The sequence below is a fragment of the Aspergillus puulaauensis genome, chromosome 3 (genome assembly GCF_016861865.1).
Source record: "Aspergillus puulaauensis MK2 DNA, chromosome 3, nearly complete sequence".
Taxonomy (NCBI): Eukaryota; Fungi; Ascomycota; class Eurotiomycetes; order Eurotiales; family Aspergillaceae; genus Aspergillus; species Aspergillus puulaauensis.
In genome coordinates, this window is record NC_054859.1 from 2,329,074 (window position 1) to 2,389,824 (window position 60,751).

The 60,751-nt window shown below is 50.6% G+C and overlaps 17 protein-coding genes across 17 annotated transcripts; 11 read left to right on the forward strand and 6 right to left on the reverse strand.

The window, feature by feature from the left end:
• Positions 1-1,843: 1,843 nt before the first annotated feature.
• On the forward strand, positions 1,844-4,686 carry APUU_30931S (Aim21 family protein; the record flags this gene model as incomplete). The annotated part of the gene is made up of 2 exons (XM_041702079.1): positions 1,844-2,786; positions 2,846-4,686. The coding sequence occupies 2 exons, from the start codon at positions 1,844-1,846 to the stop codon at positions 4,684-4,686; spliced, it is 2,784 nt and encodes a 927-aa protein (XP_041554900.1).
• Positions 4,687-5,565: 879 nt separating this feature from the next.
• On the reverse strand, positions 5,566-6,621 carry SUA7 (transcription factor SUA7; the record flags this gene model as incomplete). The annotated part of the gene is made up of 1 exon (XM_041702080.1): positions 5,566-6,621. The coding sequence occupies one exon, from the start codon at positions 6,619-6,621 to the stop codon at positions 5,566-5,568; it is 1,056 nt and encodes a 351-aa protein (XP_041554901.1).
• A 917-nt stretch (positions 6,622-7,538) lies between these two features.
• On the forward strand, positions 7,539-8,146 carry APUU_30933S (ATP synthase subunit H; the record flags this gene model as incomplete). The annotated part of the gene is made up of 3 exons (XM_041702081.1): positions 7,539-7,628; positions 7,697-7,778; positions 7,884-8,146. The coding sequence occupies 3 exons, from the start codon at positions 7,539-7,541 to the stop codon at positions 8,144-8,146; spliced, it is 435 nt and encodes a 144-aa protein (XP_041554902.1).
• Positions 8,147-10,760: 2,614 nt separating this feature from the next.
• APUU_30934S (DUF1765 domain-containing protein) lies at positions 10,761-14,237 on the forward strand (the record flags this gene model as incomplete). The annotated part of the gene is made up of 3 exons (XM_041702082.1): positions 10,761-11,623; positions 11,687-13,258; positions 13,322-14,237. 3 exons carry the CDS (start codon positions 10,761-10,763, stop codon positions 14,235-14,237), a joined length of 3,351 nt encoding a protein of 1,116 aa, XP_041554903.1.
• A 1,358-nt stretch (positions 14,238-15,595) lies between these two features.
• On the reverse strand, positions 15,596-18,292 carry APUU_30935A (M28 family metallopeptidase; the record flags this gene model as incomplete). The annotated part of the gene is made up of 2 exons (XM_041702083.1): positions 15,596-15,781; positions 15,836-18,292. 2 exons carry the CDS (start codon positions 18,290-18,292, stop codon positions 15,596-15,598), a joined length of 2,643 nt encoding a protein of 880 aa, XP_041554904.1.
• Positions 18,293-21,647: 3,355 nt separating this feature from the next.
• On the forward strand, positions 21,648-23,146 carry erg13 (hydroxymethylglutaryl-CoA synthase; the record flags this gene model as incomplete). The annotated part of the gene is made up of 3 exons (XM_041702084.1): positions 21,648-21,704; positions 21,766-21,868; positions 21,927-23,146. 3 exons carry the CDS (start codon positions 21,648-21,650, stop codon positions 23,144-23,146), a joined length of 1,380 nt encoding a protein of 459 aa, XP_041554905.1.
• Positions 23,147-24,745: 1,599 nt separating this feature from the next.
• On the forward strand, positions 24,746-26,716 carry APUU_30937S (uncharacterized protein; the record flags this gene model as incomplete). The annotated part of the gene is made up of 1 exon (XM_041702086.1): positions 24,746-26,716. One exon carries the CDS (start codon positions 24,746-24,748, stop codon positions 26,714-26,716), a length of 1,971 nt encoding a protein of 656 aa, XP_041554906.1.
• A 532-nt stretch (positions 26,717-27,248) lies between these two features.
• Positions 27,249-29,086, forward strand: APUU_30938S (FAD binding domain protein; the record flags this gene model as incomplete). Its single annotated transcript, XM_041702087.1, has 2 exons — positions 27,249-28,392; positions 28,440-29,086. 2 exons carry the CDS (start codon positions 27,249-27,251, stop codon positions 29,084-29,086), a joined length of 1,791 nt encoding a protein of 596 aa, XP_041554907.1.
• A 2,568-nt stretch (positions 29,087-31,654) lies between these two features.
• pmcB (putative calcium-translocating P-type ATPase(PMCA-type)) lies at positions 31,655-35,502 on the forward strand (the record flags this gene model as incomplete). The annotated part of the gene is made up of 4 exons (XM_041702088.1): positions 31,655-32,581; positions 32,639-33,069; positions 33,132-33,274; positions 33,335-35,502. The coding sequence occupies 4 exons, from the start codon at positions 31,655-31,657 to the stop codon at positions 35,500-35,502; spliced, it is 3,669 nt and encodes a 1,222-aa protein (XP_041554908.1).
• A 734-nt stretch (positions 35,503-36,236) lies between these two features.
• Positions 36,237-36,942, forward strand: APUU_30940S (actin-related protein 2/3 complex subunit 5 family protein; the record flags this gene model as incomplete). The annotated part of the gene is made up of 2 exons (XM_041702089.1): positions 36,237-36,595; positions 36,720-36,942. 2 exons carry the CDS (start codon positions 36,237-36,239, stop codon positions 36,940-36,942), a joined length of 582 nt encoding a protein of 193 aa, XP_041554909.1.
• A 106-nt stretch (positions 36,943-37,048) lies between these two features.
• APUU_30941A (uncharacterized protein) lies at positions 37,049-38,212 on the reverse strand (the record flags this gene model as incomplete). Its single annotated transcript, XM_041702090.1, has 2 exons — positions 37,049-37,933; positions 37,994-38,212. The coding sequence occupies 2 exons, from the start codon at positions 38,210-38,212 to the stop codon at positions 37,049-37,051; spliced, it is 1,104 nt and encodes a 367-aa protein (XP_041554910.1).
• A 294-nt stretch (positions 38,213-38,506) lies between these two features.
• Positions 38,507-40,490, forward strand: APUU_30942S (putative dynactin Arp1 p62 subunit RO2; the record flags this gene model as incomplete). Its single annotated transcript, XM_041702091.1, has 2 exons — positions 38,507-38,847; positions 38,894-40,490. 2 exons carry the CDS (start codon positions 38,507-38,509, stop codon positions 40,488-40,490), a joined length of 1,938 nt encoding a protein of 645 aa, XP_041554911.1.
• A 475-nt stretch (positions 40,491-40,965) lies between these two features.
• On the reverse strand, positions 40,966-42,236 carry RPS7 (40S ribosomal eS7 domain-containing protein; the record flags this gene model as incomplete). The annotated part of the gene is made up of 3 exons (XM_041702092.1): positions 40,966-41,335; positions 41,474-41,556; positions 41,811-42,236. 3 exons carry the CDS (start codon positions 42,234-42,236, stop codon positions 40,966-40,968), a joined length of 879 nt encoding a protein of 292 aa, XP_041554912.1.
• Positions 42,237-42,435: 199 nt separating this feature from the next.
• VPS21 (Rab family GTPase) lies at positions 42,436-43,417 on the reverse strand (the record flags this gene model as incomplete). Its single annotated transcript, XM_041702093.1, has 3 exons — positions 42,436-43,067; positions 43,155-43,218; positions 43,334-43,417. 3 exons carry the CDS (start codon positions 43,415-43,417, stop codon positions 42,436-42,438), a joined length of 780 nt encoding a protein of 259 aa, XP_041554913.1.
• Positions 43,418-44,515: 1,098 nt separating this feature from the next.
• On the forward strand, positions 44,516-44,959 carry APUU_30945S (uncharacterized protein; the record flags this gene model as incomplete). Its single annotated transcript, XM_041702094.1, has 1 exon — positions 44,516-44,959. The coding sequence occupies one exon, from the start codon at positions 44,516-44,518 to the stop codon at positions 44,957-44,959; it is 444 nt and encodes a 147-aa protein (XP_041554914.1).
• A 9,408-nt stretch (positions 44,960-54,367) lies between these two features.
• APUU_30946A (putative acetate kinase) lies at positions 54,368-56,204 on the reverse strand (the record flags this gene model as incomplete). The annotated part of the gene is made up of 6 exons (XM_041702095.1): positions 54,368-54,415; positions 54,473-54,853; positions 54,958-55,030; positions 55,175-55,237; positions 55,441-55,755; positions 55,825-56,204. The coding sequence occupies 6 exons, from the start codon at positions 56,202-56,204 to the stop codon at positions 54,368-54,370; spliced, it is 1,260 nt and encodes a 419-aa protein (XP_041554915.1).
• A 455-nt stretch (positions 56,205-56,659) lies between these two features.
• On the forward strand, positions 56,660-59,414 carry APUU_30947S (putative phosphoketolase; the record flags this gene model as incomplete). Its single annotated transcript, XM_041702097.1, has 7 exons — positions 56,660-56,915; positions 56,976-57,210; positions 57,265-57,417; positions 57,472-57,781; positions 57,831-58,448; positions 58,502-59,327; positions 59,377-59,414. 7 exons carry the CDS (start codon positions 56,660-56,662, stop codon positions 59,412-59,414), a joined length of 2,436 nt encoding a protein of 811 aa, XP_041554916.1.
• Positions 59,415-60,751: the final 1,337 nt, after the last annotated feature.

A 60,751-nucleotide genomic window follows, 5' to 3' on the forward strand; every position in this document is an offset into this window, starting at 1 on the left:
TGAATACTTTTCAATTAACATGGCTTGATTGACCAATCAGCCAACTTTTTGGAGGCGTGCTTGTGTGAGAACTGAGAAACATCCTATGCCTGTTCATTAGTTATGAGACTACCTGACTTTGATATTGATTGTTGCTTTACAGATAGTTGAAGTTGTGGCTCAAGCTATCCAACCCTTCAGCACTCACCGCTGATCGTCCGAGAGGGGATAGTTGCAGCCAGTCAGATACGCTTTGATATAATCCACAACCCGCCAGTGGCTCGAGTCCTTGGCGTCTTGACTCCGATCCAAGCCTATAGATCAGACCATGTGCACATGGGCTGCAATGCGAATACACAATCACAAATAAAAAGGAGATGGGATGGATATTCCATGTTGCTCAAAACTCGATATGTGTACAGCCGGGCCGGATTTAGTAGCTAACCAGCCCCGCTTGGCTAGCGGTGGGATGAACGAACTCGAACTTGGAAAATTAACGCGGAACTCATCATGAACGAGCAGGGGGGCTCAGAGAGAGGTAAGCTAGGAGATAAGTTAGGTGGATTTGGCTGGCTCGATGATGAGTGATATGAATGCTGTCCTGATAAAGAGTCTGAGCTGACTATCTCCGCACATATACCTAGGTAGACTGAATGGAGTCGAGACATGTAGATGCATGCCGGTCAAGAAAATGCCTCACAGCTCAATCTTGAAAAGGCCGCAAAAAACAAAAAACAAAAATTGGCCTCCTCTCTTACTCAGGTAAAAGACCAGAGCAATTCCACTCTCGGGTAAACAACCCGAGCATCTAAAAAGATGGAAGCCACTCGTATTTATACCATCAGTTGTACTTACTTGGAATTGTGTCCGTGTTTCCGTTTGAAGCCTTGATAGAGAGGTTTATTGGGGTATACTTTGTAGAAGAGCCACTTTGAAAACTTAAAAAAAACCAGCGGTTTTTTGCGGAACCATTGTAATTGCGACGGACGACCCTCGTTGGTTCACAGCCCCCGTACAGTCACCATACGGTTTCTAGACCGTGGAGGAGGCCCTGGAATGGCGTCAGAGCACGTCACGAGACGGCGCAGTGGGTCGTGGCAGGAAGAAAGCGGTAAGGCGGCGCTTTATGGCCACTGGTTATCTTACACGCGGTAATTGTCGGTTTTGCAGGCCTGGAGAAACAGCCATTCGAAGAAGTCATACATCATCTGCTCCTCCTGCTGCTCTGGCTTCTTTTTGTGGCTTTCAGTTGTCTCAATTCATAGCCCCCCATATACGCTTCCCACTGACAATACTCTATTTCGCCAATTCGCTAAACACTCCTGCTGAGATCTCCGTCGCTCTATCAATCGCCCTTTGCCCTTTCGATCTTCCTTTGCTATACCGACTAATTCTCCGGTCTGTTATCATTGCCGCATCAGTGAGTACATGTCTCCCCCATACCCCCTTCCCATGAGCCCAGAGACAAATCCAGTTCATGGAAGAACGTTGCCGCCGTTTTCAGCTGCTGAGCGGTGAGCTTGGGAGGACTGTTGGCTTCCTTTATCTTATCATGGTCTCGGCGTCGACAATCTGCCCTGTTTGCAAATGGCCCTACAACGTCTCTCCGACCCCGGTTTCTCTAGGGAATCCGGAGCCAGAACCGATATCTGAGTTGATCAGACTCGAGAACTTGTGAACTCATAGGTGCAATTTATCGTGTGAAGCTGTTAGAGAGCATTAATTCCCATACCTCAGCCTACGCCTATCATTTCACAGCCACCAGGCTTTTACAACTCTTTGGATGTTCTCGATTGCTAACCAGAAATAAAGTACAGTACATTCTACTTCATCTTGATCAACCTCACACATATACCAGTTCAATATGGCACAACCGAATCCGGGTCCGGGTCCCGCCGTGCCCCCTCGTCCGTCAAGATCGCCTCTCGAGAAAGCCCCAACCCCAGACTTGCCGAAGATCCCTCCTCGTCCAAACCGTCGCATTGACCGTTCCGCGTCTCCCATGAGCTCCAACTACGCCCCCTCCCCGTTGAACGAGCCTCCTAATGGTTCGACCCTGTCTCGGACTGTGTCCAGCGACCTGCCCCCTCGGCCTCCCAGTGTGACAATACCATCGCTTGGTGAAGAAGGCATTGAATACGCGGATTTGGACGCCATTAATGCCGCCGACAGCCAACACACAACTCCTGCGGAGACGCGGAACGTGGCCAGCGACCTTAAGCTTCATGCGCCCCGGCCTTCACACCCCACTTCCAGCGCCAAGGCCCAGGTGCAGGCCGTGACTCGCACAGATTCCGGCCAGGCTGCAGCTGCAGGTTTGGGCACGATAGGATCCCCTGCGCAAGATGAACAGCCAGAACGGGTGGCTCGCCCCATCTCATCTGCCCGGGTTTCGCGGCCAGGCTCAACAGCATCTTTTGACCGCCCGCAGTCAAGTCACGATGATGAGCATGGCATTCCAGAAATTGGCCAGAGAGTGCCAATGTTAGCTAATGCAGGAGATGTACAAGCTCCTTCTCCCAGTCCTTATTTGGAGCAGCCGAACCAGCGATTTGGACGCGGGCATAACCGAACTCGTAGTGGCAGGGAAGCTTCTCTGCCACCTGGTAGCTATGGCCTTCATGGCCATGGTGCGCCCGCCAACGACAAGTTCGAGAAAGCTTGGTATGAGAAACATCCAGACGAATATGTGAAAGACGAACAACAAGGGCAGTATGGATCTAGTACTCCACGACCCGATTGGGCCCTGAGTAGTGATGATCTAAACAAAATCGTTCGGGGCTCTGCCGTCACTGGCTCAGGTCTAGGTAAGTTGTTATGATCACTAGGTATATTAAAAGGTATCATGCTCATAATGATTTCCAAGGAACCTCCCCAGCCGTAACCGGGACACCAGAAGAAGAGATTGGCTACATTGCTGCCGATGAGTATAGTCATCGTCTTGCATCTCCACCTCCAGAATCGAAAACCGACACCCGTCCCGTTGTTGAGTCCCCACTCCGCACGACAAGCATCCCAGCCACAGACGCACAAGGACAAGAAAAGAAGAAGCCTCCTGTTATTCACGTCGATGAGCCCTATCACCATCTCCATCATCCTGATGGTTTCGCTCAAACTCCGGGACCGGATGAAGTAGCGCACAAGGGTATAGGGGATGACGATGAAGAAGAACCGATATTGGCTGCCGATGAAGTGCGTCCTGAATCCGCCTATCAGCACGCTGCTGTATCTCCGACGTTCCAAGATTACGAGGACCGAAGCCGAACTCCTAGCGTCAACGAAAGCCGGTCGAATAGTAGAGCTACAAGTCATCGTGGCAGCATCCCCGCCCTGGCGAGATACAACTCCCGGGACGAAGAGATAGTAAATACGCCTCTCGAAGACGTTGAAGAGTACGAGCCGTTGTTCCCCGAGGACGGATCGAAAGAGAGCAAACCACTTGCCGCGGCGGAGGTCATGAAGAAGCGCCCAGACACTCTTAAACACCGGTTCCCTAGCGAGGACATTTGGGAAGACTCACCCAACAGTCACCAGCTTCATGCCACTGTGTCCACCCCAGATATTCCTAAGCAGGACCGCTTTGAGACACCTGAGCAAGAGGAAGCCCGCAAAGCCCGAGAGCCCGGCATTGATAGCCACCAGGTTGCGAAGCGAATACTAGATTCAGGGGAGCAAGAAGCTCCCACCCGTCCCGGACTCGCGAAACAGAGGTTTCCTAGTCGAGATATTTGGGAAGACGCCCCGGAAAGCCAGACGCTAGTTACAACGATAGAGCCCTCAGAAGAAAAACAGCTCACAAGTCCAGAGGTGCCCACGAAACCAATCCTTCCCCGCCGACCTGAGAAGCGATCACCTCCCCAGGTGGACGCGTCTACAAAGCCGACTTCGCCGGTTGAGAAGCGACAGCCGCCCGTTATTCCGGATAGACCAAAGCCTCAGATCCCCACACGACCAGGAAACCGCGTCGCCCGGGCGGAGGGTGAAGAAGCACAGGCCCCGTCAACCAAACCCAAGCCAGCTGTTCCAGCTCGCCCAACTGGGGGTAAAATCGCTTCTATCAAGGCTGGCTTCCTCTCTGACTTGAACTCGCGCCTGCAGCTTGGTCCGACTGTGCCCCCAAAGCCTCAAGAAAAGAAGGAAGCCCCTGTAGAAAAGGGCCCGCTAAGCGACGCTCGAAAGGGCCGTGCTCGTGGTCCGGCTCGGAGAAAGCCTGCTGTTGAGAAGCCCGCTGCCGGACTACCTACAATCCCCGAGATCAAGATAACCGAAACATGGAATGTTTGGCAGGTTCGCGAGGACGGAAGCCTAATTGTCGGTGATGGGAATAAGGATGAGCAGCCTAGCACCACCGCATCAGCACCAGAGCGATCAGATTCGGACGATACCATGACACCACCTTTAGCTCGGAATATGTCCAGTGAATCAGCAGATTCCCAAATACAACCCAAGGAAGAAGAAGTGCTCGAGTCACCGAGTCCCCAGACAATCATCGAGACCTCGAAGACGGAAGATGTGAAAGAGGAGCCGCCCGTCGGTGCGTCCGAGGCCGAGTCATCGGAAGAACAGACCGAGCAATTGGACGAGCAGGTCGACGTTTCGTCTGCTGTTGCCGGCAACGCCGACAGTATTGACGCTGCAGCCGAGTCCCTGGCTGCCTCGGCTGACGGCAAACGACTATCTGACGGCGATGAATCTCTTGCACGTTAACTCGATGTCCTCCCAATGATCTATCTGTCTCTTGTTTCATGCCCATTGTACGCTTCTTCTCTTTCTAGCCCAATTGGGATGCAGTGTTGTGCAGTGTTGTTTGCATGTCTCAGACATAGAGCACTCTAGCTAAATAACAAGTCAACCTAATATCGTGCTGCCAATCACTACTTCAGTTTAATTAATACCCCTGTATGATGCATCATGTCCTTAGATATTCGACCTATGGCGAGAGTCAACCATGTATCCGAACTTAACTTTGTATTTACAGCACAATCGCCAGGAAGAATATGGGACCTTAGCATACCATTTTAAGTGGGTTTCTGAGGATGATGTGTTTTCTCGTTCTTTTTATTTTTCTCTGTGCTCTAGTTAACTATTCCTTTCATGCTTGGAAACTACGTGCTGGTATATTTATTTTAAACCTGCCCTTAGTTTTACTGTCCAAAGAGGATGAGCCTAGAGTTTATAATATTTGATTTCCATTGGTAAAGAATACGGGCAAAATAGCAATTCAATAGATACCATTTCAATTAGGTACGAGTTCTTTTCATCTCAATTTAGTCTCGTTGAAATGCTTTGCGAGCATACTAACGCTGAATTAAGTTTGATGAAATTAGAATAAGAACGGAACAGCGGGGAAATGAATCCAGGGCCTCTAAAATCCATGATTTTTGCCTTCTTTTTTTTTTCCTTTTTCTTTTTTCCTTGGTTTGTTTGGGTATCTTGGAGGAATGGCCTATAGTATGATCTCCACGTTCTAACTACGCAAATCAAAAACATAATAAATCGGCAAAACCGTTGGGAGCGAGCCACAAGGATGATATCAAGCGTTCAAGTAAAAAAAAGAAAAGAAAAGAAAAGTTGAACGTATGCAGATTAGCTCTGGGGTAGGTTTTTCAGTGCACCCTTCCCATCTTTGATCCATTCTTTATCAACCAAGCTCTCACGCTCAGCGTAGAGTTGTTTGTAGGCGCCGCGTATTGTACCATCGCTGACGTGCGCTACCTGGGAAATCTCTTTCGCGGACTTGGGGTAGCCCATTAAGTATGAGGCCATGTAGATACAAGCCGCAACGATGGAAAGTGGCGAACGTCCAGCGAGATTGCCCTCGGTAGTTACGCGATCAGACAGAGACGATGATACGCTCGTGACTTGGAAAGGAAGATCGAGAAGATTGCAGAAACGATTGCAAAGGTCGCTGGGCTTCGTGGAGGTCGTTGCCGTGTAGGTGTCGTTGGGATCAGGAACGCCTCCATTCGAGACGACCGCATTATTTCGTTCAAGGTTCTGGGCGGTAAAGAACTTCTCTAGAGCCTTGTAAATGCGCCCAATTTCCTTTCTTGTTACCTTGGTAACAGCGAAAATCTCAGTGAAAGTGCGAGGAACTTTGCACTGGCGGCAGGCAATGAAAATACATCCGGCGATGATCACATCTTGAGACTTGCCCTTGAACGCTTTTGCGTCGTCAACGATTTTAAAAAGATACTTGGCTGTGTCCGCCACGTTCTTCTGAATTCCGAAACCATCACATAGAGCACCGATTTCCTTGTACGCCGCAAGAAGGGCCTTGTTTGCCTTCTCGCTAGACTGCTTATTTTGCGCGCGGTACAAATCGCGGACACGACCAGAGCCACCGCTAGCAATTTGAGTCTCCAGCTGATCACCATTCAAGAGCGGGTTTGTAGCATCACCAACACGCGAGGGGTCATCGTTATTCTGGTCATCGTTCGAGAAGGTACGCCATTCAGAGTGCATGTCGATCTCTCGATCCGACAGCACCAGCCCACAGGAACCACAGACAGTTTCATGAGAGCCGGGGAATTCCAAGTTTGGCGGCACTTCCTTACATTCTGGGCAAATGACGTGTGCCGAAAGATTCTTCCTCCACGGAGCGTTGGGATCTTGCAGGGCTGCAGGAGATATGGCGGCCATCTTCGGTGATTTGGTCGTCTTGGCTTGTTCACGTAGCTGCTTCGGTGGTTTTGATGATTTCAAACGCTTAACTGCGAGCTTATTTTTTCGGGTACAGAAACGAATGAACAGCGGCGAATACAGATTGGCGGCTGTAGTTCGTCAACGGAGAATCGAGGATCTCGTTCTCAGTAGGAAATGAAAGAGTGGAACACGAGCAGCGGCGCAAATATCGAGGACTTGTCTTTCAAGTCACGTCTCTGCGTCACTGCCTTTCATGATCATGTTAGCCACAAAGCCCCAAGTGTTATGAAGACGATGAATCTGGTGGAAGGTGATGGAACAAAGCCCGATAGTATGGATTTCATCATCAAGCAAAGACTACGACTTAGGACCATCTTGCCACCTAAATAGTACTCTTCTATCTCTTTGGAGCTGAGGCCTCAAAGAGACGGAACAAAGGGCAGGATGTCAGGTTCTTCAAGTGACGCTTTACCTTTCCGGAATGGACACTGATTCACAGAACCAGCGGAAAGCACCTTCGCAGCACCAACACACAAAAGGAGATCTCTTGGGACAGCTCCAAAGAACCTTTGAAGCCTTGAAACCGGACTTCTCCGACCGCGATAAACCAGTCAAGGTCTCCGTGAAAGAGCGATATCTCACGGAAAAGGGTCACAGAATCTGACAAGCCGCTACGAACGAGTCCGTACGGGAACGCGGGCAGCGAAACAGTGTCGACTGTCGAGTTTCAAGACGATCAGGCTGTGTGAAACAGCGAGGACGGTGTTTCGAGGGGTTGGCGAGGAGAGGAGGTGGAGGGGATGTGAAGTTGGGCTGGAAAAGTCTCTCGAGGTGAAGAGCCGCAGGCCGTGCTGAGTCACCCGCCAAGCCGAAGTCTCCCGAACAAACGTCCAACCTCGACTTCGGCTTCACGGATGAAAGCACTCGTGTCTTCGCAGATTCTATCCTCGAGTCCTCTCATCTCCAATATCTCCACGATGATGTCTCAGTCTCTCAGGGCTTCGGTAAGTCTTTTCTGATCTTCTTCTCACCGGTTAGCCCACTCGATTCCTGATGCTGACCCCTTTCGCAGCGCTCCCTCTTCTCCCGCGTCTCTCGGCAACAGGCCCCCTCTGTCGCCCGCCGCACCTTCCTGACCTCCGCTGTCCGTCGGGGTATGTAATCTGAGTCTCTGCTTTTTCCAATTCCCCGACTGCGATATATCTATTTATTGCAGATTCGGGACTCCCGGCGAGACGACAAACTCTAACATCCTACAGCCGACCCTGTCCAGGAACTCTACCTCCGTGAGCTCCGTGCCTACAAGCCTGCGCCCGTCAAGCCCGGTGATGCTGAGGCCCACACTCAAAAGTTCAGCGTTCCTGCTGCCCCCAAGTCCCCCGAAGAAGCCAGCCTCGCCAATGAATTGAACTCCTACGAGACCCAGGAAGTTGAGGTTGAGGGCCAGGCCGCTACCGGCGAGGCCGCTCCTGTTGAGGAGAGCTGGTTTGAGGAGGAAGAGGAGGCTCCCGCCGCTCACTAAGTTTCTTTATATTGTTAGACAGCAAGGCCCCAAGACTTGGGACTTACAGAGACCGGGTCGGGACTGCAACTTTTTCTTCTGTTGAGTTCTGAAGGAACTGTAAATTAAAGCTACTTGGAGCACATGGAATTTTCCTTGAGTCATCATATACATTGTCCTGGAAGCCAAAGTAGAAAATAATCCCGTTTTCGGTGTAGGGCCACGAGTGGAGAGTGTGGAATTGACAGTGACAGACTTGATTGAGAATATCATTCAAACATCCGGCATAACAGCGCGGGAAAAGTGCTCGCTCTTTTTGAGCTTGGCATTAGGAGGTCAGTAAGCAGATTGAATCAAGCAATGATGACTTGTTGTGCGACAGATTGTGGTCATTATGCCGCCTATAGTTAGTGAATTAGGATCCGTAACGCCAGAGTCCGAAAGAAAATCCGTTGTCCTGCAAAATAAACATATTGCTAATTCGTTTCTTCTCTCATAGAGATTGGTACTACTACCAGATAGGACGCAGAGGATTCTATCATATCAAAAGCGGACCCAAGTGAGAGATACGACCGTCCCAGGAGCTAGACCGCCAGGCATATTATTCTAAATTCGTCCCTTCAGTCGCGTGAATACGTAAGTAGGTTGGAGTCTTCCGCACTCCTGCACGATGATGCATGTGTAGTCGATACTGCGTTGGGGCTGGGTCTAACAACCACTGAAGTGCTACATCGCAGAACTAAGAAATTGGGCGGACTAGCTTATACTGAGGCGTACCAGCAAGCTGAGATAAGACAAGGTTCCTGAAGTCTGCAAAGTAGCACTGGGCTTAAGATCCCAAATAGTAGAAACTCCTCGCTTGTCAAGAAGCGTCGGAAGTTCGTGAGAAGGGGCGGCTGCCGATGGAATGTTGCGGGTCGCCTGGTACACAGCAGAAGATATGCTGTCATGCATCCGGGAACTTGTACAACATTCTCGGGAAAGGGCTCGTACCGAAGCGTAATCGTTTTGAAGGGATTTTTTTTTTGAATAGTTTGGTGACAAGACGTGTGATGGGTCAAATATGGCGCGAGCCGAATTTCTTAGATGGGAGAAATGGAGCGGAAGAGAAAGGATATCAACAGCAATGTGGATATCTTCGATTGAGCATCATATGCAGTGTCTATCTCTAATGGAGTCGGAATGATAGACAATATTAATACTTCCCCAATATGGAGAGGCCAGCTCTCAAGAGCACCAGGTAGCATGGAAGGTTCAGCGCAAACGGTCTGGCGGAGGGGAGGTTGGCTGTCGGGAACGGGGAATGTACGGTACGTGGACATCTGCAGCGCAAGTAGTAGTTACATCCACCCTGCAAGAAACACTGCACAGTGCACTCTTATTATCGTCCTTGCAGCTAACCTACTTATGCTTTGATATTCGAATTTGACATCATCCCCTCGAGTCCTAGCTGTTGCTCAGCAGCTCGAGCGTTGAAACTCCCGACGCCGGAAGTTAAGTATCGTATAATACAATACATTACCATATCAAATAGTGCTACTAAGTTAGTAGTAGTAAAGCAGTAATAGTGAGCTTACTAGGAGCCACAGAAGCTAGTAAGGTAATCCCAATAATGCGATACTAATAAGATGAATGAAAGCGGCACTATTATACTCGAAAAAAAATGGTGAGAAATGGAAGAGAAACACCATGAGTCCGGTACAATAGCGTTTGTTTAGCTTCACGGGGTGGCGGTGACCCTTCACAGCCTTGTCTGATTTAGATCCTCCCAGATCTGACAATAAACACTCGGATTTGGCCGGCCAACTTAGAGTTCTACCGTCTATTAATATTCCCAGCTCCTCAAAAAGTTTTCTTTATTTGACTTCCACTTCCAACCTTGTCTCCGAGTCAGCAACCGGAGGAGGATAAGCAATGACTGGCTGCGTATGGTATGTAAGGTTTTGATAATACCGCCCAGGGGAACATCTCCGGCTCTCCTGTTCCCTTCGCTTTGTGCCTCTCTCTCTCTCCTGCCCTCTTCTTTCTCCGGCGACTTCATTCCATTCGTTTAACACCTTTCATGGAAAGGGGGAGGGGTACGAAAGAAGGAAACGAAGAATCCTTCGTCCAATCTCAACCCCCTGCTGCCAATTATTTCATCGATCGTTCCTCCGCTGTCGATCAACCGCACGCCTCCTCCCTTCGCTCCAGCATTAGTCCAGCTAACCCTCTCCGTCCCTAGCCTGCGACAAGCCTGCGATTTTTGAAAGCTCCCTGTTTCACTACCCCAGGAATCAAGCAGTTCCAGCCCCTCGTTATCGAGTACCGTGCCCCCTCTGTTCGACCGCATCGCCTTTCGGTTCTGCCTGCGCCTACGCCCTGTGCTTGCACTGCCATCCCTCTCCAGTGACCACCTTCCCGAGCCTTTCCTCGAACCTTCAATTCTGTTGTCGTCTAGCGGTTCAATGGTTTTCGAAGGAGCCCGTATTCTCATGCAATAACGTCACTTTCTGTCGATTGTTTTTACATGGAGGAGCTGGTCTTGTCAAAATCAACAACAGCTACTGCCCACCCCCAGTTGGGGGGGTGAGCTACACTTGTCTAGCAGCGCTTGCGACGGAACTCCAACAGACAGCACTGGCTGTACCCGGTCATGTCTCCTCCTGCTCCCGAGGTCACGACAACTCAGCAGGATGACCAAGAAAGTTGGTTATCCCGTGCCGCGAGCTACAACAATCTCCCCGACCTATCCACATCCGAGCCGGGCTCTCCGGGACTTCGAAGGACTTTCTCAGACTTGACGTTCCAGAAACAGTCCGACGCCCCGTCGAAAGAAGATGTGGCAGCTGGGAAAGATATCTTAAGGCGGACTTCCCTCCGTCGCTCCAAGGACAAGTCGACAGTTGCAGTATCCCGTTTCACTGTCTCGACTGAGAACTTGGCCGATACTCCCCCTTCAGAGCCTCCAAAACCTCCACCAAAAGTTCCGCAAACCAGGGCCCCATCACCTGTTGCTCGACCCTCCAAAGCTCGTTCAATGTCAGGGAGGCTTGTTAGTTTTGCGCGAAAGCCATGGATGTCAAACTCCCCAAACCGATCAAGCTCCCCTCCGTCGAAAACCTCTCGCCTCCGGACCCTCCAGGGAGAAGACTCGTCGTCGCAAGCCCCATCTTCTCGAAGCTCTGGGAGCCTAGATCTGGCGAGAGGTCCTGACCCCGCTGCGCCGAGCCGCAAGCGAACAATACTAAGCAAACGACCTCGCCGTCCGATGGTCGCTGTTGTAACCCAGAGTCGGGCCGACAGCCCGAGCACCCAAAGCAGTCCATCACCGAGATCCCTACTCCCTAAGGGGTCCCTGGAGAGGCTCACGTCATCTTTTAATGTATCAACTCCAGTGCTTCCACCGACGTCGAAGACGAGTGGCCCTTCCGGCAATAGTTCCGGAGGCCAGGATCCTCCTAAGAAGAAGGACGAACTTTGGAACGCTTTTCGGGGTCTTGAAGCCGACTTTCAAAAGTATGTAATCCTTTTAAGGTGACGTGAGATTCCGCTGTGCGAATACTAAATTTTTACCTCCAGATTTCAAACCAAATCCAGTGCGCTTAAAGCGAATGTTATTCGCTCTTCACTCGTACCGTTTCTCAACCGACCCCATCCCATAAAAAACATCAAAAGTTTGAGACCCGAAGACCTAGACCGACGGGTAAACATACTCAATAAGTGGTGGACCGGGTTACTAGACATGCTAAACGGCAAACATAACCAATCCATTTCAGGTACAGATAGACCAGTGTACCTGGAAGCAGTGGTCGGCATAATGTCTCGTCCTGAGTGGAGAATACCATTCCCAATGCCAATTCCTGATCCTCAGCTACCTAAGCCACTCCAGCACACGGCAACATCTATTTCAGAGACCTCTGAAGCATCTTCAGGATCAGACTTTCTTGTAGAGTCTATCCATCATAACATAAGGAACATATTCACGCAAAACCTAATGTCTCAAATGGCTTTCGTGGTTGAAAGAATGTCTATGAGGCACGCCCCTGCCAGTTTGGTGACATTCTGTGGTAAAGCTTGTGCTTATGCATTCTTTTTCTGTCCTGGTGTGGCAGATGTTCTCGTCAGGCTTTGGAATATACCGCCTAGCGTTTTCCGGCGAGTATACGCTGAGTCTCACGTTGACACGACCAGTGGGCTTCGTGCAATGGCCCAGGAGCTTGCTCTGAGCGTTCCTCCAGCTTTACGGCCTTTGTCGTTCCATGCGCATACGGCTTTAATGCGATATCTTCGCCAGAAGCCCGATGTTCCGTTGAATGTAACACAAATTCAGTGGCAAAGTCCCTGGGTGTCTCGATGGTGCGGCAGAGACACTGATCTCTTTTACGTCTTTGTCAAGTACATCCATTTGTTGTACGCGGACGCCATACCATCATACCTTGAGAAGAGTGGGCGCGTCCTATCCCCGGGTTTGCTTCCGGTCCATGCCCAAATTCTTGTTGTTCTTGAGGATACTCTATACAAGCAATCCCAAAACCCAGCACAAGAGAGTTCTCATAATACTGCAGCAATCACTTTCGACGATTTCATTGAAGGCGCTGATGGATCGGCTTCAGCGCTTCCGCTAGGAGCAGCTAACAGCCATCGCTCTATGGCGGAGAACCGCTTGATCATACTTCTCCGAGACTACCTGTCCGAGTCCTCGCTTGAGCCCAACCACGCACGATTATTCTATGCGGAGTCATTCTGCCTAATTTTGAAAACAACTGCGCAGCGGACCTCCTTGTTTGATCATAATGCGTGCTTTCTTCTATGCGATTTTGTCGAGGAAGTCATACCTATAATTGCACGATACTCGAAAATGATAGAGATGGACTTGTTCGACTGGAAATTTTGGCTTGAAGCTTGTCGCCAGATGATGCAAAGCCACAACTCACTCACTGAAGTTCGAGTCTTCTCATTTTTGTTTGGCATTTGGGGTACATGGACCGGCTCCGAAGAAAGGAAAGCAGACCTTTGCCTTGGGTTTCTGCTCGATGAGCCACTATTTTATCATTATTTTAGTCACTGGAGCCCCATGGTCCGCGCCTATTTCCACCGTCTTCTGTGTTGGCGGTTGGGCAGGTTTAATGGTGACCCAACACCGCTTGACTCGTAAGTGAACCAATGAACTGCTGAGCATAGTGTTGCTGGGCGTACTAATCATAATCATGGCAGTATTATATATGAAACTCTATCGAATCGGTTACAGCGCCTGTGGCGGTTTTATCTAACCACTCAATCCAACGCAGAAAGTGGACTTGCAGCGCCATTGTCCTCTGCACCCTGTACGCCAGCACCAGGGCGCCGAATAATCATTATTCGATGTGATAACCCGATGTCCCCTTCGAATCTTTTTATGTCCTTTGATCGTGTACTCCCCCCATCGGTGCCTAACCAAACCTCGAACACCAATTCCTCAAACGTAGATACTGTTTCCGAAGCCGATAATCCCCCGAAGAAACGATGGAATATCCTCAAGGCTGTGTTTGGCTCCTCCCGATCGAATGAAGAGGTCTCCTCAGCCACCAGCTCTGATGATTCGGATACAACGGTTTCGGACTCACCTACGGCTGGAGAGAAAAGCTCGGATGTCAACTCCTGTGGGGAGCAGTGTCGACCAAAGACCCCGCATCAACCGTATACCTTCAAATTCTCATTGGAGTGGATGGATCGGCCACAGTGGCCGAGCAAAAATAAGCGGTTATACATCCCCTCTCTCCCTGTGGCGTCGCAGCTGCATTTACAGCTCCGAAGGTCAATGCTCAAAGCAGATGATGGTGATACAACCTCGGACGATACCACTGACTCTGAAATCGAAGGGGATGACGTGAAGCGAGATATCCTTGGTACGGGCACCAATGGCACGGCTCATACCGACGGAGGGATCAAAACTTCCTCAAAGAAGAACGACAAAACTGTTCCAGCGGATGATAAGCTTGCGTCTAGCAAGTATGCTGGTCGCGCTCTTGCGGAATGGGCACAAATTGTGTCAGAGTGTGATAGCTTCTTTTCCCGAAGGCGCGACGAGGGCGTGCCCTGTGATCGCATGGTGGAAACCCCAACGCTGGGCGTTGAGGGTTTCCGGAAGTAACCAACTGGGCAATGTCCTCGAGAGTGTTACTGGCATTCTGTTCGACCATTTCATCTATTTGCGTACAAGTCACCGACTGAAGAGGCCTACATCCTCTATCAAACACTGGCCGACTGGCCACTACCTCCCCCTGCATCTTACGTAATTTCTTTTCCCTGTCTCTTCCTGTCTTCTAGTACTTGGCATCTCAAAGGGTAATACTGGGAAACATCAAACCATCATACATCATGGACTGGGCGGCACAATGCATTACACGGATTCGTTAATCAACTTCTTTATCTTCCTCAGTCTCCCTGTATATATACCCCTGATACATACCATTCTGCATCATAATGTCCCCGGCGCACAACGTGGATAAAGGTTTATTCCATGCCTTTTATTTCATTTTATTGCATTTTTTTCTTTTTGCGTTCTATCTTTTTTGTCAAAATTGTCCGTTTTTCAGCATCGGCTTAACGCGGGAGGTCGCCAACTTTTGGGTGTCACATCATATCTACGGTTGTGTTTTTTTGTCCCTTCTCTCTTCTTTTAACAACCAAGTGGTGTGGGGATGCTGCTCGATAGCTACACTCGGTGTAGGATATGGAAATAGTAATGGAAAAAGGTCTAGATCCGGACCACTTTTTCTCTTCGAGGTTAACATGCCCTTATTGCTTTGTAGCACGTACTCCTAAGTAGACAACAACCTAGTACTATGTTATGCATGGTATTAGGTCAAAGTCTCACGGATGGACTGCGGTCGAATTTGGATCAATTCTCGGCTACCTGGAAGTAAGTAGCAGAATAAAGCTCGATACTTGAAGGTCAACGAGCAAATAATAAAACCAAGTATCCATTTAATAACACTGAAGTTTTGAAAAGTTGTACACTAAACCAATGAAGAGCTAGAAGCGAACTAAGCACACCGTAGACAGAGGGTAGGACGATCCAAAAAAAAAAAAAAAAAAAAAAAAATGAGGCGTGATGAAATGCGATATGCAATATGTGACGGAAATGCAAGAGGCATCTCTTTCATAGGTTACAGGAGAGCTATATAGGTACAAGAGATACGTAAAAGTGGAAGTCAAGCGCATTTACTTTTGAGTTAGAAGTGTTCGAGAAAAGATCGGATTCGTCTCATACAAATCGGGGTGCAAACAGTGATGAGGAACTAGATTGTTGGTGATGATGTGAGATATACATACAGAGTAGGATGAATACGGTGATATATACGGTAGACAAGAGGCCACGGAGGTAATGACGGCAAATAGGTAGGTAGCTGAGTCTAGAAAGTTCCCGGGGAGGTAAATCGGAGAATATATATGCACATGGTGTAGTCGCTGAGAAAAAGAGATATATACGAGTAGAAAGGAGGTCAATCAGTCATGTAATAACTTGTCGCCCGCATCGAGGATAATGCCGGCGATTCGGTCCACCCATTCCTGTGTTAGCGTCCAGTTTTTCGCTTCGAGACTGTCCTGGATAGCTGGGAAGATGGCGGCGTCGTAGCCGGACCAAAGCTGGGGCCCGAAGACAACGTGTTTGAATTGTGTGCGGTTGGGTATCTAGAGTTGGTTAGTTATCAGTTGCTTCAGTGTCAAGTGATGTATTGTACTTACCCCGCCACCAAACCGGTTGTCAAGAAGGTTGACGTCGAGTTTAGCCATCCGGAAATTGTGCGACATGCGCTGCAGGGCTATCATGTTATTCTCGAACCCACCAGCACCCCATACAGCATCGTGCCATAGCTTCGGCCACTGCTGGAACTGCTCCGCGTCCACTCGAAGCTTTGAAGTGGCGTTGTACAAAGGTGTTAGGTTGACGGAGGCATCCTTTGAGGCGCTGTTATCGACGGGCACATCCTTGGATTTTGCATAACGTTCCAGGTCAATAACATAACTAGCCAAGCGCTCTGCGTATACCTCCACGTCGTATGGTAGGATCGGGTTATCCGCAAATTGAAGGAGTAGTAGGCCCCAGAACTGGCCAAGGATCTTGTGATACTGGAAACCAGGGTCTCCAAATTTTGACATCCAATCATAGTTTTCATGGCAACTATGGTATGGGTACGGGTCTCCGGTGAACCCAAAGTCTATACTGGAGATTCCGGCGAGATCCTGGAAAGGCACATAATCACTTCCGGCTCCTAGAGGTGGGAACCTCTTCTTTTTCTGTTCCCAGATGTCTTTCAGTGTCTCATTGGTGACAGGATCCGAAATTCGGCCTAGAACTTGCATGACAACGCGCTCATATAGAGGACAGCCCGCAGCTTCAAAGTCTGTGCCGCTCACACCAACGTCAACGTTGATATAGGCGTACGCATTCCCACGCAGGTTGTCCATACTTTCCTCCACGTGCTCGGTAGAACCGATCAGGTTATATTCTTCTGCATCCCAGCTAGCAAACTCGATCGTCCGGAGTGGCCGCCAGCCTAACGTCAGAAGTTCACCAAAGACACGGATAAGCTCAAGGAAAACAGCAGTCCCGCTGCCTGGGTCTGCACTTCCCAAACACCATGAGTCGCGATGGTTACCGACGATGATTTTCTTCTCGGGTTCTTCCATCCCGTAAATCCTCCCAATAACATTGTATATGGGCTGTCGGTCTACATCATCTTGAATGTTCATTAGATTGACAATAGGTGATTTTTCATCACCTGTCCACCAGTGCTTGACCTCGGGAACACCACCAACCCATTTCTTCGGTACCTTTGAGCCATGACCCTCGAGCACCTGCAGAAGCCTCTGGGCGTCGCGCCAGGCCAGAGGAAGACTAGGTATCCCTGGTGCACCAATAGCCTGATCAAGGCTTAACCTCGTTTTCATTTTAGGGGTTGATGCAAACCCCGGGGAGAGGAGATCTCCAACCACGTACGACATCTGGCTGACGGCGCCTCTCTGGACGCCATCCGACGGCATAAACCGTCCATTCGGGTAGGCTGCGCCTCGAACAAATCCATCGTCAGACGGATCGGAGTAGATGATGCAGCCTGCAGCACCCACGAGTTCGGCGGCTTTGACTTTCAAAGCACGATCTGACTCGGTCCCATAATAACGAACAAGAGCGATAGAACCATTCAAGTTAACCCCCTTATCTGTTAAATGTTGAAAATCCTCCCGAGATCCGTAATTCGCGTAAACGAGGTGACCCGTGACATTTGCTGATTTTGAGTGCCCGTGAAATACGGGAGTTTGGGCATCCTGCTCTTCAAGAATGGCCTCCCATTTGAGGTCAGGAGGATCCACGATAGCTACCCTTCTTCCATCCTTCTGGGGGTAGTTCAAGTACACCTGGTACTCTTCCATGTTTATCGCCTCCAAACCTGCATCCTCAAATGCTCGTTGTATCCATTCGGCAAGCACGTAGCTTCCTTCCGTGCCTGCTATGTGCGGAAACTCCGTCACCCTCCTTAAATTCTCGGCGATATTTGACTCGTTGATGTGACCCTGTACGAAATTCTCCACTGACGCCGCGTTATAGGTCTGACCGACCACAAAGCGTGAACTGAGATTAAATATATCCGAAACAACGAAAACGTAAATTATGGCGACAACGAGTAATAGTCCGAACAGGCGAAGCATGATGATACATCCATTAGAGCTCAAGCTCGTCCGGGCTGCATTCAGGTCAATAGTAAATTTGAAATTCGGTAGATACTGACGGAATGGGAGGTTTATTGACGATAAAGTTCGGCCTAGATTACTGAAGGGCTTCGAGAATCGAGATCGTAACCGGGAGCGCTGAGACGTCTGCTGGCCATCCTCGACATCCATCTGGTCAAGTTCTCCGCGCAACTCCTCCAGCGACCCCCTTTCCGACGCAGCAGGTGAAGAGGATAAATCATCGACACTATTTCGGACAGATTCTACTGTAGGAGGATGGTACCCATGCGGTCGGGTTTGAGGCCCGTCGCGGGCGGCGGTTCTGCGGTCATCGTGAAGCAGGGCCTGGCCTTCCGGATCGTCACTGCCTTGGTCGGGGAGATGCGTTCGGGACGAGCTGGCTCGGTTGGCGGTCGCCTCTTCATAAGACGGTATCGGAAGGGAATCATATTCATATTTCTCATCTATAGCCATGGCGGATGGATCGGGGCTCTATGGAGCCGTGCGAGCAGGACAGAAAGGCAGGGAGCGGCGCAGCGGGATCATGATCTGGGGAAAGGAACGGCTAGGATAGACATGCTCCCTGAAACGGAACGATCGAAGTAAATCAGCGGCGAGAACGAGCGATAAGAATAAAGGGATTAAAATCAACAAGAAAAAGAGAATGGATGGCTTCTCGTCGGGAAAGGGTCGAGGAGTGTCGATTACGGGGTAAGGATGAGGTGAGGGAGTGCGAAGCCACTTGGGATTGGCGTTGGCATTGGCATTGGCATTGGCATCTCCAAACGCTCCGGGCGAACAACCAGAACTCACGCGTGGCGCAGGCAATTCACGAACAGACCCACTGTAACTATCAGGCAGACAAGTTCAGTGGTTTCTGGAATTCTGATTCCATTCCGAGTTTGGGGATTATTAAGGAGCATGAAGCTTTTGACTGGGCGAGGCGACATGGAATGGAACTGCATTCCTGCAGCCATCTACAGAGGCTGTTATACTCGCCTCAGACCGTCCTTGTTCAGGCCGCTTATCAGCCGCCGTTTCAAGACAAAACCGTGGCTCAGCAGACACTTCTCATGCCCAGACCATCTTCCAGACGCCCTGATGGGCTGGTGGCTCGATGGCTACGTTTCAGCATGAATCACGCAAGATTACTAATTATACATAGCATAACTTAGTTCTTCAATCTACCGCCTTAGCATGTGACTCGCTGGTATATCCTGACTAATCATGTTTTTATCCCAAGACATCATTCGATTATTCCGCTGGTAATTCCTGATATATGCAGAAAGCTGGTCCGTATAATCCTTTGGAATCAGTAAATTGTAGCAGAGCTACCAATTTTGGTATGGTGTCGTGCAAACTGGCCGCTTCTGTCTGTACGCTGACTATATATCCTGACTACTCGAGGAAAAGTTGCATAGTGCTTTTAAGAGATATACTTATACAGGTATGAGCAGAATATCAACACTTAGTTAAGGAATCATGGAATGATAAGGTGGTAGCTGTGTTGGCTTGGAAATGAATGTTGGTCTACTTTCTATGGAGATATATAAACTTATTATGCAGGGCGCCACAGTATATAATGAAACCTATCCGTATTTAAAACAAAATTCTACGATCACCACTGTGAACACGCCGACATAAAGCAGGTTAAACGTACTAGACCCTCTTTTCTTTTGAAACCAAGCTGTTCAATAGATGGCCGTGGACGTTAGAGCCGAGCTGTCCCATCGCTGACCACCAAGGCAAAGGAAGTGGATACTGGGCGAGAAAGTAACAGCCGTAGGAAAATTGCTTTTTCGAGTTTAGAGTGCGGGTAGATATATTTCACAGTTAACATAGTAGTTAGCACACATCCTATATATCCTTAATCTTCATCAGCGGAGGAAGGGTTGGACTCTAGGTAGCTCTCAGCATTACTAGCGCAGCCGCCCCGCCGTGACGAAGTTGTATGACCACGTCGAGCTGCAACCATGATAGTGGTGGATTTCATTACAATATCAGAGTAGTCATAGTTTTAGATGTTTCGCTTGAGAGTGCTCATCGCTGTATGTGTCAAAAAATAAACGTGGGTGCACCAGAATCAAATGGAATTCTTCGGCTGAGTGAATGGACCCACAAGATAAGATTGATAATTTTCTTCTCGCCGCGATTCAGAAGCGCCTCGGCCCTCGAGTCTCGACTCCCGACTCGAGAATCGAGATCTTGAATCGATGATCGATTATTCCCCGGAGACGGGAAGTGGCAGGTGCCGATGTCGCAGCTTGTACGCCCCTCATTGGCTTCATACTTCATACTTTAGAGGCCCCTTTCACGGCATCCTTCGGCACCCTCTCATGGTCGAACTGGTACTAGGAAAACAACGCAGAAATACTCAGGTGCTCCATAACGAAGGACATTTTCAGGAGGCTGCGCCTTGTCATAATGGCTACGGGGAAACTCATCGGGTAGATACCTACGACCCCCCGCCGGAGGGTCGACTTTCCTAGTGTAGGAACTGCGAGTGGAGGAAACCAAGAACTTGACACATTTGAGAGCGCACTGTTGATGTTCCACTTTGATAGGTTGCATCGTATTTCTTATAAAGGTGAAAATGCGTCGGACATCGATTTGACTGAATGAAACCTGATAGCGAGATGGTTCTGCTCGCCAGTTGTGCTCCCGCTGGACAGTATCTCAATACCGTGGGCCGGCGGAATAAGATGACATCTACGCAGTAATCGCAATCACTGTTGCCTATCGAAAGCAGTCAGAATCTCAATTTCCTCGTCTTGAAGGCTTCCATTGGACGGTCACTGTGTTTAGTGACTGAATATACTGAGAAACAAAGACCTGAGAAGTGTTCACAATGGCGGACTCGGAGTAATTCACACTGCAGGTAGCAAGAAGCATGAATTCGGATTATCTTTGGCATGTTGGGTTCGAAGGTGTTGAATCGTGAACGATTAAGCTGTGCACATGTTGATAGTCGTTGATAAAGTTACTTGTACAGGGCGGGGTAGACGGGTCTATGGTACTTGGACATCTGCATCGTAGTTTCGACTAGTGAAAGCTCACATCCAGACAAGCCTTGGGATAGAAGAGTCGGTGAGTACCGGACAGAAGGAGAAGCGAAGCTCCTGAGCAGATCGGAGAGCTTCCTGTCGAGGTGATTCCTGCGAGGTTCGGGACAGGATGAAGAGTACTGCGTATACCAGATCCTGGACACGGTCGACTTTTAGGGATGTTCCCAACAATTGTGGAAATCACTAAGCAGATCCCCAGAGATTTCCAGGCGAGAGTCTCGAGATACACCCGACTTTTTGGCAATTCGTGTGAAAGATAACTGCACAAGACTTGTTTCCTCGCAGGACGGCGCGTTGGAGGACCAGGACCAGCGTAGGGTGCATCAGCCACGGCGAGCACTAGCCTCAGGCACAGGGTTGCCCCTCGGAGGAGAAAAAAAAGTTGTATCGGCCCCACCGCGGAGCTCTCGAGTGGCACACTACTGCATTAGTCGCTTTTCCCTTTGACATTCTTGCGTGTATCGGCGAGTCCTTGAGCTGTGCTCCCAAACAGTGTCAAGGTGAAGGAGGGGGCCACTCTCCCTCAGGGACAGGACCTACGCTGCATTTTCTGGCCTGGCTCTTCGACTACTTATACAGCAGGCCATCATGCTCCTTGGGCCTTCCAAACAATCCTCGTCTCATCTTCTCCTCCTCAATCACTTCGACTTCTCCCCCTCTTTCTCTTCCTTCCCTCACTCCTGTGTACAGCTTAATCACGGTTGTCGTTAGCTATTCCCTCACCACATACTAAATACTACCCCCCTTCTTCCGACACCGCCACTATGTCTCGCCCCCAGAACATCGGTATCAAGGCCATTGAGGTCTACTTCCCCCGTCAGGTACGGAACCGAAGTTTTTTTCTTCTACAAACAGATCTCGAATCTAACGGAATTGTTATAGTGTCTCGACCAGACGGACTTGGAGAAGCACGATGGCGTTAGCGAGGGAAAATACACAATTGGTCTTGGACAAAGCAAGATGAGCTTCTGCGACGACCGCGAGGGTAGGTTTTGAAAATTCGAGTTTGCTGCTTCGTCAATACTGATTTTCATTTGCGATAGACATCTACTCCATTTCCCTCACCACCCTCTCCTCCCTCATGAAGAAGTACGACGTTGACCCTAACTCGGTCGGTCGATTGGAAGTCGGCACGGAGACTCTGCTGGACAAGTCTAAGTCCGTCAAGTCCGTCCTCATGCAACTTTTTGCTCCTCACGGAAACACCAACATCGAGGGTATTGATACCGTCAACGCCTGCTACGGAGGAACCAACGCTGTTTTCAACAGCATCAACTGGGTGGAGTCTTCCGCTTGGGACGGCAGAGATGCTGTCGTTGTGTGTGGTGACATTGCTCTCTATGCCAAGGGCAACGCTCGCCCTACTGGTGGTGCTGGTTGCGTCGCCATGCTGATCGGTCCCGACGCTCCTATCGTCTTTGAGCCCGGCCTCCGTGCTTCGTACATCACTCACGCCTACGACTTCTACAAGCCCGACCTTACCAGCGAGTACCCCGTTGTTGATGGCCACTTCTCCCTCCGCTGCTACACCGAGGCCGTCGATGCCTGCTACAAGGCCTACGGTGCCCGTGAGAAGACCCTGAAGGAGAAGACCCAGAACGGCACCAACGGTGTTTCTCACGACGAGTCTAAGGACCCTCTGGACCGTTTCGACTACATCCTCTTCCACGCCCCTACTTGCAAGCTTGTACAAAAGTCTTACGCCCGTATGCTGTACAACGACTACATCGCCAACCCCACTCACCCCTCGTTTGCCGAAGTCGCGCCCGAGCTCCGCGACCTCGACTACGAAAAGTCTCTGACAGACAAGACTGTCGAGAAGACTTTTATGGGTCTCACCAAGAAGCGTTTCGCCGAGCGCGTGCGCCCTGGTCTTGATGTTGCCACTCTCTGCGGTAACATGTATACCGCTACCGTCTACGCCGGTCTCTGCTCTCTGCTCAGCAATGTCACTTTTGACCCTAGCCAGCCTAAGCGCCTTGGATTCTTCTCATATGGCAGTGGTCTTGCCAGCTCTCTCTTCAGCGCTAAGGTTGTCGGCGACGTCTCTTACATTGTTGAGAAGTTGGACCTTCACAACCGTCTCGACGCCCGAAACGTCCTGCCTCCTACCGATTACGAGGCGATGTGTGAACTCCGTGAGCACGCCCACTTGGCCAAGGAATTTAAGCCTGCCGGCAACGTGGAGACCCTCTTCCCCGGTACATACTATCTCACTGAGATTGATGGCATGTTCCGTCGCAAGTACGAAACCAAGGCATGAATGATGACCCGCATATAATCCTCTTTACTTCTGACGGTCCTCCTACGACGGAGAACACTGTCTATACGACCTATTAGATTCCCTCTAGCATGATGTTTGCTTTTTTATTCGTCACGATAGAGTTGTTTTGCACATTCCGTTATATTTTCCTGGGCAACAAGGTGGCGCTGGATTACTTCCGATTTCGTGGGAATAGCACCCAAAACGTATTTTGAATTATCATAATATCGCTAATTGAACATATTGACCATGATATCTTTCCAAGGAAGCGTAGAACATGCCTGGTGAACCGGGCTGTAGACCGCACTGTCAAAGGAGCAATTGGGAACCGCCTAGTATTGTAATTCGCGTGAGCCTTGACGCCGTGTTCCTGCGGCTCCTGCAGCTCGGTTGGTGGGATCGACCCCAGAAAAAGGCCTATTGGTCGATTGTGCAAGCGGGATCGCCAGCGGAAGGAACTGAAAGGTCCCGTGCGCTCTTCAGCTCCAGATTTCCTCAACCTCCATCTTCACTGCTGCTCCATTTCTTCTTCCATCCAATCCCAGGGCTGCAGTCGTCTGGTTTTTCTTTGGTTTCTGACGAATGCCAATTTATTTGTTTCATCTCCGCCAAGATCGCTACGCTGATGATGGGAAGATACGACCTCCACCGATCCCGGCGCCTAGCTGGCTTGGGTCGCCGGCGCGTACTGATACCACCCTAACTGGCGTAGTCGCTGATGATTGTATTCTTAGAACACTCTGGGTATCTGGAGCCTTCATGCAGACTGGTTGAGCATAGGAATTGCCTGCCGTGGCATTTGGGGTGCCCCTTCTCGGATCCTGACCGTTCCGTATCAACACTGGCGCTTATACACCCCCTGCCAGAGGCACACGCACCATCAAGGCATTTTTGATATCCTCGGATGTAGCAGCTACCCACACTCTGCTACTCTAGCCGCCGAGCTGCTGAAACCTCAGGCTCTATCCACGCTTGGGTAAATTTAGCTCTCTGTTGCCTAGAATAGACGAAACACGCCTGCTGCCGATTATAGATCCTCCCTGGCGCTTGCGCGAACTATTCCTCTACGATTGACATATGAGGATATCGGCGAGATGCAAAATATAGTAACATTTTGACGCGCAACTACTAGCTGAAACACTTGTGCTTGTTGAAGATCCATTAGCCCTAGGATCATACCAGGAAGAACGGGCAGCTTGGGCCTGATTCTGGCTCAACTCTGCCGTTTTGGCAATGTTTGCGGCGTTACTATGGAGCTTTCTCCATGTTTCAGGATATTTGGGCCCTGATTTCCCAGTGTATGGGTTGCTTCTATTTTAGCACTTGCACGACTCTGTTGCCCTCAGCCGAGAAGCATTTAACATCCAACCATTCCCACTTCTATCCTCAATTCCAGTCTCGTCTTGTCATTCGCAATTACCATGGTTGGAATTTGATCTTTTGTTCAGCTTTATAAAAGTTTCCTACTTCTGCAATCTCCTTCTCTCACCTCTCGTTTGTGCATTGCTACTGGAAGCTGGCTCTTCCTGCGACAGCCCATCAACAGCTTAATACGCCTATCATATTATCCTCTCTTCATAATACCTAAGCTAGAATATCATGTCCCTGGGATTCCCTTTCTACCGACCCACCACTCCTCCTGTTCATTACCAGGAGCTGGCTGGTCAGTCGCATAACCGCAACGCATCGGACTCCTCTATATACTCCAACGATTCGTCTCCCTGGTCTGCTGTCACCTCCGCTACGAGCCCGACGGTAGATTCTCCTCCACGGTATCAGCATGGGCCTGCTCTCCTTCCGAGAATCAGGCATCAGGACGTCGTTATCGAACCACCACCGGCGGCTGGACCCCAACGCCATCGTCGGTTCTTGTCTAACACGCGGAACCCGCCGGGATTCGTTCCATATCCACCACAACGTCCGTCGGTCCAGCGCAATGTGGTTGAGGTATCGGACAGGCTTGCCGCCATCTCATCTGCGCACACCTCTCCTGTCTACAATTCCTACAATGAATCAACGCTTTCGTCCCCTGTGAGCATGGTTCCATCACACAAGCGCAAGGAATCTGGCAAACATTCACGCTCGGGATCTGCTTCAAGTATCGATGAAGAGACCTTGAAAAGATATGGTTACCCAACCTACCGGCAGTTCCCAAAGTACCATACGGCTCAACCTCAGCCTCAGCCTTCGCCAACCGCACCTATCACACCGGCTACGCCCAACATCATGGTGTATCCTCCACATTTACGGGACTCTTCGGCCGATCCCGGTATAGTGAAGACCCAGGAAGTTACTGCGCACGCACCAATTGCAATCCCACCATCCCCATGCGGGTATTCTCAAGTCCCTAGTGCCCAATGTTCACCTATTGGCCTTGTTCACCCTACTGTTAGCGCTTGTCCACAGTCGACCAGTCTTCTTTTGTACCTTACAAGCCCAACGCAAGCAATCAATCTAGTTCGCAATGTGAGCGTAGCCCCTACTCGAGGCCTGCACGACTATTTCTGGTGGGATGTCCGGAACTTGCGCAGCTGGACCTCCTTCTCTTTGGACACTTTCGACTCAATCAAGGGGCTCACAAAACTATTGAAGACCGCGATTCCTTCGAATATGACCCCTCCAGCTGTAGTGCAGAACAATCGTTTGTCTCCAGACTCGGAAGCTGCACTCATTAGTCTTGTCCAAGATATCTACGCCCCGCGAGTGAATGCTGCCCTCGGGGTATCCCTGGGACCCGAGCATCTATCTCTTTACCCAGCTCCAGCTCCTCGAGCTTCAGCAAACAACAAAAACTACGGCGGACCACACTTTCTAGCCAACTACTCCTCAGACAGTGAACAAACCGCCGCAGGTCTACCTCGCGGCCGCCTTGTTGGGATAGCCAAGAGCTTTGACCGCTGGAATACAGGGATGCGTAATGAAGCGCCTCATCGCCGCGTGGAGTACCTCAACGGCCTTGCTCATCTCCAGCGATGCATGCGAGAACATTCCTGCCGCTACGGTTTCATAATTACTGAGATCGAACTCGTCTGCGTGCGAGCAGGCTGCGATCTGGGCGACGACGTTCCTTATTTCGGGTTTCTGGAGGTCTCCGCGCCAATTCCAACCAACATTGCAGCCAACGCAAGCGGATTCGGAGCTGGGAGCGGATCGACTGCGTATGCATCACCTAGCTCGCCTGCTTCTTCCACCGATAGCTCCCTAGAGAGTCAGTCACCACCGCTGCACCATGAGGAGTACTCTCTCCCAGCACCAGAAGCCCTAAATGCTCCCATGACCGCAAGCTTAGCCTTATACTTTCTACTCATGCTCTCCAAATCCGTCCCCCTTCCCTCTCAACCCTCTTCTCACCTCAATGTCGGAGGACCGGGTGCGCTCACCCGACAACGGACCCTAACGGAGGGCAAAGACAAGTGGATTCCCGAGCCGCAGATTGGCGAAAAGCGCGATGCGAAGAGGGTAAGAGGATGGATCTGGCCGCACGATGCCTGGCATCGACGGGAGGGTGGTGGAGCACCGAGGGCTCGGGCGACGACAGTTCCAGCGAAGCAGAAAAAATGGCATAAGTAGGCCATAGGGAGGAGGGGAAAGGAACGGGTATACTTTGAAACTTACGGCCGCTTTTTGGATTGGACTTTTGTTTTGTATTGTTCATTTTAGCAACTAATGTAATTCCTTTTCTATTATTACTGCTGTCGTTTGCATCATACTTAATAATAATAATAATGATGATGATGATGATGTTCTTAAGGACCTTGTTATTTTAGACAGCAAGGCGGGATAGACTTGATGCAATATTGACCCCAAGGTCCCCCGGCCTACCCCATACAGTCAAATCACTGTGCATCACCCAACGAGCTCCCACTTATCTCCTGCTGTGTAAACGAACGATAAGCAGCTATCCTATAAGTAAGTACCTTGGGGGCCAAGTACCCTGGGGAGTGCATCCACATGAGACCACTTCCTCTATAAGTCACACCCTCCGTATATAGTCACCCAGCCACCATAGCATAACATTTTCATTCAAATAAGCACGCTTACCAAGTTAACACTTCTTTACCTTACTCGCCTAAAAGACAAATAAACCAAATCAGAAAGAGAAATGCACCTCCATGATATCCTCATAATTGGCGCTGGCCCCTGCGGTCTCGCCGTCGCCGCCCGCCTCAAAGAACACACGCCGTCTGCGATTTTCACCGATGCTGAGCATCAGCGGTACCACTGGATAAACAAGCATAAAGGTAGGATGAACTTGGTGAGGTCGCGGCGGAGGAAGAATCCGAGCTTGGGTGTCCCATTGCCGCATGGTACTACTACAGGTGGTGCTGGTATGAAGGAGCGGGAGAAGAAGAAGACACAGATGCGAACTTCCTCGGTGTCGTCGGGGTCAAGCGAGAATAGCTCTAGGTCGGATTCTAGTGCGACAGGGAATGAATCTGCGACGTCTGTTTCTGATCATGGATCTGACAGCGAATATGAAAAGGAGGAAGAGAATGGGCCGTCCATGCTTGTGTTAGACTCTACAGGAACGCAATGGCTTGAGAGATGGAACCGTGCGTTTAAAACCCTCGAGATCGAGCAGCTCCGCAGTCCTATGTTCTTTCATGTTGACCCCGGCGATCGAGACGGAATGCTAGCCTATACAACCGAGCAAGGACGAGAAAAAGACCTTTGGGAGATATCGGGGTGTGTTGGGAAAGAGATGTCGAAGCATAAGAAGAAGAAACAGCAGAAGCAGAAGCAACGAAACATGAAGGTGATTGGGGATACGGAGATTGACGAGCGAGACAGAAAGGATTACTTCTCGCCGAGTACAGGCCTGTTTTCGGACTACTGCGAAAGCGTTGTTCAGAGGTACGGGCTTGGTCGCCCGGGGATGATTGCGGAGGGAGACGTTGTGGGCATTTGTTTTAATTATGTTGACGAGCTGGATTCGTCGAGAAAGGTGTTTACGGTGACCACGAGGGACGGAAAGGTGTTTTACTCCAAGGCTGTGGTGTTGGCTGTTGGACCTGGAGGGAGAAAACTCCTGCCTTTCCCTTTGAGCGCCGAAGAGGCAGAGGGCGCCTGCCACAGTGGTGAGATTCGAGCATTTCCGAGCCCCAATGTAAAGAGGAAGATTCAACAACGGAAGGAGACGAATGTCGTCGTTGTCGGCGGTGGATTGTCTTCAGCACAAATTGCCGACATGGCGATTCGAAAGGGAGTCACCAAGGTGTGGTTTATCCTGCGTTCTGACTTCAAAGGTAGGCTTCCCTCCCTCTTTGACCAGGACAAAGACTGACGGGTGCAGTTAAACACTTTGACATAACCCTAAGCTGGATGGGAAAGTTCAAAAACTACGAGAAAGCCGTCTTCTGGTCGGCGGATACAGACGAAGAGCGTATAGAGATGATCAAGACAGCTCGCAACGGAGGCAGCATCACACCTCGATACCAGAAGATTCTTCGAGACCATGCTGCCCATGGGCGGGTCTCTATCCACCCGCGCACCGTCATCACTAGTAAGGAGTACTGCAGCGCCTCCAAGACCTGGCGCTTGGTTACGGATCCTCCCATCCCTGACCTTCCAGAGATCGACTACATGTATTTCGCAACGGGCATGCACATGGATGTGTGTGAGCTACCGTTGTTGCAACAGATGCACCGGGACTATCCAATCGAGACGATACAGGGCCTGCCATGCCTCACAGATGATCTTATGTGGCAGGCTGATGTGCCGCTGTTCTTAACAGGGCGACTGGCAGCTTTGCGTCTGGGCCCAGGGGCGCCTAACCTCGAGGGTGCAAGGTTGGGTGCAGAAAGGATCGCCTGGGGTATGGAAGAGGTGCTGGGTAAGCTTGCGTTTGGTAAGGATGAAACGGATGAGCAGCAGGTCGACCAGTCAAAGGAGTGTTTCTGTGGATTGGGGAATCGATATGCCGGGCTGGTTGATTCGTGATGTGGACTGAATATGGGCTGGGTTAAACCTAGATAAATCAATTAATGTTTGAAACCGGGCAGAAATGAATAGTTTGAAGATGGAAATAGAAACCAGCATCCATGATCTTCGTAATATGCACGAGGGAGGTTCTCGAGTACGAAGAACAGATGGAAGGTCGGTGTGATGCAATCCTGTAGCAGGTGCAGGTCACAATTCGCTCTTTCCTTCTTTTTCTGTTCCAATGCTCCTTCCTTTGTGTCTCCGCCCCAAAGGTAGGAACCTTACAATCAGTTTTCTACTCTCGGCAGGTGCAATCCAGGTCCGGCCCGGGAATAGGAAATAATACGTGGACTTTAGTTACCACGGATACCTACAGAAGGCTGACATCCATCTACAGGCTCCGTCAAAGCCATCTTGTTGGTTTGGCAGACTGGTGTGCTCGTCGTCAAACCAGAGGCCTTCCCGAAGACGACTCTTGAATCACAACAAACGCCAATATGACCAGAGAGGAAATTGTGAGGTGGAACAGAGGGCTGTGCAGCTGACGAATCATTGTGTCGGTGTACAACTGGCTCAATATGCCTGTAATTCCGACTGTGGCAGGCATAACCGTCGACAGGCTCGCCTCGCCATCTCGGTGCCTTCAACAGAGTTGTGTGCAGGCACTGGTGCTGGTGGCGGGTAGTGGCGGAGATCAGAAGACCGCTAGGTAGCGGAGGCATCCAGCCGATGCATTCGCTAATATACAAACACAGCAGTGTGGCTGAGACGACGGGATATTGTGGAAGAGCCTGGGTTGGTCCGTGCAATGTATGACCCATCAGGTTACCGACAATACGATGTTGAGGACACGCTATGAAAACAGTACAGCTCATGGGTATTCAATCCAAAGCCCGGGCTATGTCTTACAAAGGCTGTGAGGCGAAAACGCCTCGGGCTGTATGATGGGTCGTGTCCTGGAGCTGACGAGATAAGACCTACCTCGTTATCCAACACTATCAATAGAAGCAGCGGAGACGCACCCGCACCGCGGAGCGGGGCCGCGTCCTCAGCGTCTGGGATAGGATATCTAGAGTAATACAACTCATGCTTCGTCATGACTAGGGTTCTCGACCAGCGAGCAAAAGAGCCCTGAGTTTGCATAGCCAAGATAAGCCCCCTTTTGTATGGTGGATGGATGCCCAGTGTCAGCTTACACCTTCGTATAGCTCCATGAGCCTCGTAACTCGTATGCGGCTCAGTGTGTGAATAATAGGTACCAGTCAGCAACACATGGCTTCAGGCTTACCCTGTAGTCGTCTGTCCATACGAGTTTGCAGTGCCCAATACGAAGGGGGCTGCAACGATGATGCCTACGCCGATAGAGAGATCGTCCGAGAAGGAATCTGACAAGCTCACAAATTTGCCCAAATTTTAGCCCTTGTCTATGCACGTTTAACCTTGTTCTTATTTAGCGAAATCAAATGTTCATCCCATTTGTGCTCCGCCTTGTCAGGGTAAGTGTCGGTCAGCGATATAGGGTCAAAGCTCGGCAGCGCACCCCTTCACGAGGCAGACTTCCATGTGATTGGAATTTTATTCACATGAGACTGCGCGTTTGCAAGACTCTGAAGTCCGAAGGCGAAAACGATGTAGTTGCCTTTGGGCTGTTGGGAAGCTCAACAGACAGATGTATCAGCCACATTCGTGGCGGTGCATGATGAAGGCGATTATGCGCCACACTTTTAGCCTGCACTGTTGAGATCCCAAGAGTGGCTGTGGAGATGAAGAGCTAAGCTAAGTGAAGATCAATATTTGTGAAGCCACAAAGGGGGTTTCATTTGCTTTTCATGGCCTAGCCGACCCGATACTGCATAGTGCATTCATCAGTCACCGCCAGTGATTGTGAAGCTGCAAGATAGCTGGGGTCGAGGCGTCGAGGCGCAGCAGAGTGGCCAATCATCCGGCCATCCAACCAGAGTCGGCGTCTCCTCTGACCAGATTTGAGTTTAGGCTATGAACAACGTCATCACTGCAATTTCATTGGTCTGTCTGGTTTGCCGCCTCAATGTGTTCTCCCCGTGCGAAGCTGCGAAGCGCCAGCATGTGGACAGATCAGGATCACCTGTGTCACAGTCAGGCCTGGTTCAGTCCATCGAACAGGATTTTAATATAGTCAGCGCTTAGAGAACCCAACAAAGAGCGCTCAGCCAACCCCCTGTTTCAAGAAGGATGGTGGTGGTTGGGGTGCTTTGTTGAGCCCGGCGAGATAAAAGGAGAGATTCTATGTTATGCGATCTCAGGATGCAATGGAATCTCAATAATTCGAATACGAAGACCCTGAATGCCAAGAAGACTCAAAACGGGAGACTTATTCTTCAAACAGCGAATGAGGTATTCGTAACAAAAAGGAATTATTCTGTTCACCCAGTGACTAGATCTGCCTCGCCTTTATGGACGTGCGTTGCACTGCCTCAATTCACTCTGCCCCCTTGCCCCACCTCCTTTAATATAAGACAGGACATCAGCGACACCTTCCGCGTCTGATGGCATATTTGATACAGTGTTTCCATAAATTTTCAAAACGAGGCGGGTTGACCATCACTCATGGCGAGCCCTAACGACGAGTCCTCTGCGGACTCATCACATCTGCAACCAACTCCGCAGATCGCAATCCATACAGATGACCAGAATACATCATTCTCACCAGAACAGACAGAATCACATCCTACAACCCTGATGCCATCTGCAGACCGGTTGACAGTCAACCATGATCCGCCACGAACATCACATTCGCTCGATGGCGACACTCTTCGCACCCGTGCGAATTCCACCGCCTCTAATGCAGAGACAATCGCCAACTCAGAAGCGCCATCGAAGGTAGTAGAAGGACCGCCCAAGGGCACATCCAACCCGGCCAACCTCTCAGAGATCGATGACGTGCCGCTCTCGGAAGCTCTCAACCCAGATCCTCAATATGCCCATGATTTCGAGGTGCAGGACAACCGATTCCCTTTCTCGCCTGGCCAGCTGAACAAGATACTCAACCCCAAGTCGTTGGCTGCTTATCATGCACTGGGAGGGGTAGCAGGCCTAGAAAAGGCTCTGCGAACAGATCTCAAGTCCGGGTTATCCGGTGACGAAACAAAATTACACGGTAATCTTGTCTATGTCCCGGAGACATCGTCGTATGATTTACTCGATGAGACTGCTGGCAGCTCAAGCGGTACAGAAGACACAGACACCCAATTCTACGACCGGATACGCATCTTCAGCCAGAATCGGCTACCGGCGAGGAAGACAACGGGTTTTCTGAAGTTGTTGTGGATGGCATATAATGATAAGATTATCATTCTGCTGACGATCGCTGCGGTTGTCTCTCTTTCTCTGGGAATCTACCAGACTATCGATGAAGGGCATGGCGTCGATTGGGTTGAGGGTGTTGCCATCGTTGTTGCCATCGCTATTGTTACTATCGTGACGGCGTTGAATGACTGGCAGAAGGAACGTCAGTTCGCAAAGTTGAACAAGAGGGTAAGTTTCCTTTCTCCTTTCCTTTTTTTAAAGCTATTTCTAAGATGAAAAATACAGAATAACGACCGCGAGGTGAAAGCTATCCGCTCTGGCAGAGAAATGATGATTTCCATCTTCGACATCACCGTCGGTGACATCCTCCTTGTTGAACCTGGCGACTCTGTCCCTGCAGACGGCGTCCTCATCTCCGGCCACGGAATTAAGTGTGACGAGTCGTCAGCGACCGGTGAATCCGACCAAATGAAAAAGACAGACGGATTCGAAGTATCCCGGAAGATTGCCGATGGAACCGCCACCAAGAAGCTTGATCCTTTCATGATCTCCGGCAGCAAAATCCTAGAAGGCGTCGGCACATATCTTGTCACGAGCGTCGGGAAATACTCCAGCTATGGTCGGATCTTGATGTCGCTGCAAGAGTCTAACGACCCTACTCCGCTCCAAGTCAAGCTTGGGCGACTGGCGAACTGGATTGGGTGGTTGGGATCAAGGTAGGCCTCTCTCTCTCTCTCCAGCTGTGGGTTCTTGTTGTTAGTTGCTAATGGTTCTCCAGTGCTGCTATTGCTCTCTTTTTCGCTCTGCTCATTCGCTTTCTCGTCAACCTTGGGGACAATCCTGCTAGCTCGGCTACTAAGGGTCAGCAGTTTGTCGACATTCTCATCGTAGCTGTCACTGTCATTGTTGTTGCGATTCCTGGTGAGTAATATTCCCTGTTTGAAACCTTTTTATATGACCACGTCTAACTTCCACCTATAGAGGGCCTTCCGCTGGCCGTGACATTGGCTCTCGCCTTCGCCACAACACGAATGGTCAAAGAAAACAACTTGGTCCGTGTTCTAAGAGCATGCGAAACCATGGGCAACGCAACGGTGATCTGTTCTGATAAGACAGGCACATTGACCCAGAATAAGATGACTGTGGTTGCCGGTACTTTGGGCTCGAAAGGGTTCCAGCACAACCTCGAGGACGAGTATGCCTCCACTTCTGCTATGGAAGTCTTCAAGGCGTGCCCTCAGGATGCGCGGGACCTCCTTGTCAAAAGTATTGCTCTCAACTCGACCGCATTCGAAGAAGCAAAGGATGGTTCGCGAGAGTTTGTCGGAAGCAAGACTGAAGTCGCCCTCCTGCAACTGGCACGCGACTATCTCGGGATGGACGTTACTACTGAGCGTGCCTCCTCGTCGATTGTTCAATTGATCCCCTTTGACTCTGCTAGGAAATGCATGGGCATTGTATACCGAGTTTCCGATGGTCAATATCGCCTCCTTGTCAAGGGAGCCGCTGAGATCATGGTCGACAAATGTTCAACCCAAGTGAATACCGATGTGGCTAAACTGATTGTTGAGCCAGCAACCGTGCAGGACAAGAGGCAAGTTCTTGACACGATAGACTCGTACGCAAAGAAGTCGCTGCGTACGATTGGTCTAGTGTACAAGGACTTCTCTGCCCATTCCTGGCCTCCAGCTGGGGTTCCCACTGTTCAGGATGACCCAGAGTCTGCCGAATTCGACAGCATTTTCCGCGACATGACATGGCTTGGTGTGATGGGAATCCAAGATCCCCTGCGCCCAGAGGTTCCTGCTGCTATTAAGCGGTGCCACGAGGCTGGCGTTCAGGTGAAGATGGTCACAGGTGACAATGTCAACACTGCTACTGCCATTGCTGAGTCTTGTGGCATTAAAACAAAAGACGGCTTTGTCATGGAGGGACCCAAGTTCCGCCAGCTCTCCGAGGAAGAAATGGATAGGATTCTACCAAACCTTCAGGTTCTGGCGCGCTCTTCCCCTGAAGATAAGCGCATCCTGGTGGCTCGGTTGAAGAAGCTGGGCGAAACCGTCGCAGTTACAGGGGATGGTACCAACGATGGACCAGCCTTAAAGACTGCGGATGTGGGATTCTCCATGGGAATTGCTGGCACTGAGGTCGCAAAGGAGGCCAGTTCGATTATTCTTCTCGACGACAACTTCAAGTCGATCGTGACGGCCATTTCCTGGGGTCGTGCAGTCAATGACGCTGTTGCGAAGTTCCTTCAGTTCCAGATCACTGTCAACATCACCGCCGTCCTCCTTACCTTTGTCTCGTCTCTCTACAACTCGGATAACGAGAGCGTCCTCAGCGCCGTCCAGCTACTCTGGGTGAACCTGATCATGGACACCTTCGCTGCCCTTGCTCTTGCAACTGACGCACCGACTGAGAAAATCCTCAACCGAAAACCTGTCCCTAAGCATGCGTCTCTCTTCACTGTGACCATGTGGAAGATGATCTTGGGCCAGGCTATTTACCAGCTCGCCATTACATTTATGCTCTACTTCGCCGGAGACAACATCCTCTCCGACTACCTCGACTCTGACCCTGACATCCGCCACCGCCAGCTCGACACCATTGTTTTTAACACCTTCGTCTGGATGCAGATCTTCAACGAGTTCAATAACCGCCGCCTCGACAACAAACTTAACATCTTCGAAGGTATGCTCCGCAACTACTGGTTCATCGGAATTAACTGTATTATGGTCGGCGGCCAAGTCATGATTATCTACGTCGGCGGCCAGGCGTTCAACGTCCGGCCGATTACCTCCGTACAATGGGGAATTTGCGTCGCCTGCGCAATTGGCTGTCTTCCTTGGGCTGTTGTTCTTCGCTGTATTCCTGATGGACCGGTCGGCATCATCATTGACGCCGTGACCGCCTCCATCAGGTTCGTGATGAAGCCTATCGGCCGTGGCTTTGCTGCGATTGCAAGACCGATCAAGCGAGTGATGCGCAGACGCCAGAACAAGGAAAGTGACAAACCTGCCGACAGCGACAGCAGTGATGATGCAGAATCCTTGAAAGACCTGAGTGAACAACGCGTTCCTAACGAGGAGCAACAACGCTCCGTGCCTCAATTTACATTTACGACCCCTGATGATGCTTCTGGAAGATAATACCCACTTATACGGATTTGTACCAACACAGCAATACGTCCATCTGCAACTTCCGAGTTATTCTTAGCGTTTTGGTTCCTGCAGGATTCGTCTTTTCCAACGGCATTGCATGAAACTATTATATGGTGGATACACAGGTTAAACCACGGTGCATTGGGGTGGAAGCTTCCTCTATTTTGCATAGCGTTGGGGTTTTTTTTTCTTGCTTTTACAGGATATTGTAGATTAGACATGTACTTTAGAATTACTCCATACCAGCATACAGATAATTCAATAAATCTACCGAATACTTCTACTTGGTTTATGGTCTATAGCCTCAGGCGACAAGGCACCAACCTGTTACGGAGTAGAGAATCGATCAATTGACCCCATTAGGCTGACAACTTGCGTGCAAATTATGTTTATTTGTATTCTTGAATTTGAAGTTCACTTCTATAAAGTAGATTACCGTCGCACTGAAAGATTTTGCATAGAAAGCCAGCTGTCATAATCCGGCTGCCTTTCCCCGCGTGGGTAACTGAGCCTCCGTCTCTCTTTAGTTGATGACGACCCAACTTCTCCTTCACTCATCTCCAAGCTCCACTACCACAACACCAACCCACGCTCTCAATTCCTCTCCCTAACTCTACAAACTCTCCAAACCCGCTCCGGGCATTTACCCACCTCGAGTCCGCCTCAACCTCACAACAAACCAACCCAAACCACCCTGGTTCGAACCAACCTTCGAAGCCAAAATGTCCGCCATAAACTACCGCACCATAAACATCGACGCCCTCGACCCGGACTCCCCCCAGAACTTCCCCTTGGAATCGCTCCTGCCCGGTACGCTCCCCGCGCCCTCAAACTCCGGCGCCGCTGCACAAAACGCCCAGCAAGTCCGGCAGCTGCTGCGCTCGGGCGACCCCGCGGCGGCGCTGATCCATGTCCTCGACACCGCTCCGCTGGGTGGCGACGACAGCGCAAAGCAGGTGCACCTAGCTACGGTGATTGATGTGCTGCAAGGGATTAGGCAGGGTGATATGGGCCGCGTGCTGGCTGGAGCTCTGGAGGGGCCTGGCGGTGTTGAGAGAGGGGATTGCTTGATGAAGTATTTGTATGTCCCCTGCCTCCCTTTTTTTCTGTTTTTTTTTTTTTGCTTTTCAAGTTTACCGGTGAAGAATATACAATAGTTTTGGATTTTGTAATTGGATTGCTAATGAGTTGGTCGTTCGCTACAGGTATAAGGGTATGGCCGCCGGAGGGCCAGGAAGCGGTGCACAAAGTCCGCGGAAGTCGATCTCGCCGGAGAGCACGGGGTTCTCGCAGGTCCAGGCGAGGAATCTAGGTGAAGGAGGTGGCGGACAGCAAATGAGTGTGCTTTTGAACTGGCATGAGAAGCTGGTTGAGTTGACAGGGACGGGGTCGATTGTGCGTGTCATGACGGACCGGAGGACTGTCTAATCTCGATCTCGCGCTGTCCGTCTTTCGTTCGTTGCCTTACAATTCTGCTGTCTATTTTGTTTGTTTTGTTTCTTGTGATATTGTACAGGAGCTATAGGGTTCTGGATTATGGCCTGAAATCACCACCACCCAAAATATCCTTGAGATTCATATCCCCACTGCCCCTCGTCAACGGCTGGGACTGTCCCTCTCCTTCCTTCCATCCAATCATATAAATCAACCGGAAAGTCGCAGGGATCCCGCGGCTCCCCTCTTCCATATGCAGCTCGCGATAGATCGCCTCGTTAGCCAACAGAACGTCTCTTGAGATCGGCCCTTGCTCCCGCTGTACAATCGCATTGTTCTCCCCCATCGCTTGCAAATCTGCCATCAACGCAAAGGTATCTGGATACTCCACCACAATGTCCTCCACATCAACAGTAAGCATCTTAAATCCCGCCTTCGTCAGTAACCCGCCCACATCTCGTACATCCGCAAGCGGGGAGACATGTGGCGAGACTCCGCCCCTCCGCTCAAGATCAGCAAGCTGCAATGAGGTCCGTAGTTCAAAGAGCGTATCACCGCCGAACATCGTAGCGATGAACGGGCAGTCGGGTTTCAGGATCGAATTTACTTGGGCGAGGAGGGACGGGAGGTCGTTTATCCAGTGCATTGAGAGCGAGGAAAGGACGGCGTCAAAGGTTTCGGGCTCGTAGGGGAGGGTTTCGAGGTCTGGGATTACTTTGCGCGTAATAGGGAGGAGCTTGTTGAAGGGGAGATCGGCGTCGCGGTGAAGTAGGGCCGGGGAGGTGTCGATGCAAGTGAGGTTGTTTATTCGGTCTGCGAGCGTTGTTGTGTCTCCTCCTGATGAGATTGTTGCGCCCTCTGGGGTTATGGTTGTTGCGGCGTCTGGCGAAGCGTCTAGGTCCGGGATTGGGGTTGTTAGAGCACGCGCAATGTTGCAGCTGTTTGCGCCGAGGTCAAGAACATTGGGGAAAGTTCGTTTTATATCCTGTTTATTTCGTCAGTCCTCTTGGTGTAATGTAGATGAAATGGATGCTGCGAGGCGTACCAGAAGACGTTCACATAGCCGCGTAGCGACCTCGTCCTTTAGGTAGTCGACCTTTCGGCTCTCTTCGACATTCTGCGCTGCACGGTCTTTTTGGAGGTGTTTTGTCTTGCGGTTGAAGATTTCTAGCACTGGATTACCGGGGGTTTGGTTGGCATAGGTGCGTCGCGAGGACGCCCATGAGGTCCGGACCACCGGGCGGAGGTGGCGGAAGGATTGCATTTTGATAAAAAACAGTGCATATACCGCAAGTTATCAAGATAATATCGGACAACTCTTTGGCCAGGCGCTGAGTGGTTAGATGGCCATGTTGGAGCGTGGGTTGTGACGTCGGGGAAGGAAATAATCTTCCGTCGATAAGAACCTCCAGCTTAGTTTCCAGCAAGCAACGCCGCCTCCACGTCAACAACGCAAGAGATAGTCTCACCCCCGCGATTGGGCAGCCTTGGCTGGTGCAGGTAGGTTATCAGCTTTTGTCAATTACTCTACAATATTTATTAACTCCGGGCCAGCATCATGTCGCGCCCTTTCCCCTATACGTACATCTCCTGTCCGTGTGCAGAAACCCCCGTACCCGACCCGTCCAGGAAACGGAGATCAAGAGAATCGCCGATGAAAGCCAGTCCTCAGAAGCCGCGCCCAGAACCCCAATTCGATGAGGAGGAGGACGAACAAACTTTCGACCCGCGAGATCCACGGTCAAACTTCTCGTTATACCCGCCGGAGGAGCTCCTCTACTGCGAAGACTGCCACCAGATCAAGTGCTCGCGATGCATTACGGAGGAGATACTGTGCTGGTATTGCCCAAGCTGTTTGTTCGAGACCCCGAGCAGCTTGGTTCGACACGAGGGGAATCGGTACGTCTATTCAACTCTGGTTCGAGCGTTGAGACTGACTTGTTAGATGTGGACGGAATTGCTTCAACTGCCCGAGCTGTACCGCGCCGCTCGCTGTTACGGCGCTAGAGGATGGTTTGTCAGGAGACCAGGCAGGACCCTGGGTATTATCCTGTAATTATTGCATGTGGACGACATTAGATATTGGGATTAAGTTCGACAAGCCGACCAATATCCGCGCCCAGCTGACCAAAATGACTACTGAACCGTCAACAACGGCCGCCTCTCGAACGCGGGGTTCCAGGGCCTTTAGCGACCTCAAATCGCCATTGTCAATGTACTCATCTATCGATGACCAGCTCCCGCCTGTCGGAGAGAGCAAGCCGGGCGAGGAACCACCTACAGACACCAGCACTCATACCCCCCGCACTCGCGATGCCCAGTTCGCTGCTCTTAAGGCCTTCTACAAGGACCAGATATCATCCACAACCACCTCCGGCGTTGACCCTGGAGATTTTGCCGGTCAATTCTCTTCGCCAAATACCCTTCAACGCATCATGTCAATCTACACACAATCTCGCTTATCGTCACTCTACGGCAACTCTAACAAGAAGTCCCGGGCGAAGCCCCCCGTGATGAGGGAGGCCCTGACAGAAAGCGAAGGCCTCTCCATACCCACACCAGATTCCGAAACGGCCATCATAAAGCGGATAGCCTCCGACGACTGCGGCTGGGAGGGCCTCGCCTCCATCGAACAACGAGTCTCCCAGTCGCCTAGCGCCCGTTTTGTTGAAGACCTCCTCCCTCTCCCTACTCTGCTTCGCACGAAACGCTCCAAACGTTGTAAATCGTGCAAGCATATTCTCGTCAAGCCCGAATTCAAGCCGCAGTCTGTTCGATACCGCATCAAACTCATTGCCATCAGCTACATCCCACTACCGACACTACGGCCTCTAGTACTTCCCCCTACATCCTCACAACCGCAACCCCAACAACAGCCTAATCTCGACGCCCTTACCCCTCAAAAACCCATTCAGCTCTTACTCACATTGAAAAACCACATGTTCGACCCTATCCGTATCACCCTCGCAACGCCATCTGTCACACCAGGTCGTGTCGCGTCCAAGGTCACAATCCTCTGTCCTCAATTCGATATTGGTGCCAATAAGGACGCTTGGAGCGAGGCACTCGAGGCCGCCTCTACCTCATCCCGCACGTCGAATTATGAAAAGGTTGCTGAGGCAGGGAAGGTCTGGGAAAAGGGCAGGAACTGGACGACGGTTGTGCTGGAGGTTGTACCGGGAAGTCTACCCGGCGGGAAACTCTCGACAACAATGTCTTCCGCATCTCTTGCGGGTGGCCGTAACAATGACAGTAGCGATGACGATGATGGCGACGATGACAGCGACGACAATGGAACCGGCGGAGGACTGTCTGGGAATCTCGATTGGAGCGGCCAGAGAACAGACCCCTCTCTGCAGATTCAACCCGATGAGGATGTTCTTGAAATTCCGGTCTTCGTGCGTATGGAATGGGACTCGGATAGTCAGATTGAGTCGGAGGAAGGAGGGAAGGATTCGTTGGGTGCCGTTGGAGCCGGAGGTGTGAAAAGGGAATTGGCTTATTGGATGGTTTTGGGAGTTGGGAGGATTTCATCTTTGTAGATACAACCCAGATGCAGGGATAAATCCCGTGGTGTAACTAGGCAGCGGTGGTGGAAGTCATGTATCTTGATATCATATACCCTAACTATAACAATTTGTTGCGGCATACCTAGTTCGACTCTACTATGTACGTACTACAATAGTACTGCAACCAATACGTACCCAACTCTTATCTACAATTACAACCCTAAAGGAAGAGTGAAATGAAATTTGGGTAATTTTTTTATCTTTCAACCACGCCGAACAAAAGAGAACAGCCCGGGCCAAAACAGATCATGAGTGTAATTATCACATCACATTTCTTCTTTCCCCATCCTTCCAGCTTCCCACGCGCCGAGTGTAAGAAAGGAGCAGAAGAACAAATGCATGAGCTAGACTAATCTATCCCTAAGTCCCTCATAATTCCCTACTCAACTCCATTTTCACTCAACACGTCCCATCATGCAAGTGAACACACAAAGGGGGTTGAGAAAGCTTAGAATTCACTAGCGGCAGCACCCTGAGGAAACTCGAAAACAACAGCACGACCGGTCAAACGACGGTAGACCTCGCCGTAGGCGTCGAGGCGGTGGTCAACGCCGCCGCGCTCCTTCTCGTCGAGGATGACCTTGAGCGTCTTGCTGCCGTCCTCCTTGGTGCGGGTACGCTTGCCGACGATCTCAACGGGGTAGACGAGGTCGTCAAGGATGGAGTCGTGGACAGCCGTCAGGGTGCGAGAACGAGGGCGCTTCTGCTTCTGGTTGGTGCGAGAGTTGACGGAGCGCTTGGGCTTGGGAAGGATGCGGCGCTGAGCAACGAAGAGGACGTGGCGGTCAGAGAACTTCTTCTCAAGCTCGCGGGTCAGGCTATTGGAGTTGTTAGTCTAGTTCGTATTCTGTGGACCTTTGTGTGTGTAGTTGTGGTGTTCAGTGGGTGGCAGGCTGGATTGGGTTGATGCAGACTGGTTTTGTTTGAATGTGTTTTTTGGGAAATGGAGAGCATACCGCTGCTGGATCTTGTGGAAGCTCTGGAGGAGAGGAACGGGGACGAAGACAATGACAGCCTTCTTGCCGTGGCCGACTTCGACCTATTTTTGACAGATGTTAGAAACCCATATGCAGAAACTTTGAAGCCAACTGTAAAATCCAAATCAAATATCTCTAGAGACCATTGCAGAACAAGAATGACTCCATTCCTCTCTCAATTGACCATGCCGACATGTCTTTTTGACCACCAATTTTTTTTTTCTTCCACTTTGATATCTCCTTCTCATCCGCACTCAAATTCCCACAAAAGATATCCGTAAAATCCAAATCCAACCGAAATAAAAAATCCGCTTACCTCACGAGCAGACACGAACTGAAGAGGCCGGAGAGTGGCCTTCAGATCCTGTGTGTTGCTCTCCAAGTCGTAAAGAGCACCCGCGATCGCGGTCTCCAGCTCGGAGGGGTTCTGCCTCGACGGCGAGTTGACGGCGATCTTGTTGATGGCAGCCATTTTGGAAGGGAGTGTAGTGCAGACAGGGAGATCTGACTGTGCTGCTGCTGGGGGTGCTGCCCTTTGAATGTGGTTGCTGGCGGGTTGGTCGACGGAGAGCAATTCAAATTGCGACTTGTGAGGGCGGAGTTTGGCTGCTGTGGGATCGGAGGCTCGGCCTCGCTTAGCTGGGGTCTGTCCATTTCGGGTTAGTGTGTCATGTGACCAACGGCGCCCTCTATACTCATCTGTTCCTGATTCCATATTCTTAGCGCATAGAAAATTGAGCATTTGGAGTTAAATGTTGTAACGAATGTCTATGTACGCATATATCGATACATTGCTACTAATAGCGAGGTCGCTGAGACAGCACAGGAAAAGTCAGCACGCCACGATAGAAAGCAACACTCGGAGATCACTCTGTAAAACCGGGCGAACTGAACAGACACGGTATCTGTAAGAGAAAAAAAAATGGATTAATAACACAATATTAACAAGCACATCCTTCCTTCGCCGTCGCAGCACCGCGATCCCCCAGATTCACTCTTGAGTCTTCGCCTGATCGGCCGCCACCTCCAAGAGTGGTCTGCCCGGTGCCAGCGCCACCGCCTCGTCCGCTCTTCAAACTGCTCTCTGGAATGGCGTTGGCTATCGAAGTGAAGACGTCCACCACATTCAACCCTGTCTTCGCACTAGTCTCGAAGAACAAAAGACTCTCCTCTTCCGCATATGTGCTGGCTTCCCGCGTAGAGACCTTACGAGCATCTCCAGGTGTATTATCCTCCTGGTCTTCTTGGTTCTCACCGGCCTCATCATCACCCTCCGCAGGCGATTCATTTTCGGTGTCGGCCTGTGTCTCGCCGCCGTCATTCGTTAAATCCAGCTTGTTGCCTACCAAAGCAATCACAATTCCAGGACTAGCTTGTCGCTGGAGCTCCGCCACCCAGTGCTTGGCCTTGGTCAGAGAGGAGGGTTTGGTGACATCGTAGACTACCAATGCCGCCTGGGCGTTACGGTAGTACATCGGGGCCAGTGAAGCAAAGCGCTCCTGGCCAGCGGTATCCCAGATCTCAAATTTGATTGTTCGGGTCGGGAGAGAGCATTTTTGAGTCAGAAAGGCAGCTGATATGGTCAGTCTCACTGTAGCAGCTGTAACGGGGGGAAACAGCAATCGTCATCGCTGTCATGCGTGTTTTCTCGGTCGCTTACCTCCAATGGTGGGCTCCTTGTTCTCTTGGAAGTCATTGTTCACGAATCGCAGCACCAGCGAGGACTATGGACAACAAATCGTAAAATTAGCCTTGACCACCTTTGGCTACCCATGTACAGCGTGGGAACCGGAACCCGAGAGCAGACACCATGCCAAATGGCGGGTAACAACAACGTACCTTTCCTACAGCGGCCTCCCCCAAAAGTACCAGTTTGACGCTACTGCTCGGCTTCGGGGCATTTGCGGGTGATGATTCAGACATGGCTAAAGCGCCCGACAACTATAAGTGATCAGGTCGTCTTGCAGATGGCGCCGACGGCAATAGTCGATTTATCAAGTGTCAACGGTGATTTTCAAATTGCAGGAAGCGTGCACAGGGCACTCCGAGTAGCCTAAGCACAGAAAAGAAAATAATAAAAAGTCAGAACCACTCAAAAACGAGGGGGCCTGTGTTCGCTTTGAAGCAGGGGTTGTTTGACAGGCAACAGACAAATGGAAAGACGCAGAGCACACCCACCAGTACGGGGAAAGAAAGAGCGGTGGACAGATAGAACGTCGTGCTCCGAATCTAGATGCCTTTCAACGGAGATCTAGGGAAGGTCGCAGGATTAGTTAGTTCTTAGACACCAAGTTTCGTCAGAGAGTCGGTCGATGCGATACATCGGCACCAGTCGCAAGTCGCAACCGTAATGAGGCGGAGACGTGGGCAGCTGATGATGCTAGTCCGGCCTGGGACTAGTGTGATCAGGCAGTCACGGGAAGTCACGAGGAGGGTCTTGAAGTCTACTGTGTATTGCGATCCTTGAAGTCAAACAACAAAGAAACGCTGGCGTTAGATAACGGTACCTTGATATCAGGATCTAGGCCCATTGTGTTTGCTCGCAGGCGATGGATCTATTAATCAGATGCAGACCCATCTCACGTCTGCAGAACACAGCAAAAATCCAGTCTTCCATCTTGCGTGTGGTTCTCGGCCGGTTCTACCACTCCAACGCAACACAAGCGTACGGGGAACGAAAAAATTCGGGATGCAGGAGCTTTTCTCGATGAACGAAGGATTGGAGTAAAGCTTTAGGCGCCTGCTTTAACCTTTGACTAGACAGCCCAGCTCCCAATGGAAAGCATCGACGATTGACACCCAATGCAGTCTAGTTTGATTGGGCGGATTTCCATCTGGCCAGCACTCAAGCGCCTTTGGGTACAAGTCACGATAGTGCGGCCTGCCCCATGCGTAGTCCGCATGGACGAATGATTGTACATCTAAACGTGCATCGACACGCAGTCGGAGGAAATGACGTGCCAGACGGACGGCGAGACCTCTTGAATAGCTCTGGATGTTACATACCCAGGCTCGCACGGCATGGGACTCTGCAGCCCTGATAGCTGCCCAAAAAAGGAACCTCTTACACAACAGAATGCCGGGTTCTTGACCAGGACGGGCCTACGAGATACTAAGGCACTGTTAGCTCCATTCAACAGCCTTGGCCGAATCAAATGCACCTGCATCTGTAAATCCCGCCTAACAAGCAAGGTTGGAGCAATACCATCGGCGGCGTCGTTCGCGTTGAAAGCCAACGCTGATATGTTTGGTCAAAAGGTTATTTTGCTGTCGCCCAATATTCATGAACCAAGAAAAGGCACGGCTTGCCAACACCTGCTTTGCATTCTCAGGGAATCTCAAGATATTGTACAGAAATTGCGACAAAAGTACCACTCTTGCAAACAAAGGAATTCTAAACCAATCGATGAAAAAAACAAACCTCAGCTCAAAAAGAATAAGGAAAAAATAAAAAATAGCAAATAGAAAAATCGGCCGCGAGGCCACAAATCTAATCTGTCTTGGTATCACAACCCATGCATCCCAAAATATCAAAACCCATTCCTGTCTATCCCAAACGCCAGTACAAAAGGAAAAACGACGATAAACCCCAAATGTCAAAATCCAGAAAGCATCGCAGCACTTTTGGTGTCAAACTGATCATGGCCTCAGCTAGTTCGTGTCGGTGAAGATATTAAACGTAGTAATAGAATAGTAGAAAAAAACGGCTCGAAGTATCGGTCAAAGAGTAAAGAAAAAGGTCACGGTCGTGTCGATCGAGGGTAGAACGTAGAATCTCCACTTGGAGAAGGAAATGGCGGTATTAAAGGAATCTATGAAGTCCGAAACGAATAGCGGCCGACGATGAGCAAGGTAGTGTTACAAGGAACTGCAAGGCAAGATTAGCGATGAAACGGAGGTACCGCTACCGCAGCGGCGAGGGCCACTTACAAGCAAAGATCGCCTTCATGACAGACACGTCAAACTCCAGAGGCCAAGGCGCCATTGAACGAATCCACAAACGATTTTTGGTAGGAAATTGGAAAAATTCACAATATCATGTGGTGGGCACATGCTTCGGAAGCTCAAGCGTTTATTTCGGCGGTGGTGGAGGAGCGCCGGGCTTCTTGACTCCTGTTGTGTCGTAGGCCCCCCGTCCCATGTTGCAAGCTGAAAGGTCTCGGAGAATCATGTTGCGTTCTGCGCGCACAGCCATGGTCAGCCTAAGTCGATTTCCAATTGATAGAAAAGAGCTAGGGGATGGTGGAGGGATGCGCCGTGTTTAAATACCACGGAGCTGAAGACAGGGAATGACTCACGCTTTAAAATAATGACAGAATATATCTCACTCAGATTTAATAAATATTCCACAAAATGCAATTCAGCCGGTGGCTGTGGACTGGTCTGCGTTGGACAACGGAGCGGATGGGCCGACTAGTAAGGTATCAAAGACTCCAAGCAATGTTGCAGGTGAGATCCAATCCTTTAAACTGCCCACAACCCCAAATTTAAGGCAGGGTGACGCAGTGACGAAGCAGGCCGAGCAGGTAGTAGGGCAGGAATGCGACGCTAAAGTACCGCAGGCTTAGAAAAAAAAAAAGATAACGGGGAACGTCGCGGCCGGGAGAATCAGAGGACCAGTCCGTCTGAAATCGAGGGTTTTCTGATTTGTTGATTCCGTAGTGCTGGGAACGACGGTAGCTCGTAGATTGGTATTTCGAGCGGACGGCAGTGTTGCTGAGTCTATGAAGCGGCGAAGGGGGTACAAATATACTAGTAGTATTTGCGAGAGATGCGATTTGCGGATGGGTCCAAACGCAGCAAGGAGGATGAAAGGGAGAGAGTGCCACGGAAGTGGTCCGGCTGGTCCGACGAGATGAAAACAATCCTGGAGATAACGGGATTCAAGGGAGGGAGTCGGTCACGTAATTAGAGGGCCTGAGGACGAGAGGTATGGCCGAAGAGAGTTGTAGGAGGAGGGAGAAGGACAGGGCGAGGTTACGTCCGTTAAGGAATGGATGGTTGAGGAATTTCAAGAAGCCAGATGAGTAGAAGGGGGATCACAGCATTGATATATAACCAGGGTCTACGGAGTAATTGAAACAAAAATAAGGACCAGGAAGAAAAAAAAAAAAAAAAAGAGTAAGGCTCGAACTTACAGGAAACAACAAGTACAAAAAGACAGGGGAAAAAATAAATGCCAAAAGGGGAAAAATAGAATATTCGGAGCTCGAAGAATAATATGTGAATCGTCATAAATATTACATGGAACAGCTAAAATGCCCCCAGTCAGATTCAATACAGGTAATAAACCACCAAAAAAAAAAAAATTAAAAAAAAAGGCCAAATAAATAATCGATTCTTGGAAGCTCTGCGGCTCTCCCGTCCCGGTAGTAAGGTACAGCGACGCGAAGCTGTGGGTGCCAGCGATCCATCAACTTTGGCTTGCCCCTTTCTTTCTTTGCCGTTCTTAGGGGGTTCTATCCCCCAACGCTCAGTGCTACGGGGTCCCATTCCTGCCACACCTCCCCCTTCGAGCAACCCTCGCTTGATCCTTTGTTTAATCGTGTCATCGCGCTATCTCACTCCACCATCGCAGTGGTCAGATCTCATCATCTCAGGCTGAACGTTGGATTCGTTGGGCCACCCCTGCCCGTCGTATTTCCGTCGGGGCTGTGGCTACGTATTTTCCAGAGCGCTCGTCCAGAAGCTGAAAGAGTTAGGCTGTCCAAACCATTTCTCGAGTGAGAGAACGGGAGGACTTCGGAGGACTTTGATTGCTTCCCAAAAATAAAACTGCGGATGAATAATACGGGAACAGGGGGCCAATAGCCATGACGGCGGCCGGCGCCAGCCACCATCTTTCTCAGTCAAACATGAAACTGATCTGGAAAAAGAAGGAAATAAAGAGAGCAAATTAGAGTGGAGAGACAGGTAAATCAGAGCCAGGAACCGATTCTTCGGGGCAGGCGGACAGGTTTGATGCAGCAGAGAGGGCCGCGGATGGATCCGAATCCAGTCTCCATCACCCACTGGACCCGCCAGGGCTTGTCTGGATCAGTGGATGTAATTTATTTCTCGCGTGGTGACGAGTGGTGACTTCAGACGACCCAGACTCAGGGGCACTAGTAAACTAGCAGTCTAAGACAGGCAGTAGCAGATAGAGATCTTTCAGCGCAAAAAGAGCCCTATATCGTGCCTTTCTTTCATCGCCTTCCAACCAGATGTGCAAACGTCTATCATTGTGTCCCGAATTTTCAGGACTGGGCTCTCATTGGTGGTGGCTGTTGCAAATGAGCGCCAACTGCCGTAAATATTGCCAATGGTTGGATATCGAGGGCCGAGGTTCTCAGTCACAAAGGCTCTGCGCTTGTAGCCCACGGGTTGAACAGGCAATACCCCGGCTCCGCTGAAGGCAGCGAATCGTATCATTTTTGAGCAGTCATCGTTGAATCCAGGCGACCTCGCCCGGCCCTGCAGCTTCCATACATGGCTTCCAGAATATGCCGCTTAGATGATCTGACATTACGGCCTTTAGGATGTGCAAACGCAACGCTGTACATAGATTTGACATCATCCGACAGGCAATGCCAGTGTAGAAGAGCGGCAACGATGGAACCAACCCAGGCGCTTGTGTGGCCTTCCATGCAATCATGAACCTACATCGGTCCATCGGTCCATCCCATTCCCCATGCTGCACCCGCGGGAGTTGGAGGGTAGCGCCGCCCTAGTCCATCGCCAGCCAGATCGTTTTCTTTCAAGTCGATTCTTTCACGGCCGGGAAGTCGCGAACCCTGTTGGATTTCCTAAAAATTGATTCATGTCAGACGGGTTTCTGTCAGTTTGCTCCGGACGGGTCTGTTGCTCGCTGTGGGCTGGTGCGTGTCCATCAGCAGAAAGTACTGATACAGGCCGAAAAGCATCCATCACAGATGCCCAGGATGAGGTTTCCTTTGTTTTTCCTGGCTGTTTGCACATCACTTTTGGCTTTGTTTCCGGCACTCGTTGCTTTTTCGCGCGACGGTCACGGGAAACCCGTCTGGCCAAAAGGGGCCTGGATAGTCGCCGTTAGTCATCGTCACATCGTCAACAACGAACTAACTTGACTAACTACGTAGTGCGTGATTTGGGACAGAGGATATCCAGCAGCACCCACTGTTTCCCGCCTTCCCCCCGTCCTAATGTTACAAGTTCCGTAATCCGTACGCCTGTATCGACGCTGTACCACCATCGAATCTTCTTCGTCGATTCCATCATTCTAGCGTCTTTCCCAACCAGCTCTCAAGTTCTCAACCCCCACAACGGGCGCCCAGCCCGCTGGCCGGCATCCAGGGTTCCAGGGCAGCCTGGCAGCCTGGCAGGCTGCATTTCCGTTCGTCCCGCAAATCCACTGCGTTCTGGGATCCCCTTTCCCTTCTGTAACCCACTGTGGGTTCGCCTGCGGTGCGCCGGTGTCCTCCCCGAATCGGCCATCAAGCTCCAATCCAGCGGCAAGGCGAGGTAAAACTCCTTCTATTGAGGAAAATTGGCTTACTGTAAATGACTAGGCGACCGGGAAAAGATCCCTTCACCAGGACCTGAGTTCACCAGCTTCACTTCGCAGCGAGTGGATCACAGCCGGCGGAGAACGGCGTCTAAAGCAACGACGAAGGATCAACTTCCTGGCTCGATTGGATTTGATCCTAGCAAGAGCCACGCGGGTTGCGGGCCCGCGGTCCATCTTCGGCTCCTCCAAGCTCCAGGTTACGGCTGTCTGTTTGGCGAGAAGCATGTGTCTGGACTTTAGACTTTTTTTGGCTTTAATCCTCGTGTCTTTCAACTTTCGAGCACTCTTCTGGTGGCAAGAGTATGGAGTTCACTCCGCGTAAGCCTGTTTCAGGTGCTGATGTTGAATCCAGTGTCACTGACTCACTTGCCAGGGTATCCCCCGGAGTTTTAATTCCGCAGAACATGGTGAATGCACGGTTGATCCTCGGTGCTTGACGAAAATCTATCGGTACTTTATCACGATTGTGAGCGACTACGACTGAGCCAAAACCACAATACGATGGCTGGCGCCCCAAGCGGGGCTCATGCGAGATTACCGTTAAATCGCGGCCCGATACTAAGTTGATGACGAGGCCGTCAGCCTACCCTCCATAAGCACATACAGAGTACATCGTGAGAAAGCTCTCCAAAGTGAGAAGTAGTCGCAATTTTAAGGAGCCCTCACTGGACCACAATCACTGACATGGAACCTATTCCTCCAGGAATTCTGGATACCGACGAACCGTCTGGTATCGCAGCAGAGCAGCCTAAAGTATGCAGCCGTTCCTGCATTGGCGCATGTATTAAGTGGGTCAAGTGCAGGGGAAAAAGTGCCTATTTAGGGTGCTTGAGAAGTCGATCATCGACCCTCCTGCAGCCCAGCGGGTAACTCGTTATCCACTATCCAACTAAGTCAGCTTCCAGAACGGTTCTGGAATCTGGAGGCCCAGGCGATGCAGTTGGACTGTCACCGTCCTAGGTCCTGGCTCTCTCCCATGGTTCACAACGCGGACCGTTGGACTGCTTTGTGATCCCACTGTTCAGCTTCTTTCTTACAGCCTAAATATACGACCGCGTAAGTAGACGCCGGAGGTGCACACTTGACATTCTTGGAAAGGATCCGGTTTCTCCACAGGTGATGAGCTCAAAAGCACCAATCATTTTCCCGCCATACCCTCATCGATGTGCTCTGTAAATGATTTGAACCACACCAGGACTGTTTTGGAGATAGCGTCATTCCTGCGAGGGAAAGGTTAATTCAACTATTACTCCAGAGGCAGCGGAGCCCCAGCGGAGAACAATCCGGTTACCAATACAGCTAGAATCAAACTAGAAACAAAAGAACGACCGCCGGCCTCCAGGAAGTCCAGCCGTTGAGGCCAATTTCTGGTGTTTTCATCAAGGTTGGCAGGGAGACAATTCCGCGTTCCACCAACACCATTCCTGGACTAGCACGCTGCAGGGTGATCGCCTCCTTGTGTGCAAATGTCGATTGACCAGGAGATCTTCATCTCCTCAATGGGTCTCCTGTCCTTTCCGGGAAAGGAAGAACGATCGCCCACGGGGTATCTCTTTTCCTTGATGAGAGTAATATGGGAGAATCTTAGCCATGAGCCAACACTTCCAATTCCCAACTGACGAAAAATAACCTCGTAGTGGCAAATAGACAATTAATATAATTTCCAAGAGGAAAGAAGTGGCTTTGAAGTTCCAGGACAGAGACAAGTCAAACCCTCCTGGCACACTCAGTCATATCTAATAATTGCAGTTTATGCATCCGACACAACTAACCTCCTGATTCAGTACCTTTCTCCCCCCTTAATTCATGACTCGCTTGGCGACAGGTGGTTCGGCTGCATACATAAACTTCAAATCAAACTGTGTTTGAGATTCGAGACCAGACAAACTCAACTTGGGAAGAATCAGGGATCTCTGCCCTGGGCCTCGCATCATCGCATGGCAACAGGGATTCTGTCGCTTCTGGGGAAAATCATGTACGAACCCATCCAAGAGAGGCCCGAGCCACACATTGGAACCAGGCCCCAGGAACGGGCCCTGCTCGTACGACGGATGATGTGCTTAGGCGCATGCCTGATTTACGTGCATGCAGGCTGCAGATTCTACGCAGGCCCGATCGACCGATCCGCCAGGGGACCAAACGGAGGCTGAAGGGTCTGATCGCCTTGTCGCAGTTGAGTCGTTGACGGAGCAATGCAAAGCTGCGAACGCGCCTTGCAGAATTATTGGGAGGAGAATGAGATATGCGACCGAAGCAGGGGGGAGAGGTAGCTGAACTTTGATAGCTCCATCTCATTGAGGAAATGTAAGTTCGTCCTGTGTGGAGGCGGGATTCGTCACATTTGCTGACTGAATATATCACAATTACCAATACCTATGCTCCATCTAGGAAGATGTCTCGAGTAGACATGCGAAGGAAACACCTAACTTATCACAATAATGATTGCATAAAAATAGCCAGCCTCCAGCCTTAGATGCATCCACTCCAGGAAGCACTCTCACGATCAAATCTCCGCTTCCGCGCCCGGTGGGTTCGATGTAACCGGGTCCATGGGTAATTGCCGAGCCATCAAGAACTTGAAGAACTTGAAGAACTCGGGCGCTTGTGAACCCCGTTCACCGTCTACAGCTGTCACAGCCGCGTGGATATAACATATTTCAGTCGCCAGACTCGCTTTGTTTCGTCGATTACGGGCGAGCTGGACGCCTCCGAATGAGTTCAAATTTCTATGAGTCTGGGTTTAAATCCAGTCCGCGCTGTCAGCTGCCACGTCTCACTTTTTTCTTTTTCCCATCACGTCCCATGTGATTCTGCGAAGGAAAAGGAAATGTTCGTCACGGGCGCTGTATTTCTGTCTCTCCGTTTATTTTCCGACCTTGGGTAATCTGTCGCTCAACCGGGCAATCGGGGAAAGCGCGGGTCCTGCAGAATTGCTCACTGCCAGACACTCCCACGCTCCCACGCTCGCATCCGATATTCTGGGAGTCGTCGGGTTTTTGGGTAATCCGGTATAGCCGCTCAATAGGCGATCTAAGATACTGAGTTGATTGATATGTATCTGTGATGGAGAGATACTCCCAGACTCCGCTACTAACATGTATTCCTCCCGATTCCCGAACGACTTATCGAAATACTGTTCGACCATAAAAACCACTAGCGGTATTAGGCCGTCTTTCTATATTGCATTATGTGCCAACATGACTGACCAGCACGACCTACAAGCGGAGGCCTTCATAATCAAGACATAATGTACTATTCAATACCCCGGCTCTGGAAGGTACTTCGCGACCCATCTCAGAATAGTATTCGTGCTGAGTCTACTCACCGGCGCGTGAACCAGAGAACAATTTGGTAGCTCCTGTATCACCGGGATATTTCTGGAAGCCTCGTAAACCACGTCGCATTAGTGGGGGCCAGCTCATTAGACATGGTCTTACAATACAAGCTTCTGGCCAAGATTGTTCACTATTGACGTTCGCTGTTCGCACCAGAAACTACCATGACCCTGGCATTCGGTAAGCGCGTATACGGAGTAAATGTCTGTCTGACTCCGACTTTCCCGGTGCGGAAAACGCAAGAAAAAGCAAGGGCGACAGCTGAAACTATGACTGAGATATTTGCAATGTCTCGATATCATGTCAGAAGGCAAGATTGATTCGTGATCAATCAAAGGATCTGGGCGCCCTGAAACTTGTGCACGTTGAACGCTGCCCACGTCGTATACTCTGTGTTGGCTGTCAGGCAACCTCGCCACGCGCTGGTATCAGCTTCCCGTAACCCCCGATGTTCTGGGTGCCTGAATCAGCCAGAATGAAGTGAAATGGAAATACACTAATACAGCGGTTATGCCTTAGCACGTCCCATGAATCAGGTAACTCATGATAATCGTGCATACGGCCCCTGATCCTCCAAATCCTGCGGCAGTTCTGTTGGGATTTCTTTTTCCTTTTTTTCCTCAGCCCTTCCCAGCTCCGCCCTGACGCAGATGCGAAAATTACGCGGTCGATACATCACTGGCTTACTCCGTAACTCCTGCCAAAAACCTCACTTAACTAATGTACTTTTGTCTGATGAGTACCTTGGTCGCAGCTTCACTCGCTTCGGCCCGCGTCCACTGGGTTGATTTGGACGGAAATCCTCCGCGGAGCCGGAACTTCCTCCAGTCCTCCTGAGGTTCGGAACTTCATATTGGGTTCATAACTTCATTCCCACATATACAGAGCATACTCTTGCATGTCTAAGTCGTTTCAGCCATTCAATTTCTCTCTTTATTCTCGTGTCTCAGCCCCAAATTCAAGTTACACCTTGCAAGGGAGGTGGCCAGGTTTCGTCTCGGCAATCTCCAAACAGACAGCGAGAGCCCGCCTCGGTGGCGCTGTGGCAAAATCCTGGTTTCCCATTCATTTGGTATCCGTGACAGGAGGCCGGAGGGTACTTCATTCCTCTCCCGGGTGGACTTCCGCGTACCTTACAGGCGGGAGGTATGCATATCCGCCGATCATCTCCTGGACAGTGGCGGGGAGTGGGTACTGGAAAATCGGCCGCGGGTCTTGACTCTTGACTCTGTGACGGCTGATCCAATCTGTTTGTCAGGTGGTGTCCAGTTCTCCAGTTGCCAGTCCCACTGCGCAAGCTGCAGACTCCAGCTCGGAGCCCAGTCCAGATTCCAGCAGAACGGGTAGGATTTACTTGGCTTGGGAAGACACACGGCTGGCCGTTCGCTTCCTTCCGGCTAGGGACTGGGAATGGCCTCCGTGGGATTTTGATACTCCATACGTATTACTTGCCGCGTCCAGAGTAGTATACTACGACCCGGGCGAACGGACAGAGTGCTGCGCCATTTTCACTTTGTTTGCTTAATCGCCTAATCGCCACGGGGCGGTCGGGTCGTTGAAAGACAGGTCATTTAGCAAAAGTACGTGGATGAGGAGCCCAAATGTTTGCTTCATTTTTAGTATCTCTTTCTTTGTTGCCAGTATTGGTGGCGGTTGTCGGGCTCCTGTTCCGTTTAAAGGATGAGGGTGGAGAATGGATAGGTGCCAACTCGATAGGTTCATGAGATTCTTTGTTTGGATAGATGGATGTGTTTGCGGTTGATTTTGCTCTTGAGTTTCTGGTTGCGGGTGTTTGTTATATATTATTATATTCATGGTTGAAGATGCCAAGTGCGCGGAGGCCAGTGGGGTTCGCCTGCAATATATTGATGGCAATAATAGAGGTATCCATCGTGCCTTTTTTTTTTTTATCGATGCTGACAGCGTCCAGTTGACGGGGATCCTTTATCGGAAAAGTTGATTGATATTGACTCGTTAAACTTATCTTAGCTATGCCCTACACTGCTACCCAGCTCAACTACCAAGACCTCGCGTCTGGATGCAGCTATACGCCATCTCGAACTGCAAGGGTCAGGAACGTGCGTTAACTTTTAAAGCACCAACAGTGGTTGCACTCACTTGCTCATCAGTCTGGCAGATCAACACCCGCTTCGCATCGGGCTTCCCACGAGCGGTGATATCCACCACCGTCTCATTCTCCCCCGGACCTCGTTCGTTCGCCGCAGGGTCAATCGCGAACCCCAGACTGCGGCATTTCTCAACAATGGTCTTCCTCAACAACGCACTTTGCTCCCCAATTCCTCCGGCGAAGACAATCCCGTCGACCTGACCGTCGAGCTTGACGTAGTAGTTCCCAACGAACCCCACGATGCGATCAACAAGAATGTCAAATGCAAGCTTATGCTCCTCGCTCGGCGGGTTCTCCACGCCTATTTGCGAAAAGTCCGTCGTGCCCGTGAGAGCCTTCCATCCGGATTTCTTGTTCAGAATCTCCTCTGCCTGTTATGTAGGTAAAAAAGAATTTGTCGCCGCATTAGCGCCACTGCAATCCAGTATGCCCCGCATCTATATCCACTACAGCTCCGAGTAAGGTGCTTACTTACAGTGCTGATGTGCATCTCCTTGGTACTCGCAGGGCTGAGCTTCCCCGCCTCACTGGTATAGTGGAACACGAGCCTGAAGAATCGCAAAAACCGGGAATTAGCCTTCTAACCTTCTGACCCTAAGCAAGGGGGCGCACGGACAGACAAAAAGCAAACCGATCCTGGGCCGGGGCCCAGATCAGCTCATCACTGTATCGGGGATAGGAGGGAAACTCACGATGGGTCAATATCGCCGCTGCGAGTGGCGCCTGGTAATCCGGCTAGGGGTGTCAATCCCATCCTGGATTCGGGAAAAAGTCAGTCTTCTTTTCCCTCATTGAGACTGGCCGGCTTCCCTCCCCGGGGACTCGGGGACGCACGAAGCAAGGGATAGATGGGGATGCAGTGGGGAGGACCAGGACCAGGACCGAGGACTCGAGGAGAGGGGCGAGAGTTTGGTGGTATGCGACTATGCATGATATGTACGGAGGGGTATGTGCGTACGAAGTATCAACCGATCGGCCATCCTTGATCGCGCATATCGAAGCGCCACTCCCTGCATGCAGGGCGATCAGATTGCTCTTTTCGACTGGTTTGTTCAGGAACCCAGCGACGGAGCGCAGGATGAACGAGTAGCTTATCCCGTGGAACCCGTACTTCCGCAGCTTATTCGATTTGGCGACTTTCTGGTCAATCGGGTATGTCTTCACGTAGGGGGGCAGGGTGCTGTGGAAGGAGGAGTCGAAGAACGTGATGCTTTGGACGTCGGGGAGCTCTTTTCTGCAAAGCCGGACGATCTCGAGAGCGGAGAAGTTGTGCCTGCGCTGCGTTAGATTTGTTCTCTTGCGAAGCTCTACTTATAGCTAAGTAGGGAAATGGGAGACATACAGAGGTGCTAGATCCTCTAGCTTCTCAAGCTGGTGATACGTCTCTTCAGTAATTACAGTCGCAGACTCAAAGTCCCCGCCGTGCACAACACGATGGCAGATATACGCAAGGTCATCGCTGCTCGCGACATCTGAGAGATCGGGGTCTGTAAAGCAGCGCTTCAAGAGCAGCTTGAATGCATCCTGTGGAGTGCTGACCTCCTCCTTCAGTTCCTCTTTGCGCTGCTTCTCGCCGAGCGTATACTTCAGTGTTGCTGGGGGCGCGGTGATGCCTGAGACCTGCGCATTCGCAATAGCTTTGGGGGTCTTCTCATACGTGTAGAAGGTGATTTTGACGGACGAGGAGCCCGCGTTGACCGAGAGGATTGATTTCCCCGGCATTGTGAATCGCTGGTATTAAACTAGGTAGTAAATCGGCAGGTAGGTCTCAATTGAGCATTGTATGTTGTATGGGTGAGGGGTTGCGAAGGTCGTTGCAAAGTGGGCTGATTACATTATATTTGAACGACCTCATACCTTTTTTGTTCCCTTCCCAACATCCTGTTTCTGACGTTTGTGCTTCATTACTGCCTGGTGCTGGTGGTTGGCAGAGCTGTTGCAGTGAGTTCACTGTGACGTAGTGGCGGCCTAGCCGAGCTTACCGGATGCTCCATACAAGTATACTTCCCATCCACCACATTCTTGCTTGGAGATAAAGGCACTTAACAAGGAGATTTTGAAGAACTTTTTTCATTCGATTTGCACTTTTAATTGACTTTTACCGACCCTTACTTACTCACCAATCACCATGCCTGGCGAGGTCATCGATCGACCGAACCCGGCGCCTAAGGCGTCGCATGTCCCTGATCTCGTTGGCGAGCTGCTTGTTCCAGCCCAGAAGACAAATCTGGATCAGAGTGATTGTGATGCATTGTACAAGTATCGCCGGGCGGCGGCGTACATTGCTGCTGGTAAGGAGACGAATGGGTCGGTCTGTTGACTGTGACTGGAGGACCGCCGCTAATATAATGCATACAGCAATGATCTTTCTTCAGGATAACGTGTTGTTGAAGCGACAACTGAAATCGGAAGATATCAAGCCTCGTCTTTTGGGTTAGTAAACATTGATCGTTGTGTAATTTCACTAATTACGTCTCATACTAACGCTCACAGGACACTGGGGAACATGTCCGGGGTTAATTCTCGTCTACTCTCACCTTAACTTCATCATCAAGAAACAGAACCTCGACATGCTGTATGTTGTTGGCCCCGGGCATGGAGCGCCGGCGTTGTTGGCTTCGTTGTGGCTGGAAGGGTCCCTTGGGAAGTTCTATCCCGAGTATACCAAGGATAAGGAAGGTCTTCATAACCTCATTTCGACCTTCAGTACCAGTGCCGGGTTGCCAAGGTTAGTTTATATATGCGTCGACCAGTTCTGAATCCAGGCTAATGCATTTGGAAGTCACATCAATGCTGAGACCCCTGGTGCGATTCACGAAGGAGGTGAGCTTGGGTATGCGCTGTCTGTCTCTTTTGGGGCGGTTATGGATAACCCCAACTTAATCGTCACTTGTGTGGTGGGAGATGGAGAAGCAGAGACTGGTCCCACAGCCACGTAAGTTTTGCATGGATTGTGAGGAAGTAGGCGCCTTTTACTAATCGAGGCCAGATCATGGCATGCAATCAAGTACATTGACCCCGCAGAATCAGGAGCGGTGCTTCCAATCCTGCACGTCAATGGCTTCAAGATCAGCGAGCGCACGATTTTTGGTTGTATGGACAACAGAGAGATTGTTTGCCTGTTTACAGGCTACGGTTACCAAGTGCGCATTGTTGAGGACCTCAACGACATCGACAATGACCTCCACAGCTCTATGCTCTGGGCTGTTGAAGAAATTCGCAAGATCCAGAAGGCTGCACGGTCCGGGAAGCCAATCATGAAGCCTAGATGGCCCATGATCGTCTTGCGGACGCCAAAGGTATGCTATCTGAGGGAATCACGATGATAGCTCGGCTGATTTGTTTTAGGGTTGGTCTGGGCCAAAAGAACTGCACGGCCAGTTCATCGAGGGGTCGTTCCATTCTCACCAGGTTCCTCTTCCTAATGCCAAGAAGGACGATGAGGAACTCCAGGCTCTGCAAAAGTGGTTGTCTTCGTACAAGCCAGAGACTCTTTTCACCGACGATGGCGACGTCATTGATGAAATAAAATCCACCATCCCCCCCGACGACAAAAAACTTGGCATGCGACCTGAGGCTTACAAGAGCTATGTAGCCCCGGGCCTTCCAGACTGGAGACAGTTTTGCGTGACCAAAGGAGAACAATTCAGCGCGATGAAGGCCATTGGAAAGTTCATTGACCAGGTTTTTGTCCAGAACCCCCACCTTGTTCGACTGTTCTCGCCGGATGAGTTGGAGAGTAATAAGTTGAGCGACGCTTTGCAGCATACCTCGAGGAACTTCCAATGGGATGAATACTCCAATGCAAAAGGCGGACGGGTGATCGAGGTTCTGAGCGAGCACCTGTGCCAGGGCTTCATGCAAGGATATACGTTAACCGGCCGAGTGAGCATTTTCCCATCGTATGAGAGTTTCTTGGGCATCGTGCACACCATGATGGTCCAATATGCCAAATTCGCAAAAATGGTAGGTTTTCTTCAAGCGTATTTTAATGGCCCAAAAGCTAACAGAGTCGACAGGCCCGGGAGACAAAATGGCACCACGACGTAAGTAGCATCAACTATATTGAGACCAGCACCTGGGCCCGGCAGGAGCACAATGGGTTTTCCCACCAAAACCCATCTTTCATCGGCGCTGTCCTCAACCTGAAGCCATACGCAGCTCGCGTTTATTTGCCGCCAGATGCCAACACATTCCTCACCACTGTGCACCACTGCTTGAAATCAAAGAATTACATCAACCTCATGGTGGGCTCGAAGCAGCCGACTCCGGTATATTTGAGTCCGGAAGAGGCAGAAAGTCACTGCAGAGCCGGTGCTTCGATCTTCAAGTTCTGCAGCACCGAAGACGGAATCCGTCCCGACGTGGTGCTTGTCGGGATCGGTGTCGAGCTGATGTTCGAGGTCATCTATGCGGCGGCAATTCTGCGACAACGTTGTCCTGAGCTCCGCGTTCGCGTTATCAACGTGACGGACCTGTTTATCCTCGAGAACGAAGGGCTCCACCCTCACGCTCTGAAGGACGAGGCATTCGACAACATGTTCACAGAAGACCGACCCATCCACTTCAACTTCCATGGGTATGCGGCCGAGCTCAAGAGTCTGCTCTTCGGTCGTCCTCGTATCCACCGGGCTACTATCAACGGGTACAATGAAGAGGGTAGCACCACTACTCCATTCGACATGATGCTTGTGAATAATGTGTCCCGCTACCACGTAGCCAAAGCAGCAGTCACCGGGGGAGCGAAGTGGAACGAGCGGGTGAAGGTGCGACAGCAAGAGCTCTGTTCTGAATTCGATCACGAAATCGCTGAAACGCGCAAATATATCGTTGCGAACCGCAAAGGTGAGTTGAAACCGGCTCTTTTTACGGACCCATGCTGACACCTTTATAGATCGCGACGATACGTACGATATGCCGTCGTTCGACTAGATTAGGGATAACCCACCTGTCTTGTTTCGTTTCTCAAGATGTACATATCAGCGAATATCATAGAAATGACAACCGTTTAATGACACCGACACATAGGGGCTGGCGGTAGTAGTACTGCTCAAGTTTCTTGTACCGAGACCGTCAAGGATCAACACTCAACGGCTTTGAATGATGAGCTGCAGGAAACTGGAACATTCAGGGGCCTGTCGACTTCGAGAGGCTGAAACGTGCTGATTTGACGGCCCTGTCAGGCCAGCCTTATCTTCCTTTGTGTCCCTGGCTTCTCTTTCCACCTTAAATTGCGATTATCGTCTGGCCGAGTCCTGCGACTTGTCCATCCATGATGCTTCTTCAGCGGCCAAGCCTGGGTGCTTTCCCTAGCTGCTTTGCCGACGCCCGACCGCCGCTGCCTCAGCCGTGTCTGAGATTCGTTTCGTTTCGTAGAATGTGATACCTCATGCCGAATTTTTGAGTTTCTGCCGTTGATCGCCATCAACATCGGTAGTGAAGAGTGATGATATTAATTCAGAGTCTCTCCAACTCTCCGCCCGCTCTTGGAAGGGGGATTTCGTGGTGGACTTTGACGTAGTGAAACTCGTTGAGATTTTGGGTCCTTTGTGAACAATGCGCTTCGTTTGTTTGGTCGCACTCATTGTCCAACCGATAATCCTCCACGTGCCAGTGGGAATAACGTGATGGGGTGACGGGGTTTCACGCTCAAACTTCAAACTTCAAACGGTTCTGGGGTAACTTTGGATCTGGCTCGACCAACTTTCAATCCTCCATCAGCAACTAAACCCTTTTCAAACGGCGTTTGTGAAAACCTGGCAACACTGCAGGCTCAGCCTCTTTTACGGGTGGTGCGCACTTACTACTTAGGCATTATTTACTATTGTTAATATTGTGGCTGCTGGATCATGGATGACGGCCCCCGGCTTTTGATCTGGCTCGGGCCAACTCTGACCAGCAGCTAAACTCTTTTCAAACGACCTTGCGACAATCCGACAACTCTCTGCGCCTCGGTGGGCTCTTCCAAGACAGGAGCCCACCCAGGCATTGAACTGCCGAATGACACGCGCTCCGGCCGAGGGCCAGCCAGCAGTCAAGCAATCACAGAGCCCTCTTTGCGGGACTGGCCCGAAGCCTAGGCAGAAGTGCTGGAGAACGGCGGGCATGCAAATCTATCCGTCTCCGACTCGACACTCGTAGTGGAGGCGCAAGATTTTTGCAGGCGCGGAAACCGGCACTAGCAGTACGGTAGCTCACGATCGGATTTCGCGTCATTGAACGTTTCAAGGCTGTCATGGCCAAGCCCATCGCTTGAATCTGATATCTCA